We start from the raw sequence: 72,089 nt of genomic DNA, 5'->3' as shown, positions 1-72,089 counted from the left end.
CATGGGTTATGCCGTGGGATAACATGAAACACTGGTTTGACCCGAATAGCGCCCACCTAAGTCTGCATAGGAGTCAGGGAGTGAGAATCCCTGTTCATCATTTAGAATATCTTGACCCCTTTCTGGTACAGGGGGAATTCTAAGAATAGTGGTGAGGTTTTAACTTCATGGCGCGCAATTTGGAGGCCTAGAATATTAGAAGTTTCTGGGTAAAGCGAGGCTAGAATATTAGAAGTTTCTAGTTAAGCAGGTGGAGGTTTGAATATTAGAAGTTTCTAACCTAAAAGGGAATGGAATATTAGACGTTTCTAGTTCCCAAATAATTGTTAGAATATTAAAAGTTTCTAACCGGCACAAAGGCTAGAATATTAGAAGTTTCTAGTCTATGTGTGAGGCGAACTTTACCTGCCGAGTTTAATGCGGAAAGTCATGTGTGATTGACTTTTGGAAGGATATTCTGTGCATGGGGGACGGGGGGGGACGGGGGACGGGGGGGGACGGGCGGACGACGACACATAAAACTCAGTTGGGTGCGAGCGTCAGAAGACTAGAAGATACTGACCCTGAGTAAAAGTCTGCAAGACATCTTAGTAAAGGTACTGGGATTCTTGCATCCATTACTGGTAGAAGGAGGACAAACATAAATCTTCCTTGGAGTCAAGCAGATTGTGAGGGAAAGCCGAGAGAAATAGGGACGCCGAGAAAACTTTAGAGACCAAGATCAATCGACCTTTAACTAAAACAAGAAGATAGTGCCTCAGTACCCCTGGCTAGGTCCCAGATAGGGTGCATATCCTGAATGTCGGAGTGCACCTGAAAGGGACAACCAGGAACAGAAATTTAGAAGTCGAGAAAATGGCAATTAGGGTAATCCTCTTGCTCTGAAACACGGTCAAGAGAAATGAAGCAACGGGGCGAGAGTACGGGGCGAGAGTGGAAGAGATTAAAATACGCAAAAAAAAACTCCTGGATAAGAGAGGCTTATCAGAACGGAGGGCTCTCAATTTTTGTTAGAGTACCTAAAACCCGATTGAATAGACATCCAAGGTCTCGGTGGATAAATGAGTGTGTGTGTGTGTTTAATAAGGATTTGTGAATTTCCCTTTGGTGTTTCAAGTTTTTTAAATGTTGTATTTTGCAAAACCGAGTTTCACATCAATTAGAAGTTATAAACGGCAGGTAGAAATGTGACCAATATTATGAGGTAGTAAATCAGTATGTTCAGAACTAAATTGGTCACAGCATAAACACAAAAGAAGTTTTACTCGGGAGCAGACAGAGCTCTGTGCAGGAAAGTACTTTGAAACTAACCCGTTGAAATTGACATGGCACAGCTCCAGCAGGTTCCTACTGCCCGAAGACTCAAAAGATAGTCAGGAGCAGGAAAAATGATGTTTAGAATGTTAAATACATGGTAGAAGGAGCTTTAGGGAATAAAGATATTAGACCAGAAGTTAGATTAGGAGAAGTACTTTCAGTATCAGGAAATGAGAATCTGATGGCAGGGAAATATTTAATAAAATTCGATGCAGGAAAAATTGCGATATTAAATACCAATCGATAGCACAGAGGCAGTTTGGGTGAAGCTACCAACAAAACCAGGTAAAAGGTAAAGAAAAGATCGTTCAGAATTTGGGTGAACATATAGTTGAATTAGAGAAGCATGGCGTCTGGAGCAAAAAGAATTGTATCAGAACTAAAACATCTGACCCAGCTAAATAATAACCAAGGGATTATGATAATCCATAGGCAACCTTTCGGAAGTAACGAAGAAACGTAATCAGCAAGGATTGTATGTGGGATGGTATGATAATGACAAAATGGCATTACTGCAGAGAAAACCTAGCTAACGACGATGTAATTCTGAAAGGATGTGCAGGATTGTGGAGAAGTGACAAACTGATTGTCCCAATTAGTGAGGGATTATATAGTTCAAAAGATGTTGGGATGACCCGGGGAAATAAAATTAGCATAACAGTGTTCAGAGACTGTATCACCGCAATGGTGCCATGCCAGTAGGCAGACCATACCCCCCAAACCGGTTGGACAAGGAAAAAAGGAATGTTGTACGAAATTAATGATTGACCCGGGCTATGGATTTGGAAAAAATATGAACCAAAACTTTCCCGATACAATGAAGGGAGTTCTGTGGATAAATTGAAAACCCCAGACAATGGACAGGCTTTAGAGGAAAGGAATGTTTGGTTATGAGTGTCAGGGAATTACTGCACTCACTAGTATTATGTGATGAAGTAGATTGGGATGACAGTGAACCTGTTAGCAGCATTGATAGGACAGATGATGAAGTTAAAATGTCATGTTCAGAACTTACCTTTCATAAAACTCCTGTCATAATCAGAAATAAAGAAATTGAAATGAAGGCAGTAGCAATATCCGAAATGTATCAGGGTAAGTTTCAACCAGATTGGACCACTGAGCGAGCAAAAGAGGAGGAGTTTGAGATGCTTCGAATCTCTCTCAGGGATGCAATGATAGAAGGAGAAGGCTTAACCGGCCTTAATTGTATGATGTACATATATGAGCAAAAACCCAGCCAGCAAAAAAACCAAAAAGAAACTTATGGTAGCAAAGGACATCCGAAAGTCCTGGAGAGGGCACTTCTGGAGTATCCGAACAAGAATAGAAGATACAAATGAACAAATAGGGCCCTCTCCAACCTTGGCCTGTTCGTTTGATTTTTCAGATGGATAGAATGATACAGACACATTTGTTTGGAAGGAGAAATAGGACTACAATCAAGAGGGAAATAAGGATCAGGTTCAAAGAAGGAATGGAAGAAGCTAGGATTAGGAGTAAGCTAGATTGCTTAAAATGGGGGGCAACAATGTTAATGGGGATTACCGTGATTAGTTTCGGAATATTAGTATTCTAATTGCATGAGGGAAATCAGGTGAAGTAATGGGACATGGAAAAATAGATACCAGCTTCAATCAGATAAAACACAGAATAAAAATAAGAATAAGCAAATGTTTAAATATAACAGAATAAATCATTAATTTCCAAGACATCCAGGAGATAGGGCTCAACAGCAGTATTTTAGAATCAAGCAACAGTGTCAGTAACAAAATGTTCAGTAGAATGTTGGGAGCACTTCCAAGCAGCCTGGAATACGTACTAAAATTATCAGATCTGTGAAAGATTTTTAGACAGTATTCGGGAAAACTAATGATACTAACGGGGACCCCGAGAAAGGGCAAGTTAAGATAAGTAATGCGCTGCAAAACAAAACCACAAGTAGGAATAATTTGGGAAACGATTTCATAGACGTGGTCTTAAAAATTAAAGAAACATTTAAAACAGCAATTAAAATTATAGCAAGTCCATTTAAATGGTTTTGGACTATGTTAACCTTTGTTCAAAACAATTGGTACTTGTTTCTATCAATTGCGGGAGGGGTAATTGCCGCCGCATTGCTGTGGAAATTGGGAAATTTTAAATTATGTCAAAACCTATGTTGCAAATGTTGAAATAAAATTGCTCAACGGAAAGAGAGAAAAATGATACAATTGGTTACATATTTCAGGAACGTAAATGCCAAAGCCAGGAAGAAATCTTTTCGAGTTAGGAATAAACCGAAGTATCAAATGATTACTGAGCAGTGAAACCTTCGGTCACACATCTCTGACAGGACATGTGGCCTGGACACCAGCTGATGGATGATCTGAGTTCTCCACGGGACGTGTACTACATGATGGATTTTTTAAGGGTCGCGACAGACAGCAGCGACTGACGAGGAACCCCCACAGTTTACGAGACAATAGTATTAAGACATTTTTGTTTGTTTGAGCTTGATGTTGCGGTGGGAAATTTACAACCAATGTATTAAACGAAGTTCCCTTGAGGCATTATGATAGTTATTAAAAATAAATGTCGTGCATCTTATTAAGAATTGTTATGTATGTATGAAAAATAATTTGACATGGCTTGAGATAACAGATGCCAACTGACAAGGAACAAATGCTGGACTTTGGTAGTTGATTTTAGTTAGAGGGAGACTAACAGCACTAAACTACAACAGGCGGCAGATGGCTGGGCAATAGAAGAATTGGAACTAGGATAGCATTGGATGCTGTCAAAAGCATGAATTATTCTAAAGAACAAGTGACATCTACAGATAAAATTGACATGCTTAGAACTAAACGCAACAACACATAATCTGACAGAGTTAATTAGAACTTGAGACAGGAGCACAACTTGACACACAGAACATCGGAATTCAATTGCATAAATATATTTATTGCGGACTCGGCAATTCTTCTGGCTGAGCGGGAGCCGTGCGACAAGGACACTTTCATTCAGAAGCATATTAAATTGGAGTAAAATAACAGAAGCTTAGTACGACTTTTTTTACAAACAGTTTATCAAACAAATGCCAGGTACCAAAAGGACTCAGGCAGTGAGCAGCGGTGGTACAGTGGTGAGCATAGCTGCCTTATAAGCAGTTCAACCGAGATTGAATGCCGGCCATCGCAGTAAAAATGTAATCGTAAGCTTTTGCGCGACATTGTGGGTTTCAAAGTGAAGAAGAGAAACAGTTTCTAACTGTGGCGTTTTACGCTGATATCTACTTGAGGTGTATAAACTGCAAAACGGTCAGGATCAAGTACATGTGGAGATAATGCTTCCTCTTTTGCGGCATTCTCAAACCAGAGTTCTTAAGCTTAGAATAAGAGATAGCAAATTTAAAAAACATTTGAGGAAAAACTACTTGTCCGATCGCAGTAATAGTTGTAACGGATGTGTTTGCGCGACATTGTGAGTTTCAAACTGAGGAAGACTGGCCAACAGTTTCTCATTCAGAATTTATGCGCAATTCTGTAATTGAGGTGTATAAGATGTCAAACGGTATGGATAAAGTAAACGTGGAGTTGGTGCTTCCTCTTGTGGGGCATTCTAAATTGCGAGGTCATAATCTTACAATAAGAGATCTCAAATTTAAAAAAGATTTGAGGAAAAATATGCTTTTCCCAAAACATAGAACAATACAGCACAGAACAGGACCTTCGGCCCACGACGTTGTACCGAACCTTTGCCCTAAATTAATCATAGAATTTACAGCGTAGAAGGAGGCCATTCGGCCCATTGAGTCTGCACCGGCTCTTGGAAAGAGCACCCTACCCAAAGTCAACACCTCCACCCAACATAACGGGCAATTTTGGACACTAAGTGCAATTTACCATGGCCAGTCCACCTAACCTGCACATCTTTGGACTGTGGGAGGAAACCGGAGCACCCGGAGGAAACCCACGCACACACCGGGAGGATGTGTAGACTCCACACAAACAGTAAACGAATCCGGAATCGAACCTGGAACCCTGGAGCTGTGAAGCAATTGCGCTCTCCACAATGCTACCGAGCTGCCCTTACGAACAAATAAATCTACACTATATCATTTTACCGTAATCCATGTACCTATCCAATAGCTGCTTGAAGGTCCCTAATGTTTCCGACTCAACTACTTCCACAGGCACTGCATTCCATGCCCCCACTACTCTCTGGGTAAAGAACCTACCTCTGACATCCCCCCCCCCCCATATCTTCCACCATTCACCTGAAATTTATGTCCCCTTGTAATGGTTTGTTCCACCCGGGAAAACTATCTCTGACGGTCTACTCTATCTATTCCCCTGATCATCTTATAAACCTCTATCAAGTTGCCCCTCATCCTTCTCCGTTCTCATGAGAAAAGGCCTAGCACCCTCAAACTTTCCTCGTAAGACCGACTCTCTATTCCAGGCAACATCCTGGTAAATCTCCTTTGCACCTTTTCCAAAGCTTCCACATCCTTCCTAAAATGAGGCGACCAGAACTGTACACAGCACTCCCAATGTGGCCTTACCAAAGTTCTGTACAGCTGCATCATCACCTCACGGTTTTAAATTCAATCCCTCTGGTAATGAACGCTAGCGCACAATAGACCTTCTTCACAGCTCTATCCACTTGAGTGGCAACTTTCAAAGATGTATGAACATAGACCCCAAGATCTCTCTGCTCCTCCACATTGCCAAGAACTCTACCGTTAACCCTGTATTCCGCATTCATATTTGTCCTTCCAAAATGGACAACCTCACACTTTTCAGGATTAAGCTCCATCTGCCACTTCTCAGCCCAGCTCTGCATCCTATCTATGTCTCTTTGCAGCCGACAACAGCCCTCCTCACTATCCACAACTCCACGAACCTTCGTATCGTCGGCAAGTTTACTGACCCACCCTTCAACTCCCTCATCCAAGTCATTAATGAAAATCGCCAGCAGCAGAGGACCCAGAACTGATCCCTGCGGTACGCCACTGGTAACTGGGGTCCAGGCTGAATATGTGCCATCGACCACCACTCTCTGACTTCTATCGCTTAGCCAGTTTGTTATCCAACTGGCCAAATTTCCCACTATCCCATGCCTCCTTACTTTCTGCATACGCCTACCATGGGGAACCTTATCAAATGCCTTCCTCAAATCCATGTACACTACATCCACTGCTTTCCCTTCATGGACATGATTGGTCACCTCCTCAAAGAATTCAATAAGACTTTTAAGGCAAGACCTACAAATCCGTGCTGACTATCCCTAATCAAGCAGTGTCTTTCCAGGTGCTCAGAAATCCTATCCTTCAGTACCCTTTCCATGACTTTGCCTAACACCAAAGTAAGACTAACTGGCCTGTAATTCAAAGGGCTTTCCCTAGTACCTTTTTTGAACAGGGGCACGACATTCGCCACTCTCCAATCCCCTGGTACCATCCCTGTTGACAGTGAGGACGAAAAGATCATTGCCAACGGCTCTGCAATTCCATCTCTTGCTTCCCATAGAATCCTTAGATATATTCCGTCAGGCCCGGGGGACTTGTCTATCCTCAAGTTTTTCAAAATGCCCAACACATCTTCCTTCCTAACAAGTATTTCCTCGAGCTTCCCATTCTGTTTCACACTGTCCTCTCCAACAATATGGCCCCTCTCATTTGTAAAGACAGAAGAAAAGTACTCGTTCAAGACCTCTCCTATCTCTTCAGACTCAATACACAATCTCCCGCTCCTGTCCTTGATCGGACCTACCCTCGCTCTAGTCATTCTCATATTTCTCACATATGTGTAAAAGGCCTTGGGGTTTTCCTTGATCCTACCCACCAAAGATTGTTCATGCCCTCTCTTAGCTCTCCTAATCCCTTTCTTCGGTTCCCTCCTGGCTATCTTGTATCCCTCCTGTACTGTACCTTGTTTCCTCAGCCTTACATAAGTCTCCTTTTTCCTCTTATCAAGACATTCAATCTCTCTTGTCAACCATGGTTCCCTCACTCGACCATCTCTTCCCTGTCTGACATGGACATACATATCAAGGACACGTAATACCTGTTCCTTGAACAAGTTCCACATTTCACTTGTGTCCTTCCCTGACAGCCTATGTTCCCAACTTATGCACTTCAATTCTTGTCTGACAACATCGTATTTACCCTTCCCCCAATTGTAAACCTTGCCCTGTTGCACGCACCTATCCCTCTCCATTACTAAAGTGAAAGTCACAGATTTGTGGTCACTATCTCCAAAATTCTCCCCCACTAACAAATCTATCACTTGCCCTGGTTCATTACCAAGTACTAAATCCAATATTGCCCCTCCTCTGATCGGACGATCTACATACTGTGTTAGAAAAGCTTCCTGGACACGCTGCACAAACACCACCCCATCCAAACTATTTTGATCTGAAGAGTTTCCACTCAATGTTTGGGAAGTTAAAGTCACCCATGACTTCTACCCTGTGACTTCTGCACCTTTCCAAAATCTGTTTCCCAATCTGTTCCTCCACATATCTGCGACGATTGGAGGGGCCTATAGAAAACTCCTAACAAGGTGACTGCTCCTTTCCTATTTCTGACTTCAACCCATACTACCTCAGTAGGCTGATACTCCTCGGACTGCCTTTCTGCAGCTGTTATACTATCTCTAATTGACAATGCCACCCCCCCCCCCACCTCTTTTACCACCCTCCCTAATCTTATTGAAACATCTATAACCAGGGACCTCCAACAACCATTTCTGTCCCTGTTCTATCCAAGTCTCCGTGATGGCCACCACATCGTAGTCCCAAGTTCCGATCCATGCCATATGTTCACCCGCCTTATTCCTGATGCTTCTTGCGTTGAAGTATACACACTTCAAGCCATCTCCATGCCTGCAAGTAATCTCCTTTGTCAGTGTTCCCTTCCCCACTGCCTCATTACACGCTTTGGCGTCCTGAATATCGGCTACTTTATTTGCTGGACTACAAATCCAGTTCCCATTCCCCTGCCAAACTATTTTCAACCCTCCCGAAGAGTACTCGAAAACCTTGCTCCCAGGATATTGGTGCCCCTCTGGTTCAGATGCAACCCGTCCTGCTTGTACAGGTCCCACCTTCCCCAGAATGCACTCCAATTATCCATGTACCTGAAGCCCTCCCTCCTTCAGCATTCCTGCAGCCACATGTTCAGCTGCACTCTCTCCCTATTCCTAGCCTCGCTATCACGTGGCACCGGCAACAAACCCGAGATGGCAACTCTGTCTGTCCTGGTTTTTAACTTCCAGCCTACCTACCTAAACTCATTTATTACCTCCACACCCCTTTTCCTACCTACGTCGTTGGTACCAATGTGCACCACGACTTCTGGCTGCTCCCCCTCCCCCTTAAGGATCCTGAAGACACGATCCGAGACATCCTTGCCCCTGTCACCCGGGAGGCAACATACCTTCCGGGAGTCTCGCTCGCGACCTCAGAATCTCCTATCTATTCCCCTAACCATTGAATCTCCTACAACTATTGCTTTTCTATTCTCCCCCTTCCCTTCTGAGCCCCAGAGCTAGACTCAGTGCCAGAGACCTGGCCGCTAGGGCCTTCCCCCGGTAGGTCATCCCCCCCAACAGCGTAAAAAACGGTATACTTATTTTGAAGGGGAACGGCCACGAGGGATCCCTGCACTGTCTGCCTCCCCCCCCCCCCCCCCCCCGCACCTGACTCTAACCCAGCTATTCTTGTCTTGTACCTTGGGTGTGGTTACCTCCCTGTAACTCTGCTTTATCGCCCCCTCTGCCTCCCGGATGATCCGAAGTTCATCCAGCTTCAGCTCCAGTTCCCTAACACGGTCTTTGAGGAGCTGGAGTTGGGTGCACTTCCCGCTGGTATAGTCAGCGCGGACATCGGTGGTATCCCTCACCACTCACATCCTACAGGAGGAGCATGCAACTGGCCTAGCCTCCATCCCCTCTTACCTTGCAGAATAAAGCTGCCCTGTGGACCAACTGGATCTCCGCCCTCCGACACTGCTCCCAGTCAGCTGCACTCTCTGTAAACTCCTGGCTCTCTTCTCACTCTTTGCGGAAATGGAGGAAACAAAATGCAAGCAGCACCTTACTCCCTCCTCACTTTACTCCGTCAGTCACCAAACTCTCACTATAGCACTCAAATGCACCAAATTCAGCACTCCCTCAGTCACCAAACTCTCACTATAGCACTCAAATGCAGGAAATTCAGCACTCTCAGTCACCAAGCTCTCACTATAGCACTCAAATGCACCAAATTCAGCACTCAGTGCAAACACAGCCTGCACTGTAGGGGATCACTTTTATACTGTGAATCTAGCCTCTAAAGACTTGTGATTCGGGCAGCACGGTAGCATAGTGGTTAGCATAATTGCTCCACAGCTCCAGGGTCCCAGGTTTGATTCCCGGTTTGGCTCACTGTCTGTGCGGAGTCTGCACGTTCTCCCCGTGTGTGCGTGGGTTTCCTCCGGGTGCTCCGGTTTCCTCCCACAGTCCAAAGATGTGCAGGTTAGACGGGTTGTCCATGTTAAATTGCCCTTAGTGTCCAAAAATTGGCCTTAGGGTTGGTTGAATGGGGTTACTGGGTTATGGGGATTGGGTGGTGTGGGCCTCGGTAGGGTGCTCTTTCCAAGAGCCGGTGCAGAGTCGATGGGCCGAATGGCCTCCTTCTGCACTGTAAATTCTATGATCTATGATTCTGTGGAATTCGCTACCCCAGATTGCGATGGATGCAGGGACAGTGAATACATTTAAGGAGGAGTTAGAGAGATTTTTGTTGGTAATGAGTGGAAGGGTTATGGAGAACGGGTGGAGTTGAGGCCAGTATGGGATCAGCCAAGATCTCATGGAACGTGTTATGCTCAGGAGGCTAAATTGTCTTCTCCCGCTCCTAGGTCATGTGTTATAGTGAGGACGTATTCTAGCTGAGATCAATCGCCCTCTTCATCTGTAACATTGTAGGTAACAGATGAGGAACACATCATCCGTGATAGAATGGCGGGGCAGACTCGATGGGTCTAATGGCTTAATTCTGCTCCTATATTTTATGAACTTATATTTTGTGCGACTTCGTGAGTTTCAAATTGAGGGGAAGGAACATTTTCCAACTCAGAATCTATGCGCAATTAGGGCAGGGAGTGAAAAGTAACTTTCTCAGCTTTTTATTATTTGGCTTCACCATGGACAGTGTTCGACTATTCACCGCCCGCCAAGCCCTGAAACAAAAGCTAAAAATCACAGCCTTTTTTCTATATCCTCATGAAGTGGACGAAACAGAGATACAACAGACACGTTACAGACAAGAATGGGATTTGAAACCACGTGTGCAGAGTACAATGGATTATTGTGCCTGACCTTAACCACGTGATACAACCCCTTTAGTTCATGGAACTTTAATATCTGATCTTGTCACAGACAAGTAGCCGAAGCACCCCACCAATGTACAATCAGGAGGACGTTCATCCACGAGAGGTGGCAGAAGTTAATAATGGGAGAAGTGAACCCGGTAACCTCGACTGCACAGTTGGTAGCCGAAGAAGAAGTGGTGGCAATGTGGGGTTAAGCCCCAAACACGTCTGCCTCCGTTCGTCCCTCCTGTAACCCAACTCGATGCAAGTGGCCTGACAACTTGGAATAGTTTGTCACATCAGTGATTGCAGATCCATCGTGGAAAAATGAATCCCACTTCCGTGAAACAATGGACGAAAAATCGACGAGGATGGGATTCGAACCCACGTGTGCAGAGCACAATGGATTAGCAGTCCATCGCTTTAACCACTCAGCCACCTCGTCGCACAAATGTTTGTGTCAATACGTCTTAATTCGTTTTGCATCCATGAACTGATGGAAATTATTTGCCTCTTTCTATTCAACCAGGTATTCGATGGGGAAACTGCAGCGATGGTGGTATAGTGGTGAGCATCGCTGCTTTTGAAACCGTTGACTCCGGTTCGATTCCCGGCCATCGCAGTAATAGTTGAATCGAATGTTTTTGCGCGACATCCTGAGTTTCAAACTGAGGAAGACTGGTCAACTGTTTCTCATTCAGAATTTATGCGGATTATCTAAGTGTGGTGTTTAAGATGCGAAAAGGTGTAGATATTGTAGACGTGGAGTTGATGTTACCTGTTGTGGGGTAGTCTAAAACGAGAGGTCATCATCTTAGAATATGAGGAGGCAAATTTAAAAAAGAAAAACTACTTCTCCCAAAGGGTTTTAATTCTGTGGAATTCACTTCCTCAGAGTGTGGTGGATGCAGGGACAGTGAGAAAGTTAAGGAGGACTTAGAGAGACTTTTATTGGTAATGAGTTGAAGGGTTCTGGAGAACGGGCAGGACGGTGGTTTTGAGGCCATTATGTTTGATCAGGCAAGATCACATGGAAGGTTTTACGCCCAAGAGGCTAAATTGCATGTCCCAGCTCCAATGTTATGTGTTCTCGGGAGGAAGTGTTCTGGCTGATATCTCAATCGATCTCTTGTTCAGTAACATTTCAGGTAGCAGATGATGAACATTTCAGTCATGATCGAATGGCGGGCAGACTCGATGGGTCGAATGGCGTAATACTGCTCATATATCTGATGAATCTATCGTTTGCGCGGCTTCATGGCTTTCAAACTGAGGGAAAGAAATAGTTTCCAACTCAGAATGTGTGCGCAATTATGGGGGGGAGTGAATTAAGTAACTTTCTCGTCATTTTCTAAAGTGGTTTCAATATGGAAAGTGTTCGATTATTCACAACCCCAAGCCCCAAACACTAAAAATCACAGCATTTTTCCGTCACCCTCATGAAGTGGATCAAACAGAGACACAACAGATACGTTACAGACGAGGATTGGATTCGAACTCAAGTGCGCAGAGCACAAAGGTTTCTTGTGCATCCCCTTAACCACGTGGTACAACTCCTTTACTTCATGGAACTTTAATATCTGACCTTCTCACAGACAAGTGACCGAAGCAACCCTCCAGTGCACAAACAGGAGGATGTTCATCCAGGAGAGGTGGCAGAAGGTAATTATGGGAGAAGTCAACCCGGTATCCTCGACTGTACTGTGGGTAGCCGAAGAAGAACTGGTGTCAAAGAGCGGTTAAGCCCCAAACGCGTCTGCCTCCGTTCCACCGTCCTCGAACCCAACTCGATGCAATCTGGCCTGACATCTTGGAATAGATTGTCACATCAGTGATTGCATATCCATCTTGGAAAAAGGAGGCCTACTTCCGAGAAAAGTGGATTTAAAATCTACGAGCATGGAATTCGAACACACATGCGTAGAGCACAATGGATTAGCAGCACAGCGCCTTAACCACTCGGCCACCTCAACCGACGAGTGCATGCGTCGAAACGTCTTAATTCGTTTTGCATCCATGAACTGATTGAATGTATCAGCCTCCTTCTATTCCACCTGGTGTTCAAAATTGGAAATGCAGCGATGATGGGAGTGTGGTGAGCAAAGTTTTCTTCCAATCAGTTGTCCCAGTTCGATTCCCGGTCATCGATCTAATAGTTGAATCGGATGTTATTGTGCGACATCGTGAGTTTCAAACTGAGGAAGACTGGTCCACAGCTTCTCACTCAGAATGTATGCGTCATTATCTAATTGAGGTGTATCAGGTGCCAAAAGGTATGGAAAAAGTTGACGTGGAGCTGTTGCTTCCTCTTGTGGGGCATTCTAAAAGGAGAGGTCATGCTCTTAGAATAATAGATTTAGTCACGAGTTGAATGGCGCAAGGGAAGCGTGCTGGGCCCGTAACCCAAAGGTAGATGGATTGAAACCATCTTCGGCTATTCATATTCTCATTCACACCAAACGAGAACTAGTTGCTATTTGTTAGCAGCACATCTGCCTTTTAGGGCAGCACAGTAGCATTGTGGGTAGCGCAATTACTTCGCAGCTCCAGAGTCCCAGGTTCGATTCTGGTTTGGGTCACTGTCAGTGCAGAGTTTTGCACATCCTCCCCGTGTGTGCGTGGATTTCCTCCGGGTGCTCCGGTTTCCTCCCACAGTCCAAAGATGTGCAGGTTAGGTGGATTGGCCATGATAAAATTGCCCTTAGTGTCCAAAATTGCCCTTCGTGTCCAGAATTGCCCTTAGTGTTGGGTGGGGTTACTGCGTTATGGGGATAGGGTGGAAGTGTGGACCTTGGGTAGGGTGCTCTTTCCAAGAGCCGGTGCAGACTCGATGGGCCGAATTGGCTCCTTCCGCACTGTAATTTTTTTAAAAATTGAGTAAAAACTACTTATCCCAAAGGGTTTATGATTCCGTGGAATTCGGTACCCCAGATTGCGTTGGATGCAGGGAGAGTGAGTAAGTTTAAGGAGGAGGTAGAGAGATTCTTATTGGTAAGGAGTTGAAGGGATACGGAGAACGGGAAGACGGTGGAGTTGACGCCAGGATGGGATCAGCCAACATCACATGGAAGGTGTTAGGCTCAGGAGGCTAAATTGCCTACACCCGCTTCTAGGTCATGCGTTCTAGGGAGAAGGTGTTCCTGCTGATAACGCAATCGACCTCTTTGTCTGTAACATTGTAGTTCGCAGATGGGGAAGATATCAGCCATGATAGAATGGTGGGCAGACTCGATGGGTCTAATGGCTGAATTATGTTTCTTTATTTTATGAACTTATCTTTTGCGCGACTTTGTGAGTTTCAAAATGAGAGGAAGAAAGAGTTTCCAACTCAGAATTTATACGCAATTAGGGCAGGGAGTGAAATAAGTAAGTTTCTCCTTTTTATAATGTGGTTTCAACATGGACAGTGTTCGCCGAATTCACCACCCGCCAAGCCCGTGAACCAAAGCAAAAAATCACAGCATTTGTACTTCATGCTCATGAAGTGGACCAAACAGAGACACAACAGACACATTACAGACGAGGATGGGATTTGAATCCACGTGTGCAGAGTACAATGGATTATTGTGCGTCTCCTTAACCACATGATACAACTCATTTACTTCAATGGAATTTTTATATGCGATCTTATTCCAGACAAGTAGCCAAAGAACCCCTCCAGTCTACAAACAGGAGGAGGTTCATCCTGGAGAGGTGGCTGAAGAGAATTATGGGAGACGTCATCCCGGTAACCTCAACTGTACTGTGGGTAGCCGAAGAACTTGTGTCACGGTGCGGTTCCACTGACAACGTATCCACCGGCACATATAGTGACGAAGACTGACAGGTTCAGAATGTCTCTTACACTCTCACACATTACCCGAGAGTGACAGGAATCCCCCATTTACAAACGGGACCAGAGAAGGGCAGAGAGAATGCACCTCACTCCCACATACAACATGTTGACGGATTCAACACAACCAAAATATAAGAATAGATCATCACCACATATTATCTTCTTCGAGATCCCGCCGTCCCAACTTTAATAGAATAAAAACAATTTTTATCAGTTGTGTCTCACTCTAATCTGTGAACTTCTCTCTACCACAGTGTGTTGACATCTACTGGCCACGACACAGAACCGCAACAGAGCGGGGGAGATTCACATGAACTGTCGGTGATAGAATGTGATCGGGTGGACGGAGAGGTGTTAGAAGTACGTAAAATTTAAACAATCTATATTCATGCATTTCCCAATGGAATTGGTGGAATTTGGAAGAGTTTATCTTGAGGATCAATTGAGCAGAGACTTTGAAGCATTTTATCTGTGGTTCCCTCTGTGTGAGCTATGCAATGTTGTACTGTGTCATGCTGTCTCCTTCATTCCTGGGACGAGACTGCAAGAAGGATTCTGAAAGGTATTTGCTGCAAAACAAACAGGAACGTGCGTTTACTTTTGCTGTGAGGTAGAATGTAAATAGCAGAGAATAGCCTCGATTCCTCGACCTCGGGCTAATGGCCCAGCACGCTTCCGCTGCGGCACTCTGCTCCTAAAACCAGGAGCTACAACAGTACTGCCTGGCTGTAGCCACACAACTATTCACTTCCGCATTTGTTCTTTCAACAAGAACACACGTTTGAGCACACTGATTCTGGTCAGCATAGTTCAGTTAATTTACTTTCGTGCTGAACGGTTGTTCTATGAAGGGGATATGATTTATTCTGTGACGTTGTTCTGATGAGAAAGTGGGGAATGACTGGAATCACCTTCATAGAAGGAAGTTCGGGACGGCAGTTTCACCTCTCTGGGAACATTGATCACGCTCTTACTGATTTCTTCAAGCTTTGCTTCAAGTCCGACCCCAGAGAAGATCAACTACGAGCAAAGTGGCGCAGCGGACGTGTGCTGGACCCCTAACTCAGAGGTCTATGGATCTAAACCATCCTCTGCTATTTATATTCTCACTCACACGAAACGGAAACAAGTTGCTATTTGTCAGCAGCACATCTGCCTTTTTCTTTATTAGTATCAACGTTTTGCTTTCAGTCTGATCCGCTCTTTGGCACCGGTTTTCAGCTACCCACAGTACAGTCGAGGAGACGAAGTTGAGTTCTCCCAGAACATTCTTCTGGCTCCTCTAGTGCATGAACGGTCACCTGTATGGACACTGGAGGGGTTCTTCGGCTACTTGTCCGTGAAAGCAGCACCGGAAGCAGCTGTGGAGAGATATTGCAGTAGCCAGAATGCAACTCTCCAATTGTATACTTCACGTCGCTCAGATCTTAGACTCTCAATATCTTCGTGTGGGGAACAGGTAGAGCGGGAATTCGGTTCTTGTTGATTGGAGCAAACTGATCAATGCAGCAATGAGAAGCTCCTTAACCCCCAGCGGGTTGGATAAGAATGGCACTCAGATGCAGGACTCTGTCTAGGGATCAAAAGTAGGGAAAGCATCTATTGTTTGAAATTAAATGACGATGAAGATAGAATTTATGTCGATTTGTAAATTGATCTTAATTTGGACGACAGCCGAGTGGTCTAAGCTGCTGCGTTTAGATCGAAGTCTCCATTAGAGGCGTGGGTTCGACTCCCATTCCTAATATTGACTTTTTCTCCATGAGGTTAAATTTCTCCAGCAAGATTTTCAACATCAGGAAGATCCAATACCTCCCTTTGAGTGGAAAAGCGTTGGTCTCAGGACATGAGATTCCTGTTTAAATACGCACAGCAAGACCACACAGGCAAAAGCGCAGTTAATGACTCGATAATCTGCTTCAGTGACTCTGGTTGATGAATTAATATTGAGCACAGCACTCCGGGTAAAATTCGTCTTATCTTCTTGTAAATAGTCTGGCTGGTTAGAGTGTTCACATCCGTCCGAGAGGGGAAGTTGGAAACTCGGTTTCTATTGTGATTTACTGCTGGATAAAACTTTATTTCCTTATTGGCCCCCTGTGAGGTATTTCTGGATAACGTTATTTCTCTATATTGCCCCTCTGTTGGGTACTATTGGATAACATTTCCAGTCCAGCTTTGACAAATAGTTACCTGGACTTTAAAGCATTTTCTCTGTGGTTCCCTATGTGGGAGCTTTACAATGCTGTAATGTGTCATGCTATCTCCTTCATTCTTGGGACAAATGTCGGGATGAGACTGCAAGAATGTTTCTGATAGGTATTTGCTGCAAAGCAAACAGGAACGTGCGTTATGTTTTCTTTTTGTGTCAGGGAGAATGTAAGTAGCAGAGAATAGCCACAATTCCCTGACGTTGGGCTCATGCCCCAACACGCTTCCGCTGCGGCATTCTGCTCCTTAAACCAGGAGCTACGATTTACTGCCCTGCGATAGCCACACAAATATTCACTTCCTCATTTTTTCTTTCAACTAGAACACACGTTTGAGCACAGTAATTCTGGTCAGCAAATTTCAGATAATTTACTTGCGTCCTGAATGTTGTTCTGTGAAGGTGATGTGATTTCTTGTGTGACGTTGTTTTGCTGATAAAGTGGGGAGTGACTGGAATCATCTTCATAGAATGAAGTTCGGGGCGGCAGTTTCACCTCTCTGGGAACATTGATCACGCTGTTAGAGATTTCTTCAAACTTTGCCTCAAGTCCGACCCCGGACAGGGTCAAGCACGAGCAGCGTGGAGCAGCGGCCCATAACCCAGAGGTCGATGGATCCAAACCATCTTCTGCTATTCATATTCTCAATCACACCAAACGGAAACAAGTCGTTATTTGTCAGCAGCACATCTACCTTTTTCTTTATTAGTATCAACGTTTTACTTACAGTCTGATCCGCTCTTTGACACCTGTTCTTCAGCTACCCACAGTATAGTCGAAGTGACAAAGTTGACTTCTCCCAGAACACTCTTCTGGCGCCTCTCCTGGATGAACGTTCTCCTGTTTGGACAGAGGAGGGATTCTTCGGCTACTTCTCTGTGAAAGCAGCACCGGGAGCAGCTGTGGAGAGAGATTGCAGTCGCCAGGATGCAACTCTCCAATTGGATACTTCACGTCGCTCAGATCTTAGACTCTCAATATCTTCGAGTGAGGAACAGGTAGAGCGGGAATTCGTCCCTGGTTGATTGGAGCAAACTGATCAATGCAGCAATGAGGAGCTCCTTAACCCTCAGCGGCCTGGACAAGGATGACACTCAGATACAGGACTCTGGCTGGTGTTCAAAAGTAGGATAAGCATATCTTGTTTGAAATGGAATGATGATGAAGATAGAATTTGAGTCGATTTGTGCACGGATCTTAGTTTCGGCGACAACGCATCAGGGTGACCGAGCGGTCAAAGGTTCAGGTCGCAGTCTCTTTTGGAAGCGTGGGTGCGAATCCCACTCCTGACATTGACCTTTCCCCCACGAGGTTAAATTTCTCCAGCGAGATTTTCAACCTCACGAATGTCCAATACCTTCCTTTCAATGGAAAAGCGTTGGTCTCAGGACATGAGATTCCTGCTTAAATACGCACAGCAAGACCACACAGGCAAAAGCGCAGTTAATGACTCGATAATCTGCTTCAGTGACTTTGGTTGAGGAATTAATATTGATCCCTGGACTCCGGGTAAAATTCGTCTTCTCTTGTAAATAGTCCGGCAGGTTCGATTGTTCACATCCGTCCGAGAGGGGAAGATGGGAACTTGGTTTCTATTGCGATTTGTTGCTCGATAAAGCTTTATTTCCTTATATGCCCCGTGTGAGTTATTACTGGATATCGTTATATACCTATATTGCCCCTTTGTGGGGTACTACTGGATATCGTATCCGGTCCAGCTTTGACAAAGTGTCATCTGAACTCGAAACGTTAACTCTTTTCTCTCCCTACAGATCTGGTCAGACCTGCTGAGAATTTAAAGCATTTTCTCTGTGGTTCCCTCTGTGTGAGCTTTACAATGTTGTAATGTGTCACGCTGTCTGCTTCATTCCTGGGTTTAATGTCGGGATGAGACTGCAAGAAAGTTTCTGATAGGTATTTGCTGCAAAGCAAACAGGAACGTGCGTTATTTTTACTTTTCGTGTCAGGGAGGATGTAAATAGCAGAGAATAGCCTCAATTCCTCGACCTCGGGCTAATGACCCAACACGCTTCCGCTGCTGCACTCTGCTCCTTAAACCAGGAGCTACAACATTACTGCCCTGCGGTAGCCATACTATTCACTTCCTCATTTTTTCTTTCAACAAGAACACACGTTTGAGCACACTGATTCTGGTCAGCATAGTTCAGATCATTTACTTTCGTGCTGAATGGTTGTTCTGTGAAGGTGATTTGATTTCTTCTGGGACGTTGTTCTGATGGGAAAGTGGGGAGTGACTGGAATCACCTTCATAAGATGAAGTTCGGGGCGGCAGTTTCACCTCTCCGGGAACATTGATCACTCGGTTACTGATTTCTTCAAACTTTGCCTGTATTTATAGAATGAATACACAAGCAATGAAGCGGGAGAATGTATTAAATCAGAGATTGGATATTCTTGTAACCAATATGGCTGTAATGGGAATCCTTCATTTTCCGATAAATCGGGATGAACAGATCGCTCAGTCAGAAATCAGATATCTGGGGATTTAAATGTGATTACTACAGTGATAATATTTAACAATGTTAATGTTATTTTGCTCCAATTGAAACGTGTCACGAATACCTCGTTCCCTTGTTGCACAACTTGCTTTCAGCCAGGAGATGGCAGCAGTGCGCAATAGTTTCGGTCTCCTGATTGTGTCCACAGATCTCGATAGGAATGGAGCTGCTGCTTCGCGGGGAGCTGCCAAGCAAGAGGCACAGATACTGACCAACTGCACCCGCTCCAAATAGATTCCCCAAATTACTGAGAAAACAAAAACAAGCACAAATCATATTTTAAGAAACTAAGGCAGTGACTCTGAAAACAATACACCATCACCTCTGAAAGAATCGATTTGCTGTAACTAATTAAACATGAACCGTTTCAATATCAGCCGTAATTCCTTACCAGTTCTCAGACAGGCACCGACTAGTTAGAAGTTTGCTTCACTTTTCAAGGTTTGGCTCAATAAAACCAATCACAGGCCCATGATCTGCTTTCCTCCTGTTCTCAGACACATCCACTTTGTACAAGGGCGCACTAACTGGTTTTCAGTGTAAGAGTCAGACTGCAGTCACCTCGTTCTCTCTCGATCCCTTTATCTCAGAGCCACCTCACAACCAGGAATGGAACTTCTCACAGAGCCAAGAATGGAATAGTTTGTCGATTCTTCCACTGATTCAGGACCGCCCATCGCCAGGATGTATTCGTCCTTCTTTGAGAAGGTGACTGAACAGGTAGACGAGGGTAGAGCAGTTGATGTGGTGTATATGGATTTCAGCAAAGCGTTTGATAAGGTTCCCCACGGTAGGCTATTGCAAAAAATACGGAGGCTGGGGATTGAGGGTGATTTAGAGATGTGGATCAGAAATTGGCTAGCTGAAAGAAGACAGAGGGTGGTGGTTGATGGGAAATGTTCAGAATGGAGTACAGTCACAAGTGGAGTACCACAAGGATCTGTTCTGGGGCCGTTGCTGTTTGTCATTTTTATCAATGACCTAGAGGAAGGCGCAGAAGGGTGGGTGAGTAAATTTGCAGACGATACTAAAGTCGGTGGTGTTGTCGATAGTGTGGAAGGATGTAGCAGGTTACAGAGGGATATAGATAAGCTGCAGAGCTGGGCTGAGAGGTGGCAAATGGAGTTTAATGTAGAGAAGTGTGAGGTGATTCACTTTGGAAGGAATAACAGGAATGCAGAATATTTGGCTAATGGTAAAGTTCTTGAAAGTGTGGATGAGCAGAGGGATCTAGGTGTCCATGTACATAGATCCCTGAAAGTTGCCACCCAGGTTGATAGGGTTGTGAAGAAGGCCTATGGAGTGTTGGCCTTTATTGGTAGAGGGATTGAGTTCCGGAGTCGGGAGGTCATGTTGCAGCTGTACAGAACTCTGGTCTGGCCGCATTTGGAGTATTGCGTACAGTTCTGGTCACCGCATTATAGGAAGGACGTGGAGGCTTTGGAGCGGGTGCAGAGGAGATTTACCAGGATGTTGCCTGGTATGGAGGGAAAATCTTATGAGGAAAGGCTGACGGACTTGAGGTTGTTTTCGTTGGAGAGAAGAAGGTTAAGAGGAGACTTAATAGAGGCATACAAAATGATCAGGGGGTTGGATAGGGTGGACAGTGAGAGCCTTCTCCCGCGGATGGATATGGCTGGCACGAGGGGACATAACTTTAAACTGAGGGGTAATAGATATAGGACAGAGGTCAGAGGTAGGTTCTTTACGCAAAGAGTAGTGAGGCCGTGGAATGCCCTACCTGCTACAGTAGTGAACTCGCCAACATTGAGGGCATTTAAAAGTTTATTGGATAAACATATGGATGATAATGGCATAGTGTAGATTAGATGGCTTTTGTTTCGGTGCAACATCGTGGGCCGAAGGGCCTGTACTGCGCTGTATTGTTCTATGTTCTATGTTCTATGTAAAAGAGTTGGGGTGAAATAGGGCTGAGTTTCACTGTGTATCCAATCAGTCCCCGGAGAAGCACAAAAACAGTGAGTGAGGGAGAGAGAAAGAAACAAAGAAACAGATAGAGAGATAAAATATGTTCCATTTCTAACACGATCTTTTTACCCAAAAATACATTCAGCTGAATGAAACCGAACCACGTTTCCATTCGCTGCCGTTGCTGCTTCTCCTTCCGAACATTGCAGGAAACGTTATTATTTATTGATTGTTGTTTTGAGTGCGAGATTCTTTATATGTCGTTCAGTTTCCAAAACAAATGCTGACTGATTCGGATATAGGTTCAAACCGTTCATTTACAAACATTTCGATTCAATGGCTTGCGCGGGGAGTTCAGCAAACACTGCGAAACACAGTCGCTGCGAGCAAGGCTCGAACCAGCGCGGGGAAACCACGTTGATTTCAAGTCCAACGCCTTACCACTCGGCCATCGCAGCTGCGTTCAATGTGTCATTCATTAGTTATTTGGTCGATGGAATACATTCTAAAACCAGCCTGGAATCACTCCAGGAAGTTATTCCATTCAAGCGACCAATAGTCGGCCGTTGCAGACACGGTGGGCCCAATGGCCTCCTTCTGCACTGTAAATTCAAGGATAATCTATGATTAATCTAGGAAAAAGGTTCGGCACAACATCGTGGGCCGAAGGGCCTGTTCTGTGACGTATTGTTCTATGTTGTAATAGTGTTTATGTGAGGAGGGGTTGATACTTTGTGGAAAATGGCCATTGGATTTGGAGAAAAGCCTTGAGAGACTCGAAAATCTCAACTCCCTAAACGCACAATTCCACTGATTAAATAGTTTGTGTAACAACATCAGTTACATTGGAAATATATTAGAAATTCAGATGGAACAGGCCCACACTTCCCAGTCTGGAAGAAAATTTAAATGATGGAATCTAGGAATTACGGCACAGAAGGAGACCTGTACAGGCCGAATGGTCACGTGATGATCTGATGACGCAACTAACATGATCACGTGTCTGGATTCGTGCAGTTCTCCCCGGATCGCGGTCAGAGCACAAACCAGGAGGGGCTGCTCAATTATTAATTTAATTATTTTTTATTACAAGACCTTGGTCGCCAGTAATTGAGAGACCAGCATTTCGACATGGTGTCAGGAGTGGGCAGTATGGCAGAAGGACTCCACCGCATCAACCTCCTTGTATCATCGAATCGTAAAATCTCCAGCGCAGAAGGAGGCCATTCGAACCAACGAGTCAACATTGACCCTCCGAATGAGCACCGTCGCTACTCTGCAATAGATAGTGCAGCATTCCGGCTAGTTCAGTCGGTAAAGCATGGTACTTTTAATGTCAGTATCGTGGGTTCGAGCCCCACGTTGGGCGCCTCCATATTAGTATCTTAAAATATTCATGCTGAATTAACTGTCTTCATAACAAAAACACAAGGTTCTGTCGCTTGACTGGGAATCCAGGGGTCTGAACTAACCCTTGCTGACAAGATTGTATAAATCAAGAATTGAAATTTCGTCTCCGTAATGGCGCAGAAAGGTTCTGCTTCAGACGGATCGATTTCCACAACCGGGAACACATTTACACAACAGGGAATGATGTGACACAACCAAAGAACAAAGAAATGTACAGCACAGGAACAGGCCCTCCAAGCCCGTGCCGACCATGCTGCCCGACTAAACTACAATCTTCTACACTTCCTGGGTCCGTATCCCTCTATTCCCATCCTAATCATGTATTTGTCAAGATGCCCCTTAAATGTCACTATCGTCCCTGCTTCCACCACCTCCTCCGGTAGCGAGTTCCAGGCACCCACTACCCTCTGCGTAAAACACTTGCCTCGTACATCTACTCTACACCTTGCCCCTCTCACCTTAAACCTAGTAATTGACCCGTCTACCCTGGGGAAAAGCCTCTGACTATCTACTCTGTCTGTGACCCTCATAATTTTATAGACCTCTATCAGGTCTCCCCTCAACCTCCTTCGTTCCAGTGAGAACAAACCGAGTTTATTCAACCGCTCCTCATAGCTAATGCCCTCCATACCAGGCAACATTCTGGTAAATCTCTTCTGCACCCTCTCTAAAGCCTCCACATCCTTCTGGTAGTGTGGCGACCAGAATTGAACACTATACTCCAAGTGTGGCCTAACTAAGGTTCTATACAGCTGCAACATGACTTGCCAATTCTTATACTCAATGCCCCGGCCAATGAAGGCAAGCATGCCATATGCCTTCTTGACTACCTTCTCCACCTGTGTTGCCCCTTTCAATGCCCTGTAGACCTGTACTCCTAGATCTCTTTGACTTTCAATACTCTTGAGGGTTCTACCATTCACTGTATATTCCCTACCTGCATTAGACCTTCCAAAATGAATTACCTCACATTTGTCCGGATTAAACTCCATCTGCCATCTCCCGGCCCAAGTCTCCAAACAATCTAAATCCTGCTGTATCCTCTGACAGTCCTCAACGCTATCCGCAATTCCACCAACCTTTGTGTCGTCTGCAAACTTACTAAACAGACCAGTTACATTTTCCTCCAAATCATTTATATATACTACAAAGAGCAAAGGTCCCAGCACTGATCCCTGTGGAACACCACTGGTCACAGCCCTCCAATTAGTGCAGTGCAGTGCAGATCTGTCACCGGCAGAGTCATTGTTCCACGACAGAGAGAACAGTCACACAGCAGAGTGCTCAGTTACACAGCTGAGAGCTCAGCTACACATCAGAGAGCACGGTTACACAGCAGGATATACATTTACGAACAGGGCCTCTCTGTGTGCAGCAGAAAACACATTTTCCTAAATACCCAATTTCTCCATCTCAGTATCTTGCTGGTTTGCACTGCACCTTTTCTGTGTGTCACTGTGTGTATCCTGATAGTCTCTTTCTGTGTGTCTTTCTCTATCTGTTACAGCAGTGCTGATGTTATGCATTATCTCACGTTTCCCAAACAATAATTGTGATTGATAAATACAGAAAGATTTCCACACTGACATTCAGTACCAATGTCTGATAGAGACTGAATCCCACCCTCACATACAGTACCAGACATTGACTGAGAGGGAAACCGAGAATGGGAGGCAGTGTCATACTGGACTCGGAACTGTAACTTTCTCTCTCCACAGATGTTGCCAGACCAGCCGAGTTATCCAACATTTTATATTTCTCTTTCAGGATTTTATGAAGAATCTCCATAGCGGCATTGCCCTTGTGCTCGACGCTTCTATTTATAAAGATTGGTCCCGGATGTCTATTGTTCTGTTCGCAGCGGAGGCCAACAAACCAGAAAGAACCAAATTGACCCAATGACCCCGATGAGAAAAGCAAGGGACAAAAAAGAGTTTCTTTCGATTTTACTTTAACAACCAAACCAAATTGAACAGGAATTAAGAAGCCCATTGAGTTGATAAAATAAATTTTGCTTGGGAGGTAATGGTAAAATGGTGTCAGCGGCACGCTGACCACCGGCTGGCTCGTTGGTCTAGTGGTATGATTCTCGGTTAGGATCTTCTGCTGCCATAAAATGAGAGAGAGCCCGGATTCTGATTGCGGACTGTGCAAATAACTTTTTAAAATCTGTACGATCGATATGGTGCCATTGACTGAACTCGGGAGTAGTTTGGAGGAAAGGGAGGGAGGGAGCGAGGGTCATGTTTAGAGCTTAACCACTTCTTCACGCCAGTTCTTCGGCTGCCAACAGTACAGTCGAGGTGACCCAGTTGACCTCTTCCAGAATCCTCCTCTGCCGCTTCCACTGGATGAATTTCCTCATGTTTGTCCACTGGAGGGGTTCTTCGGCTACTTGTCTGTGAAAGCAGCACCGGAAGCAGCTGTGGAGACAGATTCCAATCTCCAGGATGCAACTCTCCAATTGGATACTTCACTTTGATCAGATCTTACACTCTCGTTTAGAGAATCATTGAATAGTTATAGATCAGGCGAAATCCATTTTGCCCACCGTGTCCACGTTGGTCGCCGAGAGCTGGCGGTAGTCCCGTGATAAAAACAGAAAATGCTGGAAATACCCAGCAGGCCTGGCAGCATCTGTAGAGAGGGAAACAGAGTATGAGAAGCAGGGTCATACTTGACTCGGAACTGTAACTCTCTTTCTCTCTCCACAGATGTTGCCAGACCAGCCGAGTAATCCAACATTTTCCAATTCTCTTTCAGGATTTTATGAAGAATCTGCATTATGAAGAATGTGCTCGACGCTTCTATTTATAAAGATTGGTCCCGGATGTCTATTGTTCTGTTCGCAGTGGAGGCCAACAAACCAGAAACAACCAAATTGACCCAATGATCCCGATAAGATAAGCAAGGGACTAAAAATAGTTTATTTGGATTTTACTTTAACAACCAAACCAAATCAACAGGAATTAAGAAGCCCATTGAGTTAATAAAATAAGCTTCGGTTGGGAAGTAATGGTAAGATTGTTTCAGCGGGACGTTGATCACCTTTGGTGATTCTCGCTTTAGCGATTCTCTCATAGGCAATTCTGCTGCGATAAAATGCCAGAGGTCCCGGGTTCCAATCCCGGACGAAACCTGCAAAGCACTTTTTAACATCTGTGCGATCGATATGGTGCCATTGACTGAACGCGGGAGCAGTTTTGAGGAAAGGTAGGGAGGGACGTGTTTGGCACTTAACCGCTCCTTGACACCTGTTCTTTGGCTGCCCACAGTACAGTCGAGGTGACTCAGTTGACCTCTTCCAGAATCCTCCTCTGCCGCCTCCACTGAATGAAGTTCCTCCTGTTTGTCCACTGGAGGCGTTCTTCACTGAGTTCTGAATTTGGTGCATTTGCGTGCTATAGTGAGAGTTTCGTGACTGAGGGTGTATAAGGGTTAATTTTTATCCAAAGTCTAGTTTTCTTTTATCTAGTTAATTAACTTAAAAGTTCCTGTTTGGTTGAGAAGGTGAATTTTCAACGAGCTTTAAACAAAGGTTCTACTTGTAGGTACTTGCAGCTGGAGCTTAGTAATTAGCTAATTGGATTAGGCCAGTCTCCAGAGGCTAGATTCACAGTATAAAAGTGATCCAGCTACAGTGCACACTTTGTTTGCTCTGAGTGATGCATTTGGTGCATTTGACTGCTACAGTGAGTGTTTGGTGACTGAGGGAGTTAGGTGAGGAGTTAGTAAGGTGCTCCTTTAATTTCATTTCAGCAAAGAGCGAGAACGGAACCAGGAGTTTATAGAGTGTGCAGCTGACTGGGAGCAGAGTCAGAGGCCGGAAGTCCAGTTGATCCACAGGGCAGCTATATTCTGTAAGGCAAGAAGGGTTGGAGGCTAGGGCAGTTACATGCTCATCCTATAGGATGTGGGTGGTGAGGGATACCACCGGTGTCCACGCTGACTGTACCTGAGGGAAGTGCACCCAACTCCAGCTCCTCAGAGACCGTGTCAGGGAACTGGAGCTGGAGCTGGATGAACTTCGGATCATCCGCGAGGCAGAGGGGGTTATAGAGAATAGTTACAGGGAGGTAAGCACACCCAAGGTACAGGACAAGAGTAGCTGGATTACAGTCAGGGGAAAGAAAACAAACAGGCAGACAGTGCAGGGATCCCTCGTGGCCGTTCCTCTTCAAAACAAGTATACCGTTTTGGATGCTGTTGGGGGTGGGGGGGGGGGGGGATGACCTACCGGGGGAAGGCCTTAGCGGCCAGCTCTCTGGCACTGAGTCTGGGTCTGGGGCTCAGAAGGGAAGGGGGAGAAGAGAAAAGCAATCGTAATAGGAGATTCAATGGTTAAGGGAATAGATAGGAGATTCTGTGGTCGCGAGCGAGACTCCCAGAAGGTATGTTGCCTTCCGGGTGCCTGTGCCAGGGATGTCTCGTATCGTGTCTTCAGGATCCTTAAGGGGGAGAGTGAGCAGCCAGAAGTCGTGGTGCACATTGCTATCAACGAGGTCGGTAGGAAAAAGGGTGTGTAGGTAATAAACGGAGTTAGGCTGGAAGTTAAAAGCCAGAACAGACAGAGTTGTCATCTCTGGTTTGTTGCCGGTGCCACGTGATAGCGAGGCTAGGAATAGGGAGAGAGTGCAGTTAAACACGTGGCTGCAGGAATGGTGTAGCAGGGAGGGCTTCAGGTATTTGGATAATTGGAGTGCGTTCTGGGGGAGGTGGGACCTGTACAAGCAGGATGTATTGGATCTGACCCAGAGGGGAACCAATATCCTGGGAGGGAGGTTTTCTAGTAATCTTCGGGAGGGTATAAACTAATTTGGCTGGGGAATGGGAACCGAATTTGTAGTCCAGCAACTAAGGTAGCCGATATTCAGGACGCCAAAGCGTGTAATGAGGCAGTGGGGAAGGGAACACTGACAAAGGAGAGTACCTGCAGGCACGGAGATGGGTTGAAGTGTGTATACCTCAACGCAAGAAGCATCAGGAATAAGGTGGGTGAACTTAAGGCATGGATCGGTACTTGGGACTACGGTGTGGTGGCCATCACAGAAACTTGGATAGAAGAGGGGCAGAAATGGTTGTTGGAGGTCTCTGGTTATAGATGTTTGAATACGATTAGGGAGGGTGTTAAAAGAGGTGGGGGGTGGCATTGCTAATTAGAGATAGTATACAGCTGCAGAAAGGCAGTTCGAGAAGGATCTGCCTACTGAGGTAGTATGGGTTGAAGTCAGAAATAGGAAAGGAGCGGTCACCTTGTTGGGAGTTTTCTGTGGGCCCAAATATTAGCAGAGATGTGGAGGAACAGATTGGGAAACAGATTTTGGAAAGGTGCAGAAATCACAGGGTAGTAGTCATGGGTGACTTCAACTTCCCAAACATTGAGTGGAAACTCTTTACAAAGAACTAAGAACAAAGAAAATTACAGCACAGGAACAGGCCCTGCGGCCCTCCCAGCCTGCGCCGATCCAGAGCCTTCATCAAAACCTGTCGCCTATTTTCCAAGGATCTACTTCCCTCTGTTCCCCGCCCGTTCATGTATCTGTCTAGATGCATCTTAAATGACGCCATCGTGCCCGCCTCTACCAGCTCCGCTGGCAAAGCGTTCCAAACACCCACCACCCTCTGCGTAAAATACTTTCCACGCACACCTCCCTTAAACTTTCCCCCTCTCACCTTGAAATCGTGACCCCTTGTAATTGACACCCCCACTCTTGGAAAAAGCTTGTTGCTATCCACCCTGTATATACCTCTCATAATTTTGTAGACCTCAATCAGGTCCCCCTTCAACCTCCGTCTTTCCAACGAAAACAATCCTAATCTACTCAGCCTTTCTTCATAGCTAGCACCCTCCATACCAGGCAACATCCTGGTGAACCTCTTCTGCACCCTCTCTAAATCATCCACATCCTTCTGGTAATGTGGCGACCTGAACTGCACGCAGTATTCCAACTGTGGCCTAACCAAAGTTCTGGACAACTGTAACTTGACCTGCCGAATCTTGTACTCAATACCCCGTCCGATGAAGGCAAGCATGCTGTATGCTTTTTTGACCACTCTATCGACCTGCGTTGCCACCTTCAGGGTACAATGGACCTGAACTCCCAGATTTGTCTCTACATCAATTTTCCCCAGGACTCTTCCATTGACCGTAAAATCCGCTCTTGAAATGGATCTTCCAAAATGCATCACCTCGCATTTGCCTGGATTGAACTCCATCTGCCATTTCTCTGCCCAACTCTCCAATCTATTTATATTTTCCTGTATTCTCTGACAGTCCTCCACGGTATCTGCAACTCCACCAATCTTAATATCATCTGCAAACTTGCTAATCAAACCACCTATTCCTTCGTCCAGATCATTTATGTATATCACAAACAACAGTGCTCCGAGTACGGATCCCTGTGGAACACCACTAGTCACCTTTCTCCGTTTTGAGACACTCCCTTCCACCACTACTCTCTGGCTCCTGTTGCCCAGCCAGTTCTTTATCCATCTAGCTAGTACACCCTGAACCCCATACGACTTCACTTTTTCCATCAACCTGCCATGGGAAACTTTATCAAACGCCTTACTGAAGTCCATGGATATGACATCTACAGCCCTTCCCTCATCAATTAACGTTGTCACTTCCTCAAAGAATTCTATTAGGTTTGTAAGTTATGATCTTCCCTGCACAAAACCATGCTGCCTATCACTGATAAGTCTATTTTCTTCCAAATGTGAATAGATTTAATCACGCAGTATCTTCTCCAACAGTTTGCCTACCACTGACGTCAAGCTCACAAGTCTATAATTCCCACGATTATCTCTGCTACCCTGCTTAAACAAAAGGACAACATTAGCAATTCTCCAGTCCTCCGGGACCTCACCAGTGCTCAAGGATGCTGCAAAGATATCTGTTAAGGCCCAAGCTATTTCTTCCCTCGCTTCCCTCAGTAACCTGGGATAGATCCCATCCGGACCTGGGGACTTGTCCACCTTAATACCTTTCAGAATACCCAAAACTTCGCCCTTCCTTATGCCGACTTGACCTAGAGTATTTAAACATCCACCCTTAGCCTCAACATCCGTCATGTCTCTCTCCTTGGTGAATACTGATGCAAAGTACTCATTAAGAATCTCACCCATTTCCTCTGACTCCACGCATAAATTCCTTCCTTTGTCTTTGAGTGGGCCAATCCTTTCTCTAGTTACCCTCTTGCTCCTTTCTACGAATAAAAGGCTTTGGGATTTTCCTTAACCCTGTTAGCCAAAGATATGTCATGACCCCTTTTAGAACTCTTTATTGCGCGTTTGAGATGTGTCCTACTTTCCCGATATTCCTCCAAAGCTTCATCAGATTTATGTCGCCTAGATCTTATGTATGCTTCCTTTTTCATCTTCGCAAGTCTCACAATTCCACCCGTCATCCATGGTTCCCTAATCTTGCCATTTCTATCCCTCAATTTCACAGGGACATGTCTGTCCTGCACTCGAATCAACCTTTCCTTAAAAGACTCCCACATTTCAAATGTGGATTTACCCTTAAAGAGCTGCTCCCAATCCACATTCCCTAGTTCCTTCCGAATTTTGTTACACTTGGCCTTTCCCCAATTTAGCACTCTTTCTTTAGGACCACTCTCGTCTTTGTCCATGAGTAATCAAATAGTTTGGATGGGGTGGTGTTTGTGCAGTGTGTCCAGGAAGCTTTTCCAACACACTATGTAGATTGTCCGACCAGTGGGGAGGCCATATTGGATTTGGTACTTGGTAATGTACCAAGGCAAGTGATAGATTTGTTGGTGGGGGAGCATTTTGGAGATAGTGACAACAATTCTGTGACTTTCACTTTAGTAATGCAGAGGGATAGGTGCGTGCAACAGGGCAAGGTTTACAGTTGGGGGAAGGGTAAATACGATGTTGTCAGGCAAGCATTGAAGTGCATAAGTTGGGAACATAGGCTGGCAGGGAAGGACACAAGTGAAATGTGAAACTTGTTCAGGTACTACGTGTCCTTGATATGTATGTCCCTGTCAGGCAGGGAAGAGATGTTCGAGTGAGGGAACCATGGTTGGCAAGAGAGGTTTAATGTCTTGTTAAGAGGAAGAAGGAGACATCTGGAAGGCTGAAAGGCTGAGGAAACAAGTCAGGGCACTGGAGGGATACAAGATAACCATGAGGGAACTGAAGAAAGGGATTCGGAGAGCTAAGAGAGGGCATGAAAAATCTTTGGCGCATAGGATCCAGGAAAATCCCAAGGCCTTTTACACATATGTGAGAAATATGAGAATGACTAGAGCGAGGGTAGGTCCGATCAAGGACAGTAGCGGGAGATTGTGTATTGAGTCTGAAGAGATAGGAGAGGCCTTGAACGAGTACTTTTCTTCAGTATTTACAAATGAGAGGGGCCATATTGTTGGAGAGGATAGTGTGAAACAGTAAGCTCGAGGAAATACTTGTTGGGAAGGAAGATGTGTTGGGCATTTTGTAAAAGTTGAGGATAGACAAGTCCTCCGGGCCTGACGGAATATTTACAAGAATTCTATGGGAAGCAAGAGATGAAATTTCAGAGCCGTCGGCAATGATCTTTTCGTCCTTACTGTCAGCAGGGGTGGTACCAGGGGATTGGGGAGTGGCGAATGTCGTTCCCCTGTTCAAAAAAGGGAATAGGGATAAACCTGGAAATTACAGTCCAGTTAGTCTTACTTCGGTGGTAGGCAAAGTAGGGGACTCGGTTTCTATTGTGATTCATTGCTCTATAAAGATTTATTTCCTTATTGGCCCCCTGCGAGATATTACTGGATATCGTTGTATATCTATATTGCCCCTCTGTGGGGTACTACTGGATAACGTTTCCGATCCAGCTTTGACTAAGGGTCACCTGCGCTCGAAAAGTTAGCTCTTTTCCCTCCCTACAGATGCTGCCAGGCCTGCTGAGACTTTAAAGCATTTTCTCCGTGGTTCTCTCTGTGTGAGCTTTACAATGTCGTAATGTGTCATGCTGTATACTTCATTCTTGGGACTAATGTCGGGAATAGCCTGCAAGAAATTTCAGATCGGTATTTGCTGCAAAGCAAACAGGAACGTGCGTTATGTTTACTTTTGGTATGAGGGAGAAGGTAAATAGCAGCCTCGATTCCTCCTCCTCAGGGTAATGGCCCAGCACGGTTTCCCTACCGCACTCTGCTCCTTAAACCAGGAGGTACGTCATTACTGCCCTGCGGCAGCCACACAACTATTCACTTCTTCATTTTTTCTTTAAACAAGAATACACGTTTGAGCACACTAATTCTGGTCAGCACAGTTCAGATAATTTAGTTTCGTGCTGAATGGTTGTTCTGTGAAGGTGATGTGATTTCTTCTGTGACGTTGTTCTGATGGGAAAGTGGGGAGTGACTGCAATCACCTTCATAGAATGACGTTCGGGGCGGCAGATTCACCGCTCTGGGAACATTGATCACGCTGTTACTGATCTCTTCAAACTTTGTCTTAAGTCCGACCCCGCAAAAACTCAATCACGAGCAGAGTGGCGCAGAGGCAGCGTGCTGGGCTCATAACCCCGAGGTCCCTGGATCGAAATCAGTCTTTGCTATTTATTTTCTAATTCACACCAAAAGCAAACAAGTCGCTATTTGTCAGCAACACAACTGCCTTTTTCTTCATTAGTATCAACGTTTTGCTTTCAGTCTGATCCGCTCCTTGACACCTGTTCTTCCGCGACCCACAGTGCAGTCGAGGTGATTAAGTTGACTTCTCCCAGAACACTCTTCTCCCTCTACTGGATGAACGTTCACCTGTTTGGACACTGGAGGATTTCTCTCGAATACTTTTTTTGGAAGCAGCACCAGAAGCAGCTGTGGAGAGAGATTCCAGTCGTCAGGATGCAACTCTACAGTTGGATACTTCACGTCGTTCCGATCATAGACTCTCAGGTCCTTCGTGTGAGGAACGGATAGAGCCGGAATTCGCTCCTTGTTGATCGAAGCAACTGATCAATGCAGCAATGAGAAGCTGCTTAACCCCCAGCGGCTTGGAGAAGGATGGCACTCAGATACAGGACTCTGGCTGGGGTTCAAAAGGAGGAAACGCATGTCTTGTTTGAAATGAAACGACGATGAAGATTAAATTTAAGTCGATTTGTGCACGCAGATTTGTTTTGACGACGATGCATCAGGATGGCCAGGCGGTCTCAGATGCTGCGTTCAGCTCGCAGTCGCTTTTGGAGACGTGGGTTAGAATTCCACTCCTGACATTGACTTTTCCTCTTTGAGATTTAATTTCTCCAGCAAGATTTTCAACGTCAGGAATATCATCGGAAAAGCGTTGGCCTGAGGTCATGGGATTCCTGCTTAAATACGCACAGCAAGACCCCACAGTCAGAAGCCCAGTTCATGACTGGATGATCTGCTCAGTGACTCTGGTTGAGGAATTAATACTGATCCCAGGACTCCGGGTAAATTTCCACTTCCATTGTTGTAAATAGTCTGGCTGGTTGGATTGTCCGACGTGAATCAGTTGGCTTCTTCCAGAAAGTTATTCTGCCGCCTTTACAGCATGAACATCCTCGTGTTTGGACACTGGAGGCGTTATTCGGCTACTTGTCTGTGAAAGCAGAACCAGATGCAGCTGTGCAGAGAGATTCCAGTCACCAAGATGCAACTGTCTCATTGGATCCTTCCCGCCACTCAGATCTTAGACTCTTAATACCTTCGTGGAAGGAACAGTTAGACGGCAGTACGGACTTTGTTGATTGGAGCAAACTGATCAATGCAGAAATGAGAGCTCCTTAGCACACAGCGTGTTGGAGAACGATCGCACTCAGATGCAAGAGTCTGGCTGGCGTTCAAAAATAGTAAAACCACATCTAGTTTGAAATGAAATGAAGATGAAAATTACATTTAAATCGATTTGCGCATGGAGCATGTCTTTCCCTACAGTGCGTCAGGATGGCCGAGCGGTCGAGGGCGCTGCGTTAAGGTCGCAGTTTCTTCTGGAGGCATGGGTTCGAATCCCACTTCTGACATTCCTTTTCCTCCACGTGGTTACGTTTCTCCAGCAAAATTTGCAACACCAGGAAGATCCAATACCTCCCATTCAATGGGGAGGCGGTGGCCTCCTGGAATGAGATTCCTGCTGATATTCGCACAGCAAGACCCCACAGGCAGAAGCCCAGTTCATAACTGGATAATCTGCACAGTGACTCTATTTGAGGAATTAATAATGATCCCAGGACTCCGGGTAAATGTCTCGTCTCTAGTTGTAAATAGTCTGGCTGGTTGGATTGTCGAGGTGTCTCAGTGGACATCTCCCAGAAAACTCTTCTGCCGCCTTTACTGGATGAACGTCCTCCTGTTTGGACACTGAAGGGTTTTCTGGCTACTTGTTTGTGAAAGCAGCACCAGAAGCAGCTGCGGAGAGAGATTCCAGTCGCAAGGATGCAACTGTATAATTGGATCCTTCACGCCGCTCAGATCTTAGACTCTCAATACCTTCGTGTGAGGAACAGGTCGGCGGGAGTTCGGTCTTTGTTGATTGCAGCAAACTGATCAATGCAACAATGCGAAGCTCCTTAACCCCCAGCGGCTTGGAGACGGACGGCACTCAGATACAGGACTCTGGCTGGTGTTCAAAAATAGGAAAAGCACAACTGATTAGAAATGAAATGACAATGAAGATAGAATTTAAAGTCCTTCAGTGAGCGATGGTGGTATAATGGTGAGCATAGCTGCCTTCCAAGCAGTTGACCTGGGTACGATTCACGGCCATCGCAGAAAAAACTTATTTCGAAATTTTGGGCAGCAAGGTAGCACAGTTGTTTCACAGCTCCAGGGTTCCAGGTTCGATTCCCGGCTTGGGTCACTGTCTGTGCGGAATCTGCACGTTCTCCCCATGTCTGCGTGAATTTCACCCCGGGTGCTCCGGTTTCCTCCCACAGCATAAAGACGAGCTGGCTAGGGGAATTGATCATGCGTAATTGCCCTGAGTGTCCAAAAAGTTAGGAAGGATTATTGGGTTGCGGGGTGAGGGTGATAGGATGGAATTGAGGTCTTAAGTGGATCGGTGCAGACTCGATGGGCTGAATGGACTCCTTCTCCACTGCATGTTCTATGTCTATTTGTGCACGGAGCAAAACATTTTCTGCAGCTCGTCAGGATGGCCGAGCGGTCGAAGGCGCTGCGTTAAGGCCGCAGTCTCCTCTGGAGCCGTGGGTTAGAATCCTACTTCTGACATTGCCTTTTTTTCCTCGAGGTTACATTTCTCCAAAAATTGTTCAACCCCAGGAAGATCTAATACCTCCCATTCAATGGGGAAGCGGTGGCCTCGGGACGCGAGATTCGTACTTAAATTGGCACAGCAAGACCCCACAGTCAGAAGCCCAGTTCATGACTGGATGATCTGCTCAGTGACACTGGTTGAGGAATTAATACTGATCCCAGGACTCCGGGTAAATTTCCACTTCCATTGTTGTAAATAGTCTCGCTGGTTGGATTCTCGGACGTGAATCAGTTGGCTTCTTCCAGAAAGTTCTTCTGCCGCCTTTACAGCATGAACATCCTCGTGTTTGGACACTGGAGGCGTTATTCGGCTACTTGTCTGTGAAAGCAGCACCAAATGCAGCTGTGCAGAGAGATTCCAGTCGCCAGGATGCAACTGTCTCATTGGATCCTTCCAACCACTCAGATCTTCGACTCTTAATACCTTCGTGTAAGGAACAGTTAGACGGCAGTACGGACTTTGTTGATTGGAGCAAACTGATCAATGCAGAAATGAGAGCTCCTTAACACACAGCGTGTTGGAGAACGATCGCACTCAGATGCAAGAGTCTGGCTGGTGTTCAAAAATAGTAAAACCACATCTAGTTTGAAATGAAATGAAGATGAAAATTAAATTTAAATCGATTTGCGCATGGAGCATATCTTTGGCCACAGTGCGTCAGGATGGCCGAGCGGTCGAGGGCGCTGCGTTAAAGTCGCAGTTTTCTCTGGAGGCGTGGGTTCGAATCCCACTTCTGACATTCCCTTTTCCTCCACGTGGTTACGTTTCTCCAGCAAAATTTGCACCAGGAAGATCCAATACCTCCCATTCAATGGGGAAGCGGTGGCCTCCTGGAATGAGATTCCTGCTGATATTCGCAAAGCAAGACCCCACAGGCAGAAGCCCAGTTCATAACTGGATAATCTGCTCAGTGACTCTATTTGAGGAATTAATAATGATCCCAGGTTTCCGGGCAAATGTCTCGTCTCTTGTTGTAAATAGTCTGGCTTGTTGGATTGTCGAGGTGTCTCAGTCGACATCTCCCAGAAAACTCTTCTGCCGCATTTACTGGATGAACGTCCTCCTGTTTGGACACTGAAGGGTTTTCTGGCTACTTGTTTGTGAAAGCTGTGCCAGAAGCAGCTGTGGAGAGAGATTCCAGTCGCAAGGATGCAACTGTATAATTGGATCCTTCACGCCGCTCAGATCTTAGACTCTCAATACCTTCGTGTGAGGAACAGGTCGGCGGGAGTTCGGTCTTTGTTGATTGCAGCAAACTGATCAATGCAACAATGCGAAGCTCCTTAACCCCCAGCGGCTTGGAGAAGGACGGCACTCAGATACAGGACTCTGGCTGGTGTTCAAAAATAGGAAAAGCACAACTGATTAGAAATGAAATGACAATGAAGATAGAATTTAATCTTCTTCAGTGAGCGATGGTGGTATAGTGGTGAGCATAGCTGCGTTCCAAGCAGTTGACCTGGGTTCGATTCCCGGCCATCGCAGAAAAAGCTTATTTCGAAATTTTGGGCAGCAAGGTAGCACCGTGGTTAGCACAGTTGTTTCACAGATCCAGGGTTCCAGGTTCGATTCCCTGCTTGGGTCACTGTCTGTGCGGCGTCTGCACGTTCTTCCCATGTCTGCGTGAATTTCACCCCGGGTGCTCCGGATTCCTCCCACAGCATAAAGACGAGCTGGCTAGGGGAAATGGTCATGCGTAATTGCCCTTAGTGTCCAAAAAGGTAGGAAGGATTATTGGGTTGCGGGGTGAGGGTGATAGGATGGAATTGAGGTCTTAAGTGGATCGGTGCAGACTCGATGGGCCGAATGGTCTCCTTCTGCACTGTATGTTCTCTGTCTATTTGTGCACGGAGCAAAACATTTACTGCAGCTCGTCAGGCTGGCCGAGCGGTCGAAAGCGCTGCGTTAAGGCCGCAGTCTCCTCTGGAGGCGTGGGTTAGAATCCTACTTCTGACATTGCCTTTTTTTCCACGAGGTTACATTTCTCCAAAAATTGTTCAACCCCAGGAAGATCTAATACCTCCCATTCAATGGGGAAGCGGTGGCCTCGGGACGCGAGATTCGTACTTAAATTGGCACAGCAAGACCCCACAGTCAGAAGCCCAGTTCATGACTGGATGATCTGCTCAGTGACTCTGGTTGAGGAATTAATACTGATCCCAGGACTCCGGGTAAATTTCCACTTCCCTTGTTGTAAATAGTCTGGCTGGTTGGATTGTCGGACGTGAATCAGTTGGCTTCTTCCAGAAAGTTATTCTGCCGCGTTTACAGCATGAACATCCTCGTGTTTGGACACTGGAGGCGTTGTTCGGCTACTTTTCTGTGAAAGCAGCACCAGATGCAGCTGTGCAGAGAGATTTCAGTCGCCAGGATGCAACTGTCTCATTGGATCCTTCAAGCCACTCAGATCTTAGACTCTTAATACCTTCGTGGAAGGAACAGTTAGTCGGCAGTACGGACTTTGTTGATTGGAGCAAACTAATCAATGCAGAAATGAGAGCTCCTTAACACACAGCGTGTTGGCGAACGATCGCAGTCAGCTGCAAGAGTCTGGCTGGCGTTCAGAAATAGTAAAACCACATCTCGTTTGAAATTAAATGAAGATGAAAATTGAATTTAAATCGATTCGCCGATGGAGCATATCTTTGGTTACAGCGCGTCAGGATGGCCGACCGGTCGAAGGCGCTGCGTTAAGGTTGAAATTTCCTCTGGAGGCGTGGGTTCGAATCCTACTTCTGACATTAACTTTTCCTCCTCGTGGTTACGTTTCTCCAGCAAAATGTGCAACCCCACGAAGATCCAATACCTCCCATTCAATGGGGAAGCGGTGGCCTCCGGGAATGAGATTCCTGCTTACATTCGCACAGCAAGACCTCACAGGCAGAAGCCCAGTTCATAACTGGATAATATAAGAACTAGGAGAAGGAGTAGTCCATCTGGCCCCTCGAGCCTGCTCCACCATTCAATGAGATCATGGCTGATCTTTTGTGGACCCAGCTCCACTTTCCGGCCCGAACACCATAACCCTTAATCCCTTTATTCTTCAAAAAACTATCTATCCTTATCTTAAAAACATTTAATGAAGGAGCCTCTACTGCTTCACTGGGCAAGGAATTCCATAGATTCACAACCCTTTGGGTGAAGAAGTTCCTTCTAAACTCAGTCCTAAATCTACTTCCCCTTATTTTGAGGCTATGCCCCCTAGTTCTGTTTTCACCTGCCAGTGGAAACAACCTGCCCGCATCTATCCTATCTATTCCCTTCATAATCTCATATGTTTCTATAAGATCCCCCCGCATCCTTCTAAATTCCAATGAGTACAGTCCCAGTCTACTCAACCTCTCCTCGTAATCCAACCCCTTCAGCTCTGGGATTAACCTAGTGACTCTCCTCTGCACACCCTCCAGTGCCAGTACGTCCTTTCTCAAGTAAGGAGACCAAAACTGAACACAATACTCTAGGTGTGGCCTCACTAACACCGTATACAATTGCAGCAGAACCTCCCCAGTCTTAAACTCCATCCCTCTAGCAACGAAGGACAAAATTCCATTTGCTTTCTTAATCACCTGTTGCACCTGAAAACCAACTTTTTGAGACTCATGCACTAGAACACCCAGGTCTCTCTGAACAGCAGCATGTTTTAATATTTTATCATTTAAATAATAATCTCTTTTGCTGTTATTCCTACCAAAATGGATAACCTCACATTTGTCAACATTGTATTCCATCTGCCAGACCCTAGCCCATTCACTTAGCCTATCTAAATCCCTCTGCAGACTTCCAATATCCTCTGCACTTTTTGCTTTACCACTTATCTTAGTGTCGTATGCAAACTTGGACACATTGCCCTTGGTCCCCAACTCCAAATCATCTATGTAAATTGTGAACAGTTGTGGGCCCAACACTGATCACTGAGGGACACCACTAGCCACTGATTGCCAACCAGAGAAACACCCATTAATCCCCACTCTTTGGTTTCTAGCAATTAACCAATCCCCTATCCATGCTACTACTTTCCCCTTAATGCCATGCATCTTTATCTGATGCAACAACCTTTTGTGTGGCACCTTGTCAAAGGCTTTCTGGAAATCCAGATATACCAGATATACCACATCCATTGGCTCCCCGTTATCTACCGCACTGTTAATGTCCTCAAAATATTCCACTAAATTAGTTAGGCACGACCTGCCCTTTATGAACCCATGCTGCGTCTGTCCAGTGGGACAATTTCCATCCAGATGCCTCGCTATTTCTTCCTTGATGATAGATTACAGCAACTTCCCTACTACCGAAGTTAAGCTCACTGGCCTATAATTACCCGCTTTCTGCCTACCTCCTTTTTTAAACAGTGGTGTCACGTTTGCTAATTTCCAATCCGCCGGGACCGCCCCAGATAATTTTGGTAAATTATCACTGGTGCATTTGCAATTTCCCTAGCCATCCCTTTTAGCACTCTGGGATGCATTCCATCAGGTCCAGGAGACTTGTCTACCTTTAGCCCCATGAGCTTGCCCATCACTACCTCCTTGGTGATAACAATCCTCTCAAGGTCCTCACCTGTCATAGCCTCATTTCCATCAGTCACTGGCATGTTATTTGTCTCTTCCACTGTGAAGACCGACCCAAAAAACCTGTTCAGTTCCTCAGCCAATTCCTCATCTCCCATTACTAAATCTCCCTTCTCATCCTCTAAAGGACCAATATTTACCTTAGCCACTCTTTTTTGTTTTCTGTATTTGTAGAAACTTTTACTATCTGTTTTTATATTCTGAGCAAGTTTACTCTCATAATCTATCTTACTCTTCTTTATAGCTTTTTTAGTAGCTTTCTGTTGCCCCCTAAAGATTTCCCAGTCCTCTAGTCTCCCACTGATCTTTGCTACTTTGTATGTTTTATCCTTCAATTTGATACTCGCCCTTATTTCCTTAGATATCCACGGTCGATTTTCCCTCTTTTTACCGCCCTTCCTTTTTGTTGGTATCTACCTTTGCTGAGCACTGTGAAAAATCACTTGGAAGGTTCTCCACTGTTTCTCAACTGTTTCACTTTCAAGTATTTGCTCCCAGTCTACCTTAGCTAGTTCTTCTCTCATCCCATTGTAATCTCCTTTGTTTAAGCGCAAAACACGAGTGCTTGATTTTACCTTCTCACCCTCCATCTGTATTTTAAATTCCACCATATTGTGATCGCTCCTTCCGAGAGGTTCCCTAACTATGAGATCCTGAAGCAATCCTGTCTCATTACACAGGACCAGATCTAGGACCGCTTGTTCCCTCGTAGGTTCCATTACATACTGTTCTGGGAAACTATCACGGATACATTCTATAAACTCCTCCTCAAGGCTGCCTTGACTGACCTGGTTAAACCAATCAACATGTAGATTAAAATCCCCCATGATAACTGCTGTACCATTTCTACATGCATCTGTTATTTCATTGTGTATTGCCTGCCCCACCATAATGTTACTCTTTGGTGGCCTATAGATTACTCCTATCAGTGACTTTTTCGCCTTACTATTCCTGATTTCCACCCAAATGGATTCAACCTTATCCTCCATAGCACCGATGTCATCCCTTACTGTTGCCCGGATGTCATGCTTAAATAACAGAGCTACACCACCTCCCGTACCATCCACTCTGTCCTTCCGAAAGGTTTGATACCCTCGGATATTTAACTCCCAGTCGTGACCATCCTTTAACCATGTTTCAGTAATGGCCACTAAATCATAGTCATTCACGACGATTTGCGCCATCAACTCATTTACCTTATTCTGAATACTACGAGCATTCAGGTAAAGTACACTTATGTTGGCTTTTTTACCTCTGTTCTGAATCTTAACACCTCGATCAGTAACCTCTCCTAAGTTATATTTCCTCTTAACCTTTCTCCTAATTTTCCTGGTCGTCGAACCCATATCTTCCTGTAACAACCTGCCGCGTCGCTTAACATTAATGTTTTTACTTCCCGTTTTATTTCTTTTAGTATTCGTGGTCCTATTCACTGAGCTCCCCTCAGTCACTGTACCTTGTACGGTCGCCCTTTTTGATTTTTGACTTTGGCTTCTCTGCCTTACACTTTCCCCGTTACTGCCTTTTATTTCTGTCCCTGTTTTACTACCTTCCAACTTCCTGCATCGGTTCCCAGCCCCCTGCCACATTAGTTTAAACTCTCCCCAACAGCTCTCGCAAACACCCCCCCTAGGGCATCGGTTCCAGTCCTGCCCAGGTGCAGACCGTCCGGTTTGTACTGGTCCCACCTCCCCCAGAACCGGTTCCAATGTCCCAGGAATTTGAATCCCTCCCTCTTGCACCATCTCTCGAGCCACGTATTCATCCTCTCTATCCTGACACTCCTACTCTGACTAGCTCATGGCACTGGTAGCAATCCTGAGATTACTACCTTTGAGGTCCCACTTTTTAGTTTTCCCCCTAGCTCCCTAAATTCAGCTTGTAGGACCTTGTCCCGTTTTTTACCTATATCGTTGGTGCATATGTGCACCACGACAGCTTGCTGTTCACCCTCCACCCCCCCCCCCCCCCAGAATGTCCTGCAGCCGCTCCGAGACATCCTTGACCCTTGCACCAGGGAGGCAACATACCATCCTGGAGTCTCGATTGCGTCCGCAGAACCGCCTGTCTATTCCCCTTACAATTGAGTCCCCTATCACTATAGCCCTGCCATTCTTCTTCCTGTCCAGCTGCGCAGCAGAGCCAGCCACGGTGCCATGAACCTGGCTGCTGCTGTCTTCCCCTGGTGAGCCATCTCCCTCAACAGTATCCAATGGGGTATATCTGTTTTGCAGGGAGATGACCGCAGAGGACACCTGCACTGCCTTCCTACTCTTGCTCTGTCTTTAGGTCACCCATTTACTATCTCCCTCAGTACCTTCCACCTGCTACTTGTTTCTAGCTTGAAATTAAATGACGACGAAGATAGAATTTTAATCGATTTGTGCACGCAGCATATCTTTTGCGACAGCGCGTCAGGATGGTCGAGCGTTCGAAGGCACTGCGTTAAGGTCACAGTCTCCTCTGGAGGCATGGGTCCGAATCCCACTGCTGATATTAACTTTTCCTCCACGAGGTTACATTTCTCCAGCAAAATGTTCACCCCAGGAAGATCCAATGCCTCCCATTCACCGGGGAAGAGGCGGCCTCAGGACGTGAGAATCCTGCTTAAATTGGCACAGCAAAACCCAACAGGAAAAGATCAGTTACTGACTGGATAATCAGATCTGTGACTCTGGCACTCAGATACAGGGTTCAAAAATAGTAAAAGCACATCAAGTTTGAAATGAAATGACGATGAATATAGAATTTAAATCGCTTTGTGCATTCCACTGAAACAATTTACCATTTCCTCCGAAGCAAAGCTTATTTTATCAAGTCAATGTGCTTCTTAATTCCTGTTAAATTTTGTTTCCTTGCTGATGTAAAATCAAAAGAAAGACTTTTTGTCCCTTGGTTTTATATCGGGATCACTGGGTCAATTTGGTTCTTTCTGGTTTGGTGGCGTCCACTGCGAACAGAACAATAGACATAAGTGAGCAGTCTTTACAAATAGAAGAGTCGAGCACAAGGGCAATGCCGCTATGCAGATTCTTCATAAAATCCTGAAAGAGAAATAGAAAATGTTGGATAACTCGACTGGTATGGCAACATCTGTGGAGAGAGAAAGACAGTTACAGTTCCGAATCCAGTATGAAACTCCCTCCCATTCTCTGTTTCCATCTCCATAGCTGCTGCCAGGCCTGTTAAGGATTTCCAGCATTTTCTGTTTTTATCACGGGATTACACGCCAGCTCTAGGCGGCTGTCATGGGCACGGTGGGCGGAATGGACTCATCCTGATCTGTAACCATTTCATGATTCTCTAAACAAGAGTTAGCAACGGGAAGTATCCAATTGGAGAGTTGCACCCTGGCGTATGTAATCTCCCTCCACAGATGCTACCGGTGCTACTTTCACAGACATGTAGCCGAAGAACACCTCCAGTGGACAAAACAGAAGGAAATTCATCCAGTGGAGGCGACAGAGAAGGATTGTGGAAGAGGTCAACTGAGTCACCTCGACTGTACTGTGGACAGCCGAAGAACTGATGTCAAGGAGCGGTTAAGCTCCAAACATGACCTTCGCCCCTCCCTCCTTTTCCTCCAAACTGCTCCTGAGTTCAGTCAATGGGACCATATCGATCGCACAGATGTTATAAAGTCTTTGCAGGGCTCGGCGGGGGTTTGAACCCGGGACCAATCGCATTTTGCCGATCAGAAGACCTTGAGCGAGAATCATACCCCTAGATCAACGAACAAGCCGGAGATCAGTATTCCGCTGAAACCATCTTACCATTACCTCCCAAGCAAAGCTTATTTTATCAAATCAACTGACTTCTTAATTCCTGTTGAATTTGGTTTGGTTGTTAAAGTAAAATCAAAAGGAACTCCCTTTTGCCCCTTGCTTTCCTTATCGGGATTATTGGGTAAATTTGTTTTTTTCTGGTTTGTTGGCCTCCACAGTGAACAGAACAATAGACAGAAGGGACAAGTCTTTGTAAATAGAAGCGCCGGGCACGAGGGCAATGCTGCTCTGGAGATTCTCCATAAAATCCTGAAAGACAAATAGAAATTGCTGGACAAATCGTCTGGTATGGTAACATCTGTGGAGAGAGGAAGAGAGTTACCATTCCGAATTCAGAATGACCCTGTTTCCCATTCTCTGTTTCGCTCAACACAGCTGCTGCCAGGCATGTTGGGATTTTCCAACATTTTCTGTTTGTATCATGGTACTATACGCCAGCTCTAGGCGATTGTCATGGACACGGTGGGCGGAATGGACTCACCCTGATCTGTTACCATTTAATGATTCTCTAAACGAGTGTGAGCAACGTGAAGTATCCAATTGGAGAGTTGCATCCTGGCGACTGGAATCTCTCTCCCCCGCTGTTTACGGTGCAGCCTTCACAGATACTTAGCAGAAGAATCCCTCCAGTGGACAAACAGGAGGAAATTCACCCAGTGGAAGCGGCAGAGGAGGGTTCTGGGCGAGTGCATCAGTGCCTGTCACTGTCTGTAAGTGTGCAATTGTACCAGTCAGTGTCTGTGACTGTGAGTGTATGAAAATGAAATGAAATGAAAATCGCGTATTGTCACAAGTAAGCTTCAAATGAAGTTACTGTGAAAAGCCCCTAGTCGCCACATTCCGGCGCCTGTTCGGGGAGGCTGTCACGTGAATTGAACTGTGCTGCTGGCCTGCCTTGGTGTACTTTCAAAGCCAGCGATTTAGCCCTGTGCTAAACAGCCAAACGCTGATTGGATGTATCAGCGTGTGTAAATGTCTGTGAGTTGTGATTGTAACTGTTAGTATCTGTTAATGCCTGTTAGTGTGTGATTGTAGCTATCAGTGTATTTCAGTGTATGTGAGTTGTGATTGTATCTTTCAGTGTTTGACACTGTGTGTGAAGGTACAATTGTATCTGTCAGTGTGGGTTACTGTCTGTAAGTGTCTGATTGTATCTGTCAGTCTCAGTTCTTATCTGTGAGTGTGATTTACCTGACAGATTGTTACTTTCTGTCAGTCTCTGTTGCTGTCAGTATCTGTCAGTGTCTGAAAATACTGCAAATTGTTATTCGTCCTCTCCACAATGCTCATAATTGAAAACAGACACTTTTCTAATTGTTACAGTGCTCCAGGAGATCCGACACCCAGACTATAGAATTGGTGGATTCTATGGACTACTTCATGCAACATTATTTGTTTGTCTCTGAAATCCATTCTCACTCCTGTACTCGTCCAGATTTCACTTAAAAACATTTCTGCTATTCGTCTTAATTGATCCTCAAGATAAACACTTCCAAATTCTACCAACTCCATTGGGAAATACATGAATATAGATTGTTTAAATTTTACTTACTTCTAACACCTCTCAGTCCTGCCGATCACATTCTATCACCGGTTCTTCATGTTGACCTGTTTCTGCAACACCGACAGTTCATGTGAATCTCCCCCGCTCTGTTGCGGTTCTGTGTCGTGGCCAATAGATGTCAGCACACTCTGCTGGAACGAAGTTCGCAGGTCAGAGTGACACACAACTGATAACAATTGTTTATATTATATTGAACTTGGGACGGCGGGATTTATGAGAACATAATATTTGGTGATGATCTTTTCTTGTATTTTGGTTGTGTTGAATCCGTCAACATGTTGTATGTGGGAGTGAGGTGCATTCGCTCTGCCCTTCTCTGGTCCCGTTTGTAAATGGGGGATTCCTGTCACTCTCAGGTAATGTGTGAGAGTGAAAGAGACAATCTGAACCTGTCAGTCTTCGTCACTATATGTGCCTGTGGATACGTTGTCAGTGGAACCGCTCCTTGACACCAGTTATTCGGCTACCCACAGTACAGTTGAGGTTACCGGGATGACTTCTCCCCTAATTCTCTTCAGCCAGCTCTCCAGGATGAACCTCCTCCTGTTTGTAGACGGGAGGGGTTCTTTAGCTACTTGCCTGTAAGAAGATCGCGTATTAAAATTCAATAAAGTAAAGGAGTTGTATCATGTGGTTAAGGAGATGCACAAGAATCCATTGTACTCTACACACGTGGAATGAAATCCCATCCTCGTCTGCAATGTGTCTGTTGTGTCTCTGTTTGGTCCACTTCATGAGCAAAAAGTAAAAATGCTGTGATTTTTAGCATTTGTTCAAGGGCTTGGAGGGTGGCGATTTCGTCCAACACTGTCCATGTTGATACCACGTTATAAAAAGGTGAGAAAGTTACTTATTTCACTCCCTGCCCTAATTGCGCATAAATCCTGAGTTCGAAATTGCTTCTTCCTCTCAATTTGAAACTCACAAAGTCGCGCAAGAGATATGTTCATAAGGTATAGGAGCAGAATTAAGCCATTAGACCGATCGAGTCTGCACGCCATTCTATCATGGCTGAGTTGTTCCTCATCTGCTACCGACAATGTTTCAGATGAAGAGGTCGATTGCGCTTTAGCCAGAATACATCCTCTCTGGAAAACAAGACTTCGGAGCTGGAGTAGGCAATTTAGCTTCGTGAGCCTAACACATTTCATGTGATCTTGGCTGAACCCATCCTGGCCTCAACTCCACCGTCTGGCCCGTTCTCCACAACCCTTCAACTCCTCACCAATAAAAATCTATCTAACACCTCATGAAATTTACTCAGTCTCCCTGCATCCAACACACTCTGGGGTACCGAATTCCACAGACTCACACCCTTTGCGAGAAGTAGTTATTCCTCTACTCTTTTTTAATTTGCGATCTTTTATTCTAAGGTCATGACCTCTCGTTTTAGAATGCGCCACAAGAGGAGGCATCAGCTCCATGTCTACCTTTCCGGACCTTTTGGCATCTGATACACCTCAGTTAGATAATTACACATACATTCAAGTGAGAAACTGTTGACCAGTTTTTCTCAGTTTGAAACTCACGATGTCAAGACATCCGAGCTAACAATTACTGCGATGGCCGGGAATCGAACCCGAATCAACTGCTTGGAAGGCAACTGTGCTCACCACTATACCACCATCGCTTCATTTCCATCGTTGAACACCAGTTTGAAGCGAACGAGGCAGATAATTTCCATCAGTTCATGGATGCAAAACAAATTGAGACGTATTGGCGTCTGAACCTGTGGGACGAAGTGGCCGCGTGACTAAAGCGATGGACTGTTTATCTTTCGTGCTGTGTACACGTGGGTTCGAATCCCGTCCTCGTCGATTTTTCATCCACACATTTTTCGGAAGTGGAATTCAGTTTTCCACGATCGATCTGCAATCACTGATGTGACAATCCTTTCCAGTTTGTCAGGCCAGATTGCATCGAGTTGGATTAAAGGGAGGAATGGAGGCAGACGTGTTTGGGGCTTAACCGCTCATTGCCACCAGTTCTTCGGCTACCCACAGTGCAGTCGAGGTGATCGGATTGACTTCTCCCATAATTCTCTTCTGACGATTTTACTGGATGAACTCCCTCCTGTTTGGACACTGGAGGGGTTCTTCGGCTACTAGTATGTGAAAGTAGCACCGGAAGCAGCTGTGGAGAGAGATTTCAGTCGCCAGGTTGCAACGCTCCATTTGGATGCGTCACGTCGCTCAGATCTTAGACTCTCAATACCTTGGTGTGAGGAACAGGTAGAGTGGGAATTCGCTCCTTGTTGATTGGTGAAAACTGACCAATGCAGCTTTGAGCAGCTCCTTTATGCCCTGCGGCTTGGAGAAGGGTGGCACTCAGATACAGGACTCTGGCGGGGGTTGAGAAATAGGAAAAGCATCACTGCGCCGAGGTCCCAAGTTCGATCTTTTTCTGGGTAGTTGTCCGCGTAGAGTTTACACATTCGCCCCATGTTGGAGTGGGGTCGCCCCCATCACCCAAAGATGTGCCAAATAGGTGTATTGAACACGCTAAATTGCCGCTTAGTTGGAAAAAATGAATTAGGTGCTCTAAATTTATTTTTAAAATAAATAAATGGGAAAAGCAGATCTAACTTGAAATGAAATGGCGTTGAAGATATAATTTAAATCGATTTGTATTTCTATCGCAACGTGTTCGGATGGTTGGGCGGCCAAAGGCGCTGTGTTAAAGTCGAAGCCTACTCTGGTGCTCTGGGTTCGAATTCCACTCCTGATATGGACTTGTGTTCCACGAGGTTACATTTCTCGAGCAAGATTTTCAAACCTGGGAAGATCTAATACCTCCCATTCAAGGGAAATCCTAGGTCTCAGGACATGCCTAACCTGTTGACATTTTACAGCATTTTCTCCGTGGTTCCCTATGTTGTAATGCTGTCTCCTTCATTCCTGGGACAAATGTCGGGATGATAGGTATTTGCTGCAAAGCCAACAGGAACGTGCGCTATGTTTACTTTTGGTGTGAGTGAGAATGTATACAGCAGAGAACAACCTCGAACTAGGGCTAATGGCCCAGCACGGTTCCGCTGCGGTCCTCTGCTCCTTAAACCAGGAGCTACGGCATTACTTCCCTGCGGTCGCCAGACAACTATGCACTTCCTCATTTTTTCTTTCACCAAGAACACACGTTTGAGCACACTGACTCTGGTCAGCATCGTTCAGATATTTTAGTTTCGTGCTGAATGGTTGGTCTGTGAAGGATCTGTGATTTATTCTGTGCCGTTGTTCTGATGGGAAAGTGGGAGTGACTGGAAACAACTTCACAGGAGGAAGTTCGTGGCGGCAGTTTCACCTCGCTGGGAACATTGATCAACCTGTTACTGATTTCATCAAACTTTGCCTCAAGTCCGATCCCAGACAGACTCAACCACGAGGAGAGTGGCGCAGCGGAAGCGTGCTGGGCCCAGTGTATCCTCACTCACACCAAAAGCAAACAAGTCGCTGTCACCCAGCAGCACATCTGCCGTTTTGTTTATTAGTATCAAAGTTTTGCTTTCAGTCCGATCCGCTCCTTGACACCTGTTCTTCAGCTACCCACAGTACAGTCAAGGTGACTCAGTTGACTTCTCCCAGAATGATCTTCTGCGGCATCTGCTGGATGAAATTCCTCCTGGTTGGACACTGGAGGGGTTCTCCGTCTACTCGTCTGTAAAATCAGCATCAGGAGCAGCTGTGGAGAGAGATTCCAGTCGCCAGGTTTCAAACAAAGAACAAAGAACAAAGAAATGTACAGCACAGGAACAGGCCCTTCGGCCCTCCAAGCCCGTGCCGACCATACTGCCCGACTAAACTACAATCTTCTACACTTCCTGGGTCCGTATCCTTCTATTCCCATCCTATTCATATATTTGTCAAGATGCCCCTTAAATGTCCCTATCGTCCCTGCCTCCACTACCTCCTCCGGTAGTGAGTTCCAGGCACCCACTACCCTCTGCGTAAAAAACGTGCCTCGTACATCTACTCTAAACTTTGCCCCTCTCACCTTAAACCTATGCCCCCTAGTAATTGACCCCTCTACCCTGGGGAAAAGCCTCTGACTATCCACTCTGTCTATGCCCCTCATAATTTTGTATACCTCTATCAGGTCGCCCCTCAACCTCCTTCGTTCCAGTGAGAACAAACCGAGTTTATTCAATCGCTCCTCATAGCTTATGCCCTCCATACCAGGCAACATTCTGGTAAATCTCTTCTGCACCCTCTCTAAAGCCTCCACATCCTTCTGGTAGTGTGGCGACCAGAATTGAACACTATACTCCAAGTGTGGCCTAACTAAGGTTCTATACAGCTGCAACATGACTTGCCAATTCTTATACTCAATGCCCCGGCCAATGAAGGCAAGCATGCCGTATGCCTTCTTGACTACCTTCTCCACCTGTGTAGCCCCTTTCAGTGATCTGTGGACCTGTACTCCTAGATCTCTTTGACTTTCAATACTCTTGAGGGTTCTACCATTCACTGTATATTCCCTACCTGCATTAGCCCTTCCAAAATGCATTACCTCACATTTGTCCAGGTTAAACTCCATCTGCCATCTCTCCGCCCAAGTCTCCAGACAATCTAAATCCTGCTGTATCCTCAGACAGTCCTCATCGCTATCCGCAATTCCACCAACCTTTGTGTCGTCTGCAAACTTACTAATCAGACCAGTTACATTTTCCTCCAAATCATTTATATATACTACAAAGAGCAAAGGTCCCAGCACTGATCCCTGTGGAACACCACTGGTCACAGCCCTCCAATTAGAAAAGCATCCCTCCATTGCTACCCTCTGCCTTCTATGGCCTAGCCAGTTCTGTATCCACCTTGCCAGTTCACCCCTGATCCCGTGTGACTTCACCTTTTGTACTAGTCTACCATGAGGGACCTTGTCAAAGGCCTTACTGAAGTCCATATAGACAACATCTACTGCCCTACCTGCATCAATCATCTTAGTGACCTCCTCGAAAAACTCTATCAAGTTAGTGAGACACGACCTCCCCTTCACAAAACCGTGCTGCCTCTCACTAATACGTCCATTTGCTTCCAAATGGGAGTAGATCCTGTCTCGAAGAATTCTCTCCAGTAATTTCCCTACCACTGAAGTAAGGCTCACCGGCCTGTAGTTCCCGGGATTATCCCTGCCACCCTTCTTAAACAGAGGAACAACATTGGCTATCCTCCAGTCCTCCGGGACATCCCCTGAAGACAGCGAGGATCCAAAGATTTCTGTCAAGGCCTCAGCAATTTCCTCTCCAGCCTCCTTCAGTATTCTGGGGTAGATCCCATCCGGCCCGGGGGACTTATCTACCTTAATATTTTTTAAGACACCCAACACCTCGTCTTTTTGGATCACAATGTGACCCAGGCTATCTACACCCCCTTCTCCAGACTCAACATCTACCAATTCCTTCTCTTTGGTGAATACTGATGCAAAGTATTCATTTAGTACCTCGCCCATTTCCTCTGGCTCCACACATAGATTCCCTTGCCTATCCTTCAGTGGGCCAACCCTTTCCCTGGCTACCCTCTTGCTTTTTATGTAAGTGTAAAAAGCCTTGGGATTTTCCTTAACCCTATTTGCCAATGACTTTTCATGACCCCTTCTAGCCCTCCTGACTCCTTGATTAAGTTCCTTCCTACTTTCCTTATATGCCACACAGGCTTCGTCTGTTCCCAGCCTTTTAGCCCTGACAAATGCCTCCTTTTTCTTTTTGACGAGGCCTACAATATCACTCGTCATCCAAGGTTCCCGAAAATTGCCGTATTTATCTTTCTTCCTCACAGGAACATGCCTGTCCTGTATTCCTTTCAACTGACACTTGAAAGCCTCCCACATGTCAGATGTTGATTTGCCCTCAAACATCCGCCCCCAATCTATGTTCTTCAGTTCCCGCCTAATATTGTTATAATTAGCCTTCCCCCAATTTAGCACATTCATCCTCGGACCACTCTTATCCTTGTCCACCAGTACTTTAAAACTTACTGAATTGTGGTCACTGTTACCGAAATGCTCCCCTACTGAAACATCTACCACCTGGCCGGGCTCATTCCCCAATACCAGGTCCAGTACCGCCCCTTCCCTAGTTGGACTGTTTACATATTGTTTTAAGAAGCCCTCCTGGATGCTCCTTACAAACTCTGCCCCGTCTAAGCCCCTGGCACTAAGTGAGTCCCAGTCAATATTGGGGAAGTTGAAGTCTCCCATCACCACAACCCTGTTGTTTTTACTCTTTTCCAAAATCTGTCTACCTATCTGCTCCTCTATCTCCCGCTGGCTGTTGGGAGGCCTGTAGTATACCCCCAACATTGTGACTGCACCCTTCTTATTCCTGATCTCTACCCATATAGCCTCACTGCCCTCTGAGGTGTCCTCTCGCTGTATAGCTGTGATACTCTCCTGAACAAGTAGCGCAACTCCGCCTCCCCTTTTACATCCCCCTCTATCCCGCCTGAAACATCTAAATCCTGGAACGTTTAGCTGCCAATCCTGCCCTTCCCTCAACCAGGTCTCTGTAATGGCAACAACATCATAGTTCCAAGTAGTAATCCAAGCTCTAAGTTCATCTGCCTTACCCGTAATGCTCCTTGCATTAAAACATATGCACTTCAGGCCACCAGACCCGCTGTGTTCAGCAACTTCTCCCCGTCTGCGCTGCCTCAGAGCCACACTGTCCCTATTCCCTGGTTCTCCCTCAATGCTCTCACCTTCTGACCTATTGCTCCCATGCCCACCCCCCTGCCATACTAGTTTAAACCCTCCCGTGTGACACTAGCAAACCTCGCGGCCAGGATATTTATGCCTCTCCGGTTTAGATGCTACCCGTCCATCTTATACAGGTCACACCTGCCCCGGAAGAGCTCCCAGTGGTCCAGATAACAGAAACCCTCCCTCCTACACCAGCTGTTTAGCCACGTGTTTGTCTGCTCTATCTTCCTATTTCTAGCCTCACTGGCACGTGGCACAGGGAGTAATCCCGAGATTACAACCCTCGAGGTCCTGTCTTTTAACTTTCTGCCTAGCTCCCTGAACTCCTGCTGCAGGACCTCATGCCCCTTCCTGCCTATGTCGTTAGTACCAATATGTACAACGACCTCTGCCTGTTTGCCCTCCCCCTTCAGGATTCCCTCTACCCGTTCGGAGACATCCTGGACCCTGGCACCAGGGAGGCAACATACCATCCTGGAGTCTCTTTCACGTCCACAGAAGCGCCTATCTGTGCCCCTGACTATAGAGTCCCCTATAACTATTACTCTTCTGCGCTTTGACCCTCCCTTCTGAACATCAGAGCCAGCCGTGGTGCCACTGCTCTGGCTGCTGCTGTTTTCCCCTGATAGGCTATCCCCCCCGACAGTATCCAAAGGGGTATATCTGTTCGAGAGGGGGACAACCACAGGGGATTCCTGCACTGACTGCCTGCCCTTTCTGGTGGTCACCCATTTCTCTGCCTGCACCTTGGGTGTGACCACACTTACATAACTGCGATCTATGACGCTTTCCGCCACCTGCATGCTCCTAAGTGCATCCAATTGCTGCTCCAACCGAACCATGCGGTCTGTGAGGAGCTGCAGTTGGGTGCACTTTCTGCAGATGAAGCCATCCGGGACGCTGGAAGCCTCCCGGACCTGCCACATCTCACAGTCAGAGCACAGCACCCCTCTAACTGACATTGCGTCAATTAATTAAAATTAAAATTTGTCTTTTTTTTTTTATAAATACTTTTTTTAAATTTCAAAGTTACTGTCAACTATCTGTTTCCTAGCACTTAGATATCCTCTAAATTATAATTAAGTTATTATGTTTAATTAGTTCCCAAACTGTCCAATTGGATACCGCACGTTGCTCAGATCTTTGAATCTCAATGCCTTCGTGGGAGGAACAGGTAGAGCAGGAATTCGGTCCTTGTTGATTGGAGCAAACTGATCAATGCAGCGATAAAATGCTCCTTCAGCATCTGCGGCTTGGAGATGCATGGCACTCAGATACAGGACTCTGGCTATGGTACAAAAATAGTAAAAGAACATTTAGTTTCAAATCAAATGACGATGAAGATAGAATTTAAATCGATTTGTGCACGGAGAAATTCTTCGGCCGCAAAGTGTCAGGATGGCCGAGCGATCTAAGGCGCTGCGTTAAGGTCGCCGTCACCTCTGGAGGCGTGGCTTCGGATACCATTCCAGAGATTGAGTTTTCCTCCAAGAGATTACATTTCTCCTGCAAAATGTTCAACTCAAGGAAGATCCAGTACCTCCCATTCAATGGGGAAGCGGTGACCTCATGACATGAGATTCCTGCTTAAATTCGCACAGCAAGACGCAACAGGCAAAAGCCCAGTTAATGACTGCATAATCTGCACAGAAACTCTGGTTGAGGAATAAATATTGATTCCTCGACTCCGGGGAAAAATCGTCTTCTCTTGTGGGAAAATGTCTGGCTGGTTGGAGTGTTCACATCCGTCCAAGAGGGGAAGTTGGGGACTCGGTTTCTATTGTGATTCATTGCTCGATAAAGATGTATTTCCTCATTGGCCCCCTGTGAGGTATTACTGGAAATCGTTGTATATCTATATTGCCCCTCTGTGGGGTACTACTGGAAAGCGCTTCGAGTCCAGCACTGACAAAGGGTCAATGCTGGATCAACTTCCTCCTGCTTGGAGATTTTACATCATGTTCTCTGTGGATCTTTGTTTGTGAACTTTACAGTGTTGTAATGCTGTCTCCTTAATTCCTGGGACAAATGTCGGGATGAGACTGCAAGCAAGATTCTGATAGGTATTTGTTGCAAAGTTAACAGAAACGTGCGCTATGTTTACGTTTTTGTCAGTGTGAATGTAACTGCAGAGAATGGCCTCGATTCCTCGACCTCGGTCTAATGGCCCAGCACGCTTCCGCTGCGGCACTCTGCTCCTTAAACCAGGAGCTACAACATTACTGCCCTGAGGTAGCCACACAACTATTCACTTTCTCATTTTTTCTTTCACCAAGAACACGCGTTTGAGCACACTGACTCTGGTCAGCATCGTTCAGATATTTTACTTTCGTGCTGAATGGTTGTTCTGTGAAGGGGATGTGATTTCTTCTGTGACGTAGTTCTGATGCGGAAGTGGGGAGTGACTGGAAACACCTTCATGGAAGGAAGTTCGTGGCGGCAGTTTCACCTCTCTGGGAATATTGATCAACCTGTTACTAATTTCTTTAAACTTTGCCTCAAGTCCAAGCCCAGAGGCATTCAACGAGGTGCAGAGTGGCGCAGCGGAAGCGTGCTGGGTCCATATCCCAGAGGTCGATGGATTGAAACCATTCTCTGCGATTTATACGTTCACTCATACGAAAAGCCAACAGTTTGGTGTCACCCAGCTGTACTTCTGACTATACCTTTATTAGTATCAAAGTTTTGCTTTCAGTCTGATCCGCTCCTTGACACCTGTTTTTCAGCTACCCACAGTACAGTCGTGGTGACTCAGTTGACTTCTCCCAGAATCGTCTGCTGCCGCATCTACTGGATGGAATTTCTCCTGTTTGGACACTGGAGGGCGCCTTCGGCTACTTGTCTGTGAAATCAGCTGTGGAGAGAGATTCCAGTCGCCAGGATGCAACTTTCCTATTGGATCCTTCACGTCGCTTAGATCTTAGACTCTCAATACCTTCGTGTGAGGAACAGGTAGAGCGGGAATTCGGACCTTGTTGATTGGGGCAAACTGACGAATGCAGCAATGAGAAGCTCCTTAACCACCAGCGGCTCGGATGGCACTCAGATAAAGGCCTCTGGCTGGGGTTCAAAAATCGTAAAAGTACATCTAGTTTGAAATGAAATGACGATGAAGGCGGAATTTAAATCGATTTCTGCACGGAGCATATCTTTTGCCACAACGCGTCAGGATGGCCGAGCGGTCGAAGGTGTGGATCCGAATCCGCCTCCTGATATTGACTTTTCCTCCACGAGGTTACATTTCTCCAGCAAAATGTTCAACCCACGAAGATCAAATGCCTCCCATTCAATGGGGAAGCGGCGATCTCAGCACAAGACATTCCTTCTTAAATTCGCACAGAATGATCCCACAGGTAAAAGCCCAGTGAATGACTGGATAGCCTGTTCAGTGACTCTGGTTGAGGAATTAATAATGATCCCAGGACTCCGGGTAAAATCCTTCTTCCCTTGTTGCATATAGTCTGGCTGGTTGGATTGTCCGCATCCGTCTGAGAGGGGAAGCTGGGCACTCAGTTTCTATTGTGACTTATTCCTCGATAATGTTTTATTTCTTTATTGCTCCCTTGTGACGTATTACTGGTTATCGTTATATATCTATATTGCCCCTCTGTGTGGTACTACTGGATAATGTTTCGTGTCCAGCTTTGACAAAGTGTCACCTGGACTCCAAACGTTAGCTCTTTTCTCTCCCCATAGATGCTGCCAAAGCAGCTGAGATTTAGAACATAGAACATAGAACATTAGAGCGCAGTACAGCCCTTCAGCCCTCGATGTTGCGCCGACCTGTGAAACCACTCTAAAGCCCATTTATACTATTCCTTTATCGTCCATATGTCTATCCAATGACCATTTGAATACCCTTAGTGTTGCCGAGTCCAATGCTGTTGCAGGCAGGGCATTCCACACGCTTACTACTCTCTGAGTAAAGAACCTACCTCTGACGTCTGTCTTATATCAATCTCCCCTGAATTTAAAGCTATGTCCCCTCGTGCTAGACATCACCATCCGAGGAAAAAGGCTCTCACTGTCCACCCTATCCAATCCTCTGATCATCTTGTATGCCTCAATTAAGTCACCTCTTAACCTTCTTCTCTCGAACGAAAACAGCCTCAAGTCCCTCAGCCTTTCCTCACATGATCTTCCCTCCATACCAGTCAACATTCTGGTAAATCTCCTCTGTACCCTTTCCAATGCTTCCACATCCTTCCTATAAAGCGGTGACCAGAATTGCACGCAGTACTCTAAATGCAGCCGCACCAGAGTTTTGTTCAGCTGCAACATGACCTCATGGCTCCGAAACTCAATCCTTCTACCAATAAAAACTAACACACCGTACGCCTTCTTAACAACCCTCTCAACCTGAGTGGCAACTTTCAATGATCTATGTACATGGACACCGAGATCTCTCTGCTCATCCACACTGCCAAGAACCTTACCATTAGCCCAGTACTCTGTCTTCCTGTTATTCCTTCCAAAATGAATCACCTTACACTTTTCTGCATTAAACTCCATTTGCAACCTCTCCGCCCAGAGCTGCAGTCATCTATGTACATGTAAAGGTGTTACAGTTAAAAAAAGCTAACTACAGGGGCATGAGGGAGGAACTGACGAAAATCGACTGGGAGCAGAGCCTAGTGGGAAAGACAGTAGAACAGCAATGACAGGAGTTTCTGGGAGTAATTGAGGACACAGTACAGAGGTTCATCCTAAAGAAAAGAAAGGTTATCAGAAGGGGGGGGGGGGGATTAGGCAGCCATGGCTGACAAAGGAAGTTAGGGAATGCATCAAAGCAAAAGTGAAAGCCTATAATGTGGCAAAGAGTAGTGGGAAGTCAGAAGATTGGGAAGGCTGCAAAAACAAACAAAGGATAACAAAGAGAAAAATAAAGAAAGAGAGGATCAAATATGAAGGTAGGCTAGCCAGTAACATTAGGAATGATAGTAAACGTTTCTTTAAATACATTAAAACAAACGGGTGGCAAAAGTAGACATTGGGCCGCTCCAAAATGACGCTGGTAATTGGTGATGGGAGACAAGGAAATAGCTGAGGAACTAAATAAGTACTTTGCGTCAGTCTTCACAGTAGAAGACATGAGCAATATCCCAACAATTCAGGAGAGTCAGGGGGCAGAGTTGAATATGGTAACCATCACAAAGGAGAAATTGCGAGAGAAACTAAGAGGTCTAAAAATTGATAAATCTCCGGGCCCAGATGGGCTACATCCTAGAGTTCTAAAGGAGATAGCTGAAGAAATAGTGGAGGCATTAGTTATGATCTTTCAAAAGTCACTGGAGTCAGGGAAAGTCCCAGAGGATTGGAAAATCGCTGTTGTAACCCCCCCTGTTCAAGAAGGGAACAAGGAAAAAGATGGAAAATTATAGGCCAATTAGCCTAACCTCGGTTGTTGGCAAGATTCTAGAATCCATTGTTAAGGATGAGATTTCTAAATTCTTGGAAGTGCAGGGTCGGATTAGGACAAGTCAGCGTGGATTTAGTAAGGGGAGGTCGTGCCTGACAAACGTGTTAGAGTTCTTTGAAGAGATAACAAATAGGTTAGACCAAGGAGAGCCAATGGATGTTCTCTATCTTGACTTCCAAAAGGCCTTTGATAAGGTGCCTCACGGGAGACTGCTGAGTAAAATAAGGGCCCATGGTATTCGAGGCAAGGTACTAACATGGATTGACGATTGGCTGTCAGGCACAAGGCAGAGAGTTGGGATAAAAGGTTCTTTTTCGGAATGGCAACCGGTGACGAGTGGTGTCCCGCAGGGTTCAGTGTTGGGGCCACAGCTGTTCTCTTCATATATTAACGATCTAGAGGATGGGACTGGGGGCATTCTGGCTAAGTTTGCCGATGATACAAAGATAGGTGGAGGGGCAGGTAGTATGGAGGAGGTGGGGAGGCTGCAGAAAGATTTAGACAGTTTAGGAGAGTGGTCCAAGAAATGGCTGTTCAAATTCAACGTGGGCAAGTGCGAGGTCTTGCACTTTGGAAAACAGAATAGAGGCATGGACTATTTTCTGAACGGTGACAAAATTCATAATGCTGAAGTGCAAAGGGACTTGGGAGTCCTAGTCCACGATACTCTATCGGTAAACTTGCAGGTTTGAGTCCGTAATTAAGAAAGCAAATGCAATGTTGTCATTTATCTCAAGAGGCTTGGAATATAAAAGCAGGGATGTACTTCTGAAGCTTTATAAAGCATTAGTTAGGCCCCATTTAGAATACTGTGAGCAATTTTGGGCCCCACACCTCAGGAAGGACATACTGGCACTGGAGCGGGTCCAGCGGAGATTCACACGGATGATCCCAAGAATGGTAGGCCTAACATACGATGAACGTCTGAGGATCCTGGGATTATATTAATTGGAGTTTAGGAGGTTGAGGGGAGATCTAATAGAAACTTGCAAGGTAATGAATGGCTTAGATAGGGTGGACGTAGGGAAGTAGTTTCCATTAGCAGGGGAGACTAGGACCCGGGGGCACAGCCTTAGAATAAAAGGGAGTCACTTTAGAACAGAGATTAGGAGAAATTTCTTCAGCCAGAGAGTGGTGGGTCTGTGGAATTCATTGCCACAGAGGGCGGTGGAGGCCGGGACGTTGAGTGTCTTTAAGACAGAAGCTGATAAATTCGTGATTTCTCGAGGAATTAAGGGCTATGGAGAGAGAGCGGGTAAATGGAGTTGAAATCAGCCATGATTGAATGGTGGAGTGGACTCGATGGGCCGAATGGCCTTACTTCCGCTCCTATGTCTTATGGTCTTATGGTCCCTCTGTAACTTGTAACATCCTTCCGCACTATCCACACCTCCACCGACTTTAGTGTCATCTGCAAATTTACTCACCCATCCCTTTTTACAGCATTTTCTCTGTGGTTCCCCATTTTTTACCTTTACAATATTGTAATACTGTCTGCTTCATTCCTGGGACAACTGTCGGGATGCGACTGCAAGCAGGATTCTGATAGGTATTTGCTGTAAAGCAAACAGGAACGTTGTTTCTGTTTGCTTTCTTGTGAGGGTGATTGTAAATAGCAGGGAATACCCTCGATTCTTCGTACTCGGGGTAATGGCCCATCATTCCGCTGCAGCACTCTGCTCCTTAAACCAGGAGCTACGACATTACTGCCCTGCGGTTGCCAGTCAACTATTCACTTCCTCAATTTTTCTTTCAACAAGAACTCACGTTTGAGCAGACTGATTCGGGTCAGCATAGTTCACATATTTTACTTTCCTGCTGAATGGTCGTTCTGTGAAGGTGGTGTGTTTTCTTCTGTGACGTTGTTCTGATGAGAAAGTGGGGGAGTGACTGGAGGAACCTTTCTGGAAGGAAGTTCCGGGCGGCAGTCCTCTGGGAACATTGATCAACCCGTGACTGATTTCGTAAAACATTATTTAAAACGTGACTCTCATGGGAATCGTACCCACAACCATTAAACGTCTCACCACGACAGCAACCAGAAGTCCAACGCGCTATCCGTTGCGCCATAGAGCCACACAGCAATCGCCCATCCCCACATGGGAATTTCCGATGTTGTCCAACAGGCAGTTCAAAAGTTCAGCAATTTGCACAGTTCAAAGAGTACATTTCAAGAGAACATTATTGTCTGAAATGTTTTGGGCCGGCCTGTGGTTGTGAAAAGAGTTCCAGGAATTCTGAACACCGTCGAACACTGAAAGGACATCGACTTGTTGGTGCAACAGGAGAACATATGGCAGACAAGAAATGAAGTGATTAATTTCTGTACGAAGAACACAAGTAGGCAATATAAAATAAAGGATATAATTCCAAAAGTGTGTGCAGGAACAGCGGGAAATGGATGGACAAGTGTATAAATCATTGAAGCAGGTAGAAAAGGTTGCAAGAGCCGTTAATAAAGCAGACGGTATCCTCGGCTTTATTAATAGGGCACAGAGGACAAGATGACCTCTCTCCCTATTCAGATTCTGATTGCAGTGTTTGTTGTGAAATATTTCATTGTGAAAACATGTTTTTCCGCTGCCTGAAAGGATGGTGGAGCAAAGACCCTCATAATATTGAAGTATTTAGATGTGCACTTGCCATCCCAGGGCACACAATGCTTTGGGCCAAGTTCTGGAAAATGGGATGAGAATGGTTAGGTGGTTGTTTTTGAGCAGCACAGACGTGACGGGCCGAAGGGCCTTTTCTGTGCTGTATGGTTCTATGACTCTATGAATGAAATGCAATGTGTGTTTTCAACTGTTTCTCTTGATATTCTGTTGTATTCCCAGGAACAAACAAACTGTGCTGGCCATTCAGCCCCTCGAGACTGTTCCACTCTTTATTTAAATTGAATTAGGGCTCGGCTGCATCTTCACTCCAGCTCCCTTACAGGATTTCAGAAACAATCAGACCAGAGCTTGTTAAAAATATGTGAAATATTCAAAACTATATTGTTGACTCTGAGTTTCACTGGCTTGTTCGGCGCGAGTTCCTAATTTCCGTTACCTTTTGTGTGAAGAAACGTCTCTTTACCACATTCAACTCTCATGTTATGCTTTTCTCATTGTTCTGGAGTGAAGTCCACACTGCAGAAAAACAACCTTCCCTCTGATCCTGTCTCTCGGGCTTTGTATTGAGGGACCGGGTTAGCACAGTAGTCGAAACAGCTGGCTTGTTCTGCAAAACAAAGTCAGCAGCGCGGATTCAATTCCCATTCTGGCCTCCCCGAACAGGTGCCGGAATGTGTCGACTTCACAGTAACTTCAATGAATCCGACTTGTGGTAATAAGCGATTATTATTTTTGTTATTTGTCCCATGATGATAATCTAAGTCTGTCTCTGCAATTGCTTTTGTTGCTGGTCACAGGCAGCAGGCGGCTGCAACGAGTGTGACCTGCTCACTGAGAGGGAATGCTGCTCCTGAATGCAGTAAATGGTACTAGCTCACGATAAATCGTTCAATGATTCATAAAGATCCCAGAGATGGATAATCAGCGATAATCACATCCAGAGAGCTGCAATAACCCTCAGAGCAGGAAGGACAACTCATTGTCCTTAGGCCCAAAAGCAAAATACTGTGGATGCTGCAAACCCGAAACAAAGACAGAAAATGCTGCAAATATTCAGCTGATCCGGCAGCTTCTGTGGAGAGAGGAACAGGTCGTTCCAATGAAAGGTCAGGATCTGAAATGGTAACTATTTCTCTTTGCACAGATACTACAGATCAGTAAATTATTTCCAGCATTCCCTTGTGATTAGCTCAACATACTCACACACTGTAGTTTAGTACGTTAAAGTGTCTGTTCCCTAAAGAAAAATCTAAATTCAAATCTCAGCCGAGCCTTATTCCCTTTGACCATGTGTAAGAATGAGAACTTCCTCCATAACAGCGGGATATCTGTCTTTTGCAAATTCTCCTTCCCTTTCCTGTGGAATATCAACAGGGATTTTAACACAATTGCTGATGTCAGCTGACGTTATCCAGTTGTTAAATCTTTCGACCAGAAATTCATCGGATATTCCCCATTTGATTTGAGTCCAGCTCCCAGAGGATCTATTCAGTGTTTTGTTTCAATATAAATTTAGAGTACCCAATTCATTTTTCCAATTAAGGGGCAATCCACCTACCCTGCACACCTTTGGGTTGTGGGGATGAAACGCACACAAATACGGGGCGAATATGCAAACTCCACACGGACAGTGACCCAGGGCAGGGATCGAAAGTGGGACCTTTATGCCGTTAGGTATTCTGCAGGTTGTGACTGCGCCGTCTAATGGAGACATGCTCACAGGACTGTGAGAGAGGCTTTCTTTCAGGGTTTAGGCCTCTTTTGATCCATCAACAGCAACCGGCTGTCTGCAGGGGATCTCGGAATGTCAAGCCCCTCTTCCCAAGGTGGACTTAATCAGGGACAAGATGTTGGTTGAAGAGAGAATCAAATGTCTGAAGATTTGGTCTGAGATTCCTGATGTTTTGTGAAGAGAACAAGGTGGTGGAGCAAGGTGACAATAGCAGGATACAAGTTTGGGATATTATCCAGTCCTCAGGGAACTAAGGAAATTCGGCATGTCCACATTATCTCTTACCCACTTTTACAGATGCACCATTGAAAGCAATCTATCTGGCTGCATCACAGCCTGTTATGGCAACTGCTCAGTCATGACCGCAAGAAAATTCAGAGAGTCGTAAACACCGCCCAGTCCATCACACGAACCTGCCTCCCCTCCATTGACTCCATCTACACCTTCTGCTGCCTGGGGAAAGCGGGCAGCACAATCAAAGACGCCTCCCACCCGGCTTCCTCACTGTTCCAACTTCTTCCAATGGGCAGGAGATACCGAAGTTTGAGATAACGCATGAACAGCTTCTTCCCCGCTGTTAGCGGACTCCTAAACGACCCTCTTATGGACTGACCACATGAACACTACACCCCTGTATGCTTCACCCGATGCCGGTGTTATGGAGTTACATTGTGTAACATGTGTTGCCCTATTATGTATTTTCTTTTATTTTCTTTCCTTTTCATGTACTTAATGATCTGTTGAGCTGCTCGCAGAAGAATACATATCACTGTACCTTGGAGAACGTGACAATATACAAAATAAAATCCAAGGAGACCGTCCGAATATATTAGCCAGAAAACCATGGTCTCTTATCTCATTAAGTTAACTTATGTGTGGCATCTTGTCGAACGCGTTATTGGATATCCAAGTATATTACACCTTTTGGGTCTCCTTTATTTATCCTGGTGATTAACGCCGCAAAGAATTCCAATTAATCTGTCGTCCATGACGTTCCCTTCATAAAGCCGTGCTGAATCTGCTTGATTCTGAGATTCTGATTGAACAACCACACAAACTTTGCCTCCAGCCTGGAGCTCAATGTCTGAAGATAGTGTTTGACTTTCTAAGGAAAACGATTGTAGTTTGAACAATTTCCTGTCGTTCCTTTGATTATCTCCAGGCCTGTCGGGAAGTTGCTGGGTGACAGGTACAATATTGTAGTGTGGAAAATGGAAAAGAAAATTGGTGCTATGACGCACCCTTTGTTTGTCTGCAGTTCTTATTGAGCCGGGTTTGTGTTGATTCACTTGGTGAGGATCACTGACTCTATGTGATTGCCGAACAGGCAGAGGATGTGACACATGCCCGTGAGCAGCTAAATTTGAGGATGATGCTCCATGAATCTTCACGGCTAGCAATGTGAAGGACTTTTGCGACATCGAAAATGACCATATCCGGCAGCTGGAGCTTTCCGTGTATTTTCTGTGATCTGGGAAAAAGGGTATCATCAAAAACAGAACTGAAATGGAAATATTGACAGTGATTATTGACAGGGTGAAAACATCAGCTTCCTCTTTGCAGCGGATGGAAACGGCGTCTGACGTCGAGGAATTTAACGTTGAGTCCATGTGGTAGACCTGCTGCGGTCACTTCACACAGAAATCTGGTGGAACTTCCTGATAACCCAGTCATCACGTGACCACTCGGTCTGCGCAGGTCTCTTTCTGTGTTGTAAGATTCTTCGATTCCATTACTTTAATTTTGACCGAGACTGGGAAGTTATGTACTGGTCCATTCAAAAAACATCAATTTATCGCATATTTCCTTTGCAACTGATATTGTGACACAAAAGTAGAACAGTGCGTTATGGAAGGTGAGATTTTCGTGCAGCTCAAGGCGTTGCCCCAAATCTCATGGTCTTTTTCCATGTTAATTCTACCCTTCCCAGATAAAGACTGGGACACCGTTCATTGCATTACTGGAATACCTGGAGTACATTTTACAATGCTTTCTACAAACGAGCGCTCAGCTGCAATGGCCGAGTGGTTAAGGCGTTGGACTCGAAATCCAATGGGGTTTCCCCGCGTAGGTTCGAATCCTACTCGCAGCGGCTATGATCCGAAATCTTTACTCGGTTTGGAGCAATCTGTTTGCAGAACACGATGTCAGTCTAAGTATCAATTTGAAGTTCTTGTTCATTCAATGTATTCGGATTAAATGTCTGTGTCATGACAGAAGAACCTTCCTTTTTCTCATTCTGCTTTCGCTCTGAATTTTCTTATTTGTCAGGATAGTTTCACAACCTCAGTCACGTTCATATTAACTTCACCGGGCACCAGAATTGTGAAAATCGATGATAACAAAGCTTCAAATTTATTTTTGCCTGTCATTTGTTAGATCTTTTTGTTCTCTTATTTTGAAATTGACCAGCTCGCATAAATTTCTAAATAAATCGGCGCAACAATGGCCGGTAATCGAACGCTGGTTAACCACCGGGAACACCGCGGTGCTCCCCACTATGCCGGTTCAGGCGATGGACTAGAAATCCATTGGGCTTTCCCCGCGGAGGTTCGAATCCTGATGACAACGTGTCTTCCTTTACTCATGCAATTTACAAATTCACGCAAGTTTCGTTGTCATAAGTTATGCCTTACATGGAAAGCTGTGAGGTAGTGTAAAACACAAAAATGTCAAAGGAACTTTCGTGAAAATGTGTCGAACGGCAAGACTTCTCTGCCGTTCTTAATGGCCGCTGATCTCGCCGACAAATGAGCAAAATGTCTGGATATCATTTTATTGTTCAAATCAAAGGCTAATGGATGAATAGAACGAGGTGCGAGCAGGCAGTGGGACTGCACCGGCTACCTTCCACACTTCAACCATCTGCGGCTCAGTTGGATGGGCCATGTTTACTCGGCCTTTACTTTCCAGACATTAGGTGGAGTTATGGGCAGGGCATGGACAGGGTATGAAATGAAATATGAAATATGAAAATCGCTGATTGTCACAAGTAGGCTTCAAATGAAGTTACTGTGAAAAACCCCTAGTCGCCACATTCCGGCGCCTGTTCGGGGAGGCAGGTACGGGAACGGTATGATGCTCGTTCGGAGGGTCGGTCACCACTTAATGGACCGAATAGCCCCACTCTGCCCGCTAGGGAATCGATGTTTCAATTAATTACAGCAGCTCATTGGAGAGATTTGCCCAGACAATGGACTGGAGGAATGAATGTCGCCTCTGATATGACAGCCTGGAAGTTGAGAACGAGAAACTAGTAATCGGATATTTCCACTGACGGTGAATGACTCCGAAACAAGGGTCTCCAATCCCTTTGCTCCTCCAAGGTCTATCGTTTCTCACCATCTGCAAAGTACACCAATTTCCCACTGGTCCTGCAATGTGAGGCTGTTGTGTAACCCCGCACATCTTTACTGACTGCCTCTGCGTCTACTATTCATTGCATTTCCAGCCTGTATTCTACTGGCACATATCAGTTTATTTCGTTCTAGCCGAGGAATTCACATATTCCTTTTTCATATCTCCGCAAATCTAAATTGCAGAATGGATGCGACAAATGACAGAAGAATATAAAATCTTCGAGTTCCTCCCGCTGAAGAACGCACTCCGATGGCATCTTCAACGTAGCTGTTGCAGGTATTGGATAATATCAAGCTCTAAATAAAACAATATTTATGATTACTATTGCGACGTTTGCATTTGAATTTTATGTGTAGGAGCATGATAGTGCGTTGAATAATAGAATAATTGTGTATTTATTTCTGTTATCTCTCAATCTGTTTGTGTTGAGCTGCTTTGTGTATCAATGTGTTTTGACCTGATTGAAAACTGAAGGAAAGATGTTGCCTTTTCTTTTCCTGTCTTTTCTGTGACACTGTTCCAATTATGGCAATCAATAAGTTTGCCCACCTTTCTTTTGATATCTATGTTCTAATGCTCAGAGTCGCCAGGTATCAAATGATACCACCACAAGGTTCAACCGGCTATTGATCAAAGAGCCAAACACCAGTTAGATAGTTCAAGGTCAAGGGTACTTTATTTACACACAATTAGTCATGCAACATAAACACTGCTAGTTAACTACACCTATCGACTAAGACAACCTGTACTTAACTTCAGGCACCCGGCTTAGGTCAGAGGAACAGTGGCTGCTGTCCGATTCTGGAACACTCGAGTCTGGAGAAATAAGTGCTGCTCAGCTCGGCTCATCCGTCTGGTAGCGAGCGTTGAACTTGCACTTACTTCTGGTGTTACTGCACTTGGAAATGGTCGTGGCCGGGGCGCCAGGTCCAAGAGAGGACGAATATCTGGCAAACTCTTCTACTTATACTTGGGGGGGGGGGGGGGGGCTTCGTGTTCTTTTGGCAGTCCTTCAGTTTGGGCCCCACTAATTGGGTGATCCCTGATCACTCTGTTCGATTCCTAACCAATAAGTTGGCGAGGACCTGGATGGCTGGCCGTGTTCCAAGCGGTCACTGACCCGGTTGCTTACGCTTCCCCTGAACAGGGAGTGGCGCTGAAATGTCTGGGACTGTACCGGTTGCTCGAGTCCCAGTCCTTTGTTTTGGTGAAGATGGGCCATCAAATGCTAATCGGCCGCATCAAAATGCTAATTGGTCGGAGTTTCGATAACGTCTGGATTTCTTGCTTGCAAATATACATCTCAGGCTCTGAGCCTGCCTGAGCCTTGCCTTGTCCGTTTTACCCGCTAGGCTTTGCGCGTTTCTCTGTCCCTAGTTGTAAGTGGCCATTCCAGATGGCTACACTCCGTCCTCTTGATCCTCATCGCGAAGCGTGAAGGATCACAATACTGGGTCTTCTCCTGTTCTCTGAAATGCCGGGTACCCTCAATCAAGGACAGGTTCTACCCTACTCTGTGCCACGGGTCGAAAGCATTTACCTAAATCTCCCTGATACAACACGTACCTAAATATTCCTAAGGGGCCTCTTAACATTCAATCCTATATTCCATTCTCCTTATAAATAATATAAAAGGAGAACCTCTAACTGTGTCTCAGTAAACTACCCTCATGCTGCTATTTAACAATCAAATAACTTATCTTGCAGCACAAAAATCCAATAGCAGTATCACATTTCTTCATATCACTAACATTCATATACAGAAAATTAACTTTATTAACGAAGCAACAACTGTGGAATTTATGAAATAAAAAAGTTCAGAAAGAGTGTGGGGTTTGCTGGAGTCCGAGGATAGGGACTCTAACTGTGTATACTGGAGGGCGGGAGGCTCTCCTTCTCCATTTCCGCAATCTGATTGTCTGGGTGACTCTGCAGAATATGGCTATCACTAGTAAGGCTTCTACTGTTTTTGACAGGGAGTACCATTTAATCAGATTCTCACACCATGTGGGGGTATCGGTGGCTGGGTCTATGTGTGATGTCGTGCCCAGGCTGGGGTTGTTGTGTTGGGTAGTCGTGTTCGGGGCCTCTGTGGTGAGGGAGGTAGAGGTAGGTAACTCGCGCAACTGTATTGTTCCAGCTACGGTCATGATGCAGATCACCAGATCGTCTTCATCTTGTTCAGACTTTTCTCCGTCTGTAGGTATCTTCGTATCTTCTTCGGGGAGCAAGCAAAATGTCTGTTATTATCTTGTTGCTTAACATCTCGTTTGTCTGTCTGTTTCTCCTTAACGTCAATTTCCCGTTAGAATCGTCACCATATGTGACTCCCTCATTTTATTTGTATACCAACTATTTGCAGAGACAAGACATCCGAAAAACAAATTCTGTCACAGTGCGAGCAGTCTCGCAGCTGTTGTTTGATGGGCTGAGTGGACGAACAATTTCTCCGTCCTCTGCAAACTCGTTTTTCCAACGAAGTGATTCTGACATGTAAATAGTAGGTGGGGGATAACAACCGAAGGGTTGCCTGAAAGGGGCAAAGTTGTGGCAAAATGCATTCTTTAAACCACAGGAGTGAAAAAGAACAGCAAAGAGATTCGAAAATAATTCTCTGAATGGAGTGCGTATGATCCGCGGCAGGGCAAGAATGGGTGGAATCCCCGGGTAGGGTGGTGACCAGTGCCTTTACACCACTCCCCGATCTTGGCTGACCAAATGTATAAGGGGTCCTCAGGCAGGGCGACGATAAATGCCGTTACTCTACTGCCTGAGTGACCTTCCAAGAGCGGTACGAATTTGGAAATTTGTTTTCTTAACTGCCATGTGGCGTCAGAAGAGTAGTTATTACTGTATCAGGAAAGTATTCGTGAGGCTGACACAAAATCGTACAAGAGAGAATATACAACATTTAAAAACAAAGTAAAGAACAAAAGCGGGCAGGTTCCATTAGAGTATAGGACACCGTAAATCTCAATCGGTTCCTGTCTCTCATCATCTGGACACCTCAAGGTTCCATTCTGAAAAGGGTTTCAAAGGGGTTACCATGGTGGGAGTCAGACATGGAGTCATCAGCATCTACCAGGTGCCAAACTCGCGTGTAGAGTTTCCGTGCTAACACCGCGTTTGCCGATGTGGGGTCCATTCCATCATTCCGTGTCAGACGACAGGAATAATCGCTTTGCCAGTGTTTCATGTTCCATATGGCGGTCTGGGTAAGGGGGTTGTCCCTATCGGCGGGTGGTGGGTCAGTTTCCGGTGTGGGCAAATAAATCGTCACGAAGGGGATGAATGTATCCTGATCGGTGTCTCTGGGGCTGCAAAGACTGGGGTCTGGCCTGTGTGTCCATTGTTCGGTTTTCTCATGGGCTTCAGTTGTGCTGTCGCTGTCAGCAGAATCAAGCGTCAGGGTGAAATTTGATTCTCGGCGCCCGGTCAAGGTTGTGTGTGTGGACGTGCTGCTGCTGCTGGGGGAGGGGGGGATTGGGTTGTCAGTGGGCGGGTCTTCATTGTCTGCCATCGCCGACGAGAGGTGGTGCGAGTGGCTGCACTGGGTTCCATAAACCTTAAGCTGATTTGCATGGAACCATCCTGATTTTCCGTTCGGCTACGTGATTTCATAAACTGGGGGGCTTACTTTCTCCGAGGTTGAATAGGGACTTGCAAATTTAGGGGAGAGGAATGAGCTGTGGTTGTATAAGGTGACCATTACTTGCTGTCCGACTGTATACTCTGTCGGGTGTACTGTCTTATCAAAGCAGGCTTTACTCTGCTTTCATTTTGCACCTAGTCGAACAGCTGCAGCGACTTGTGCTGCTTTAATATTTTCTACCATGTGCTGGACTGCTTTCTCATGGGTCAGGGTGGGGACTGCGGGGCTGGCCAAATCAAGTCCAAATAAATACTCGGTACACTTCATGGGTCGTCCGGTTATGAAAACGTGCGATTTTCTCAGGGTATATCCTGTTGAACTCGACACTGTGTTCCGAACAAACATCAGTGCGAATGGGAGAACTGTGTGCCATGACGTGTTGTGCTGCTGCACCGTTTTCTTAAGTGTTGCCTTTAGTGTTCGATTCGTGTGTTCCACAATGCCGCTGGACTGCGGGTGATAGGCAATGTGGAACTTTTGCTTTATACCAAAAATGGGCATAACGTTTTTCATAACCCTGCCTGTAAAGTACGAACCTTGGTCCGACACAGTACCACAGGGGAGTCCCCATCTGGTGCCAATTTGCTCGGTTAGGATCTTTGCCGTGGGCTTGGCTGTATTTGTTCTCGAGGGGAAATTTTCGACACATTTCGTAAATGTATCGCTTACAACCAACACATATTTGTATCCATTTCTGCAGGGTGGGGGGGGGGTGGGTGGAGGGAACCAATATAATCTAGCTGAAGGTTTGTCCACGGGCCATTCACAGGGCGGGTGTGTCGTAGCTGGGCTTTTTTCGCATATCTATCCGGGCTGTTCTGTGCACAAATCAAGCAATTTTCAACGTAATGGGATACGTCGGTTTTAAAATCAGGCCACCAGCAGAGAGGTCTGAGGTGGGCAAGGGTGGATTCAATTCCTTGGTGTCCATATCCGTCATGGAAATAACAAAATATTTGGTTCCTGTCCTGGGTGGGGACTACATAAATGCCATCTTTTAAAACGATTCCATCATGGATCGTTAAACAATTCCTAACATTTTCGCAGGGAGCTGAGAAGTTTCCTTTTAAAATTCCCTTCAATGTCTCGTCTTCCTTCTGGACCTGGGTTAAGTCTTGGATGTTGGTCTGTGAGACCTGAACTGCGTGTACTGGGGCACTCTCGGGAAGTTGCCAAAAGTGGCCATGTCGTGAGCCTGCCTTCGCTTGGGCATCAGCTTTCATGTTGCCGGGTGGGGAGGAACGATGGTGACTTCTTACTTTTACCGCACCATATTTTCTGCCTCTCGCATTCTGAAGGATATATTTGATCAATGGGGCTGAGGGTAGAGGTTTTCCGTTGGCGGAAATTAATCCTTTAGACTCCCACAGGGATAGGAATTCTGTTAGGCTGTTGCAGACATGCAAACTGTCTGAATATATGTCTGCTGGGGTCGGGAACGAATCGGGGTGCTGGACAATGTAAGCGATGGCTGCTAACTCGGCTGCCTGCGAACCTAAGTGTCCAGGCAACTTTAAAGCAATTTCTTCTGAAGCGCGCCCCTGCACATCCTCGACATAACTACCACATCCTGTGATCCTTTTTCCACCAAGGACTGTGGAGGAGCCATCTACATAGATTCTCAATGCTTTGTCTGTGTTCGTCTATCGTCGGATGCCTGTCTTTTTTGGTACCGATTTGGGAACAAAGGGGCCTGTACTGTGCTTTGGGGCTATGATCTCGCACTCATGTGGGGTTCCTGCATCGTGCAAATGGTCGGCCAGAAACATGTGCGTTTTTGTCCGTTTTACCGTAATGTCGCTTCCTTGTACGAGTAGGATCCATTGTGCTGTTTGAATGTCGCTTACTGTGCCGTCTTTTAGTCTGCGTCCAGTAAAAGCTGTGTCGGGGTATGCTCGGTCAAAATGGTTACTGGGTTGAGTCCGGTTATGTACGAGAAGCACTGTACTGCCCAGAAAACTGCTAACAGCTTTCGCAGGCTGAAAATCCCTGCTCGACTGCATCTAAAACACGTGAGGCATAGGATATGGGTCCGAAACGATCGTGCCTTTCCTGCAGGAGTACGACCGAAAGGGTTCGGTCGGTGGTCGCTACCTCTATCGCATATGGGGAGTGTGGATCTGGGGCTTGCAAGGCGGGGATTGTGCTCAGGGCGCGATTTAAAACATTCATGGCATCCGTGTGCTGTGGAAGCCATTTCCATGGGGCCTGTTTCTTTCTGAGCTCGGAAAGTGGGGCTGCTTTTGCGGCGAATCCGTCTATGGGGTTTCTACAAGATCCAACCACTCCTAAAAATGACCGGAGTGCTGTAACATTCTGGGGCAAAGGCAAATTTAGAATGGAATCTATGCGTTTGTATTCTATTTTACTCTTCCCATGCTTGATTACCGTACCTACATTTGTGAAATTTCCATGGAGGATTTGGGCTTTCTTGGGGTTAATTTTGCATTCAATTGTTGTGAGTAGTCCTAATAATTCTGAAAGAAGCAAGATGTGCGTTTCCTTGGTGTCCGTCTGTCGGAGCAAGTCATCCACATACTGAACAAGGCATTCAGGGCGGGAACATTTAGATAAGCCATTCGCCAATTGTCTGTGAAAAATGGAGGAGAAGTTGTGGAAGGCACGTCCACGTGTACTGCTGTCCCTGGAACGTGAACGCAAATTTATACTGGCAACCTTTGTCCAGTGGTATGGACCAAAAACCATTGCTAATGTCCAATACCGTGAAAAATTTCGACTGGGGTCCCTGTTTTAACATGGTCTCGGAGCTCGTGGCAACAGTGGGGGCTGCTAGGGGAGTCACTTTGTTCAATTCCCTGTAGTCGATGGTCAGTCGCCATGAACCGTCTGGTTTTCTTACTGGCCAAATCGGGGCATTGTTCGTCGATGCTACTGGTCGAATCACTCCTTGATTTAATAAGCTTTAATAAGCAATTACCTTGACTATCTCTCCCTCGGCTTGCTGGGGGAAGCCATACTGTTTCTGGGGCTTAGGATTGGGACCTGTTATGTTAACCATTCTTGGGAATTTGCCGCAGTCGTGCTTGTGCTGGGCAAACGCTGCTTTATGTCTCTTCAAGACCTCTCTAACCGCTTTGCCTGTGGTAATGGTTTGTGCATCAAACCAATACTCTCCTAATGAGCTGAGTCAATGGGCATAATCTACTACTGTGAGCCTGGCGGGGCTCGCGCTGCTCTAGCCATTTCCCATATACATCTGTTGACTGGGTCCAATGAAAGGTTGGTGCACTCATGAAATCTATGCCTAGGATGTGTTCTGCTGTCTGGGGTAAATCTACAAAAATGATCAAGTGTTTTGTTTTAATATTGCCAATCTTTACATCCACTGGAGTTGACCTGTAAAGCGATGAAGGGTAATGGTGTCCGTAGTGGGCCATATCTCTCTTTGGTACATGGTGGAGGAGTTTACCGTGGTTCAGGACCCTCCTGTATCCCAAAGGAACTCTACAGGGCGTCCCCGGATGGTGCATGCAACTACCGGTTTTCCGGAGTTATCCTAAAGTGTATCATGGACCCAGGTTGCGGAGCGCGAAGACCGTCAGTCGGTGTCATTCATGGCCGAATTATCTGGTCGGGTGCTAACACTGTGGATGGGTCTGGCATTGTTTCTGGGCGGGGGGGGGGGGCGGGGGGTGCTTATTCCTTTGCTGCTTCGGGCGGTATTGCATTCTCGGGCATAATGTCCTTCGTGTCCACAATTATAACATTCCTATGCTTTAGCATGCTGCGTGCTTCTTCTACCTTAAGTTACCCATGCGGGGTCTTGGTGTGCCCTTACTGGGTTCATTGTGGCGCCCACTCTCTCCTGCTCTGAGGTTCTCTGTACAGATTGTTCCCAAGCTCTCGATCAGCGTTTCCGACCCCACAC

The 72,089-nt window shown here is 45.8% G+C and overlaps 8 non-coding genes across 8 annotated transcripts; 5 read left to right on the top strand and 3 right to left on the bottom strand.

Annotated features, from left to right (window-relative positions):
• Positions 1-11,017: 11,017 nt before the first annotated feature.
• On the bottom strand, positions 11,018-11,099 carry trnas-gcu (transfer RNA serine (anticodon GCU)). Its single transcript has one exon. It is a non-coding gene; the product is annotated as a tRNA-Ser (tRNA).
• Positions 11,100-21,525: 10,426 nt separating this feature from the next.
• trnas-uga (transfer RNA serine (anticodon UGA)) lies at positions 21,526-21,605 on the bottom strand. The gene has a single exon. It is a non-coding gene; the product is annotated as a tRNA-Ser (tRNA).
• Positions 21,606-33,476: 11,871 nt separating this feature from the next.
• trnal-aag (transfer RNA leucine (anticodon AAG)) lies at positions 33,477-33,559 on the top strand. The gene has a single exon. It is a non-coding gene; the product is annotated as a tRNA-Leu (tRNA).
• A 1,124-nt stretch (positions 33,560-34,683) lies between these two features.
• Positions 34,684-34,766, top strand: trnal-aag (transfer RNA leucine (anticodon AAG)). Its single transcript has one exon. It is a non-coding gene; the product is annotated as a tRNA-Leu (tRNA).
• A 702-nt stretch (positions 34,767-35,468) lies between these two features.
• Positions 35,469-35,551, top strand: trnaf-aaa (transfer RNA phenylalanine (anticodon AAA)). Its single transcript has one exon. It is a non-coding gene; the product is annotated as a tRNA-Phe (tRNA).
• Positions 35,552-36,224: 673 nt separating this feature from the next.
• trnag-ucc (transfer RNA glycine (anticodon UCC)) lies at positions 36,225-36,296 on the top strand. Its single transcript has one exon. It is a non-coding gene; the product is annotated as a tRNA-Gly (tRNA).
• Positions 36,297-46,287: 9,991 nt separating this feature from the next.
• On the bottom strand, positions 46,288-46,359 carry trnag-ucc (transfer RNA glycine (anticodon UCC)). Its single transcript has one exon. It is a non-coding gene; the product is annotated as a tRNA-Gly (tRNA).
• A 16,839-nt stretch (positions 46,360-63,198) lies between these two features.
• trnas-cga (transfer RNA serine (anticodon CGA)) lies at positions 63,199-63,280 on the top strand. Its single transcript has one exon. It is a non-coding gene; the product is annotated as a tRNA-Ser (tRNA).
• Positions 63,281-72,089: the final 8,809 nt, after the last annotated feature.

The sequence above is a fragment of the Scyliorhinus torazame genome, chromosome 24 (genome assembly GCF_047496885.1).
Source record: "Scyliorhinus torazame isolate Kashiwa2021f chromosome 24, sScyTor2.1, whole genome shotgun sequence".
NCBI classification, from domain to species: domain Eukaryota; kingdom Metazoa; phylum Chordata; class Chondrichthyes; order Carcharhiniformes; family Scyliorhinidae; genus Scyliorhinus; species Scyliorhinus torazame.
The sequence above is the reverse complement of the archived record's forward strand: the minus strand, read 5'-3'. Positions and strand labels throughout refer to the sequence as shown.